The sequence below is a fragment of the Pecten maximus genome, unplaced genomic scaffold, assembly GCF_902652985.1.
Source record: "Pecten maximus unplaced genomic scaffold, xPecMax1.1, whole genome shotgun sequence".
Lineage (NCBI taxonomy): Eukaryota > Metazoa > Mollusca > Bivalvia > Pectinida > Pectinidae > Pecten > Pecten maximus.
Window position 1 is genome coordinate 4,010 of NW_022982879.1, and position 72,089 is coordinate 76,098.

Sequence of the window (72,089 nt, forward strand, 5' to 3'; positions counted from 1 at the left end):
GTGATGTAAATGCTGTATAATGCCAGCGATCTGGTTCCACAAATCCTTGGCTACAAGTTCGATATGTCAAATCTTAGTCCCAAAGCTTCATTGATATCCTCATTCTTTCAACATATGAAGCATCGCCTCTTGGTGCTGTTTACCTACCCCAACGTCAACAGATATCTCTACTGGGGGTTCCAAATTACGACACTTTACCTTTTCTTTGACCTTTAAGTGCTTACCAATAGATGGAGACCGTTTTATTTCAAAATCCATCTTACCTTCCTTGGTATTTCGCATAGTGATAAGGGACAGGGCAGCTCGCATATTACACAAGAACTTAACACTCCCAAGCCGGCCATCACGTTACGGATCGAAGATAGATCAATTAAAGTATAACTTTTTACTTGGCCCATGACTTGTCAGTAAAGCATATGATTCCGTTGTGTCCTTCTATGAGTTTATCCAGTTTACACTATGATTTGGTTACCGAAATTGAGACATTTTTTATTCAGTTTCACCCACTCTTAAGGTGAAATCAACTCAATTTTCAAGAAGTATTTCATCCCCATTTGCAGATTCAACTGTAAATTCTCACTCTAACAGTTCCTTAATATCTCGCATTTTTACCTCAGAAACATTGGCTCAAATCCAACTGTTACCTATCTTACTAATTTGTGCGCACCCGTATTCCAGAGCACTTCTTGTTTCTAAGCCTCTATCTTTACACAGACCATGCATTTCCCCCGATGTGTTTTACCAATTTTGTTTTAGATTTTGGCGAAAGGTGAACAGTTCAGAAACTCTAGTGCCTACGTTTGAATTCGTTCGCACAACAGTTTCTGTACATAGTTGAGCAATTCTCTAGGACTGCTATCGCTGTGGGAGGTCTCTTTAACGATCATCGAGTCTCCCTCCTCAACAAGTAATCTACGTTTCCCGACGGTGTTTTACGGTCGCGATGGAAATGTTCCTTACTTCCGCACCGGATTCAATGAACACAGCGCTGGCCAGATTCTTCACGGGATAAACATTTCTCTTCATCGACTGGATTTTGCTCCCCTTAGGAGTGTTGGTACTGTCAGTTGAACTGTCCCAGCCCGTTGTCAGCTTCCAATTCCGTTTTTTTCTATTCATTTAAATCAACTTTCAATGCTTTTAGTTCTTTTATATTATCCTGTCTTGCACCGACACGAATCGATGGGTCTTTTGTCCCTATTCTTGTTGCCGATTCAGATATCAAAACATATTTTTGTATCGTGAATGCGGGTCGAGACTGCGTGTTTAAATTGCCGATTAACTTATTCTGGTTTTTAACCAAACTTGTCTTCTGACGACGCATACAAGAATTTTGCTTGAGTTCTAGGGCGCGGAATAAGATTTCGCTGGTAGTATGTGCGTATAATCGTCTGAAATGTGGGTAAATCTAAGTTCTTTCTTCCCTCTAAGTAGATCCTAACTCTCGCTATACGGTGTATATGTTACGGACGACACCGGCAACAATATTGGAGTCTGTGTATCAGCTATCCTTGCTTATGATACTCTAAGAATGTTCATTTATCCTATACTTGAAGATTGTTCACCGATCTGGTCACTTTATTTTAATTCATTTCGCGAAGTGGACTGACAGTTTAGGTTTTGACCGGTTTCTTTTTGTGGGTTCCGGTTCCTACTTAACCTGAAATGGTTCTGAATCTTTTAGTAACCGTTGTTAAGTAGCCGTGTCGCCATCGTCATTTTGAACTAACAGGTCAACTTGTTCCTCCATACAACGGATAACATCGCTGGCAACTCCTTCTTAGCAGTTTCTAGATGAGCCCAGGCGTTGAATAATCCCAACCGACTAATCTCTTCGGCTTGATATAGCCAGCTACTGGTGTCGGACAGAATACTGTGTTTCGAAGTCGCATCCATCTTTTCTTTTCACAGATCCCAGACAAACCCCCAATATGTAACGGTGGGAATAATGGTGATAAGAAATGGTGGGAATGGCGGGGCGATGGACCACAGTCAGCCAGTCAGCCTACAAAATAAGGAGAAGTTAAATATTTCAATGGCCCCGCAACATCAAAATCTGCCCAGAATGAGAGTAAATCCTCATCACTGACAATTAAATCAGAATAAAATGTTTAAAAAGTTGATGTGCTATTTGATTGATCAAATTTACAATGGTTAAGTATCATTGTTTAACATCCTATCAACAGCTAAAGTAATTTAATGACGGCCTCCCGTGCATGCGACATGCATGCAAGTAGTGAGTGAATATATGTGTTTTGGCGGCTGCGGTATGTTCATGTTTAGTCTCCTTGTGATAGTCTAGGCTTTCTTGTTATTTCTCATCATCAAAAATTTGCATTAAAACTGAATTTAATAGGCCAATCTGAATAAACATCAATACTTGGGTAAGTTTGATAAAATTATTCATAAATCTTGACACATAAATACACATTTCTAATGTAATGGGAGGTAATTCGAACGACCAAGTTGAAACTCTGCAAACACCAATAACCAATGCATCGAAACAAATTATATCAGAGTGTAAATTGGATAACCATTCAACACTATGCTAATTTGAATTATCTTTAGAATGCAGATGGAGAATCAGTATGAACTCAATGAATTAAAACATTTGAAAATAAACTGTAGTTTCGTAAAATTATCTATAAATCTCGAACACATCAATACACACCTCTTAAGTAAAGGGAGGTAACTCTAACGACCTTAGTTGAAACTCGGGTATCTCGCGTACAGGTTCTCGTTACGTTGGTCTAACACTCCCATTAGGACTGTAGACAATAGTGTTACTTTCTATGAATGATATGTGGTAACATTAAACGCATTGAAAGCTAAATGGTGTTGTTTTACAGCGAATAAAATACGAATTCAACATCGAGATCATGCAGTTACTGGACAAGTGTAGTGGTATTACCACTGTTTGTCAACATTCGCGAAATGAATTAAAATAAAGTGGCCAGATCGGTAGACAATCCTCACGTATGGGATACATGGACTTTCTTGGACTACTATCAGTTGTCAAGGATAGCGGATACACACACTCCGTAATTGTTGCCGGTATTTTCCGTATCATATACACCATAAACCGAGAGTTAGGATATACTTAGAGGGAAGAAAGAACTTAGATTTACTCACATTTCAGACGATTATACGCATATACTACCAGAGAAATCTTATTACTCTTATTCCGCGCTCTAAAACTGCGAATAAAATACGAATGCAATATCGAGATCATGCAGTTACTGGACAAGTGTAGTGGTATTACCACTGTTGTTGTACCCAAGATAGGCCTTCATTAAATAGCTTGTCCTGTCTAATCAAAGAAGGAAATATTCACATCGACGTTTCGAGGCAGATGTTTATTAAGGCAGCTATTCAATGCTAAATAATTTACATTTATTATCATCAATACAAACAAAACGAAATTACGGAAATGTAAACGAAAATGAAATTCGAAAACTTAATTCCGTATAAAAGTTTGTATTCATTCAAGGCAAGTTTCACAATCAGCAAAGCACTCAAGAATCTGCTTTTGGGAAAAGTGAAAATTTTCTGATGGCTAACTTTTTAAATGTTACACCTCATTTTAAAGGGGAGAGGACAGAGATATAAAAAAAAATGAAAAGAAAACATATGTCTGTGTGCTTGTTTTTGAGCTATTTTTTATCAAAGATTTGAATTTGACATGTGTGATCAGGCAACTACATGATCTCTATGTTGCATTCGTATTTTATTCGCTGTAAAACAACACCATTTAGCTTTCAATGCGTTTAATTTTACCACATATCATTCGTAGAAAGTAACGCTATTGTCTACAGTCCTAGTGGGAGTGTTAGATCAACGTAACGAGAACCTGTACGCGAGATACCCGAGTTTCAACTAGGGTCGTTAGAGTTACCTCCCGTTACTTAGGAAGTGTGTATTTATGTGTATCGAGATTTATAGATAATTTTACCAAACTTCAACAAGTATTGAAGTGATATTTATTTAGATTGGCCTACTTAATTTAGTTTTAATGTAAATTTCTGATGATGAGAAATAACAAGGAATTCTTAGTTCCGGACAATCACAAGGACACTAAACACGAACATACGCAGCCTCCAAAAACACACATATTCACTCACTACTTGCATGCATGTCGCACGCACGGGAGGCCGTCATTAAATGAATGTAACTGTTGATAGGATGTTAAACAATGATACTTAACCATTGTAAATATGAACAATCAAATAGCACATCAACTTTTAAACATTTTATTCTGATTTAATTGTCAGTGATGAGGATTTACTCTAATTCTGGGCAGATTTTGATGAACTTTGAGAAATCATCGGATGATGGAGTGGTGTTACCTCCATAGTCGTATTTGTTACTCTAGTTACTTTTAGTCACATATATGGTTATGTAACTGTAACCTTGCAAGACACATACGGGTATATCTCAACGGCATTGTAAGACACATACGTGTATGTCGTATTATATGCGATGAGATCTGTGAAAAGAAAAGATGGATGCGACTTAGAAACACAGTATTCTGCCTAACACCAGTAGCTGTCTGTATCAAGTCGAAGAGATACGACTGTTTGGATTGTTCACCGGCTTGGCGCATCTAGAAACTGCTAAGTCGGTGTTGTCAGCGAAGTTATCCTTAATACGGAGGAACAAGTTGACAAAATGACGATGGCGGCACGGCTACTTAACCACGATTACTAAAAGATCAGGAACAATTTCAGGTTAAGCAGGAACCGGAACGCGCGAAAACAGAACCGTCCAAAACCTAAACTGTTTGTCAACATTCGCGAAATGAATTAAAATAAAGTGGCCAGATCGGTGGACAATCCTCACGTATGGGATACATGAACTTTCTTTGACTACTATCAGTTGTCAAGGATAGCGGATACACACACTCCGGAATTGTTGCCGGTATTTTCCGTATCATATACACCATAAAGCGAGAGTTAGGATATACTTAGAGGGAAGAAAGAACTTAGATTTACCCACATTTCAGACGATTATTCGCACCTACTACCAGAGAAATCGTATTACTCTTATTCCGCGCTCTAAAACTGCGAATAAAATACGAATGCAACATCGAGATCATGCAGTTACTGGACAAGTGTAGTGGTATTACCACTGTTGTTGTACCCAAGATAGGCCTTCATTAAATAGCTTGTCCTGTCTAATCAAAGAAGGAAATATTCACATCGACGTTTCGAGGCAGATGTTTATTAAGGCAGCTATTCAATGCTAAATAATTAACATTTATTATCATCAATACAAACAAAACGAAATTACGGAAATGTAAACGAAAATGAAATTCGAAAACTTAATTCCGTATAAAAGTTTGTATTCATTCAAGGCAAGTTTCACAATCAGCAAAGCACTCAAGAATCTGCTCTGGTGAAAAGTGAATATTTTGTGATGACTAACTTTTTAAATGTTACACCTCATTTTAAAGGGGAGAGTACAGAGATATAAAAAAATGAAAAGAAAACATATTATGTTTTCTTTTCATTTTTTTTATATCTCTGTACTCTCCCTCTGTGTGCTTATTTTTGAGTTATTTTTTATCAAATATTTGAATTTGACATGTGTGATCAGGCAACTGCATGCTCTCTATGTTGCATTCGTATTTTATTCGCTGTAAAACAACACCATTTAGCTTTCAATGCGTTTAATTTTACCACATATCATTCGTAGAAATTAACGCTATTGTCTACAGTCCTACTGGGAGTGTTAGACCAACGTAACGAGAACCTGTACGCGAGATACCCGAGTTTCAACTAGGGTCGTTTGAGTTGCCTCCCTTTACTTAAGAGGTGTGTATTTATGTGTATCGAGATTTATAGATAATCTTACCAAACTTCACAAAGTATTGAAGTGATGTTTATTCAGATTGGCCTACTTAATTTAGTTTTTAATGCAAATTTCTGATGATGAGAAATAACAAGAAATCCTTAGTTCCGGACAATCACAAGGACACTAAACACGAACATACGCAGCCTCCAAAAACACACATATTCACTCACTACTTGCATGCATGTCGCACGCACGGGAGGCCGTCATTAAATTACTTTAGCTGTTGATAGGATGTTAAACAATGATACTTTACCATTGTAAATATGAACAATTAAATAGCACATCAACTTTTAAACATTTTATTCTGATTTAATTGTCAGTAATGAGGATTTACTCTCATTCTGGGCAGATTTTGATGAACTTTGAGAAATCATCGGATGATGGAGTGGTGTCACCTCCATAGTCGTATTTGTTACTCTAGTTACTTTTAGTCACATATATGGTTATGTAACTGTAACCTTGCAAGACACATACGGGTATATCTCAACGGCATTGTAAGACTCATGCGTGTATGTCGTATTATATGCGATGTCACCGTTACATATTGGGGGTTTGTCTGGGATATGTGAAAAGAAAAGATGGATGCGACTTAGAAACACAGTATTCTGCCTGGCACAAGTAGCTGTCTGTATCAAGCCGAAGAGATAAGACTGTTTGGATTGTTCACCGGCTTGGCGCTTCTATAAACTGCTAAGTCGGTGTTGTCAGCGAAGTTATCCCTAATACGGAGGAACAAGTTGACAAAATGACGATGACGGCACGGCTACTTAACCACGATTACTAAAAGATCAGGAACAATTTCAGGTTAAGCAGGAACCGGAACGCGCGAAAACAGAACCGGTCAAAACCTAAACTGTTTGTCAACATTCGCGAAATGAATTAAAATAAAGTGGCCAGATCGGTGGACAATCCTCACGTATGGGATACATGAACTTTCTTGGACTACTATCAGTTGGCAAGGATAGCGGATACACACACTCCGTAATTGTTGCCGGTGTTTTCCGTATCATATACACCATAAAGCGAGAGTTAGGATATACTTAGAGGGAAGAAAGAACTTAGATTTACCCACATTTCAGACGATTATACGCATATACTACCAGAGAAATCTTATTACTCTTATTCCGCGCTCTAAAACTGCGAATAAAATACGAATGCAACATCGAGATCATGCAGTTACTGGACAAGTGTAGTGGTATTACCACTGTTGTTGTACCCAAGATAGGCCTTCATTAAATAGCTTGTCCTGTCTAATCAAAGAAGGAAATATTCACATCGACGTTTCGAGGCAGATGTTTATTAAGGCAGCTATTCAATGCTAAATAATTTACATTTATTATCATCAATACAAACAAAACGAAATTACGGAAATGTAAACGAAAATGAAATTCGAAAACTTAATTCCGTATAAAAGTGTTTATTCATTCAAGGCAAGTTTCACAATCAGCAAAGCACTCAAGAATCTGCTCTGGTGAAAAGTGAATATTTTGTGATGACTAACTTTTTAAATGTTACACCTCATTTTAAAGGGGAGAGTACACAGATATAAAAAAAAAAAAAAAAAAAAACATATGTCTGTGTGCTTATTTTTGAGTTATATTTTATCAAATATTTGAATTTGACATGTGTGATCAGGCAACTGCATGCTCTCTATGTTGCATTCGTATTTTATTCGCTGTAAAACAACACCATTTAGCTTTCAATGCGTTTAATTTTACCACATATCATTCGTAGAAAGTAACGCTATTGTCTACAGTCTTACTGGGAGTGTTAGACCAACGTAACGAGAACCTGTACGCGAGATACCGAGTTTCAACTAGGGTCGTTAGAGTTACCTCCCGTTACTTAGGAAGTGTGTATTGATGTGTATCGAGATTTATAGATAATTTTACCAAACTTCACAAAGTATTGCAGTGATGTTTATTCAGATTGGCCTACTTAATTTAGTTTTAATGCAAATTTCTGATGATGAGAAATAACAAGAAATCCTTCGTTCCGGACAATCACAAGGACACTAAACACGAACATACGCAGCCTCCAAAAACACACATATTCACTCACTACTTGCATGCATGTCGCACGCATGGGAGGCCGTCATTAAATTACTTTAGCTGTTGATAGGATGTTAAACAATGATACTTAACCATTGTAAATTTGACCAATCAAATAGCACATCAACTGTTAAACATTTAATTCTGATTTGATTGTCAGTGATGAGAATGTACTCTCATTCTGGGCAGATTTTGATGAACTTTGAAAAATCATCGGATGATGGAGTGGTGTCAACTCCATAGTCGTATTTGTTACTCTAGTTAATTTTAGTCACATATATGGTTATGTAACTGTAACCTTGCAAGACACGTACGGGTATATCTCAACGGCATTGTAAGACACATACGTGTATGTCGTATTATATGCGATGAGATCTGTGAAAAGAAAAGATGGATGCGACTTAGAAACACAGTATTCTGCCTGGCACCAGTAGCTGTCTGTAACAAGCCGAAGAGATAAGACTGTTTGGATTGTTCACCGGCTTGGCGCTTCTAGAAACTGCTAAGTCGGTGTTGTCAGCGAAGTTATCCCTAATACGGAGGAACAAGTTGACAAAATGACGATGGCGGCACGGCTACTTAACCACGATTACTAAAAGATCAGGAACAATTTCAGGTTAAGCAGGGACCGGAACGCGCAAAAACAGAACCGTCCAAAACCTAAACTGTTTGTCAGCATTCGCGAAATGAATTAAAATAAAGCGGCCAGATCGGTGGACAATCCTCACGTATGGGATATATGAACTTTCTTTGACTACTATCAGTTGGCAAGGATAGCGGATACACAGACTCCGGAATTGTTGCCGGTGATTTCCGTATCATATACACCATAAAGCGAGAGTTAGGATATACTTAGAAGGAAGAAAGAACTTAGATTTACCCACATTTCAGACGATTATACGCACATACTACCAGAGAAATCTTATTACTCTTATTCCGCGCTCTAAAACTGCGAATAAAATACGAATGCAACATCGAGATCATGCAGTTACTGGACAAGTGTAGTGGTATTACCACTGTTGTTGTACCCAAAATAGGCCTTCATTAAATAGCTTGTCCTGTCTAATCAAAGAAGGAAATATTCACATCGACGTTTCGAGGCAGATGTTTATTAAGGCAGCTATTCAATGCTAAATAATTAACATTTATTATCATCAATACAAACAAAATGAAATTACGGAAATGTAAACGAAAATGAAATTCGAAAACTTAATTCCGTATAAAAGTTTTTATTTATTCAAGGCAAGTTTCACAATCAGCAAAGCACTCAAGAATCTGCTCTGGTGAAAAGTGAATATTTTGTGATGACTAACTTTTTAAATGTTACACCTCATTTTAAAGGGGAGAGTACAGAGATATAAAAAAAATGAAAAGAAAACATATGTCTGTGTGCTTATTTTTGAGCTATTTTTTATCAAATATTTGAATTTGACATGTGTGATCAGGCAACTGCATACTCTCTATGTTGCATTCGTATTTTATTCGCTGTAAAACAACACCATTTAGCTTTCAATGCGTTTAATTTTACCACATATCATTCGTAGAAAGAAACGCTATTGTCTACAGTCCTACTGGGAGTGTTAGACCAACGTAACGAGAACCTGTACGCGAGATACCGGAGTTTCAACTAGGGTCGTTAGAGTTACCTCCCGTTACTTAGGAAGTGTGTATTGATGTGTATCGAGATTTATAGATAATTTTACCAAACTTCACCAAGTATTGAAGTGATGTTTATTCAGATTGGCCTACTTAATTTAGTTTTAATGCAAATTTCTGATGATGAGAAATAACAAGAAATCCTTAGTTCCGGACAATCACAAGGTGACTAAACATGAACATACGCAGCCTCCAAAAACACACATATTCACTCACTACTTGCATGCATGTCGCACGCATGGGAGGCCGTCATTAAATTACTTTAGCTGTTGATAGGATGTTAAACAATGATACTTAACCATTGTAAATTTGATCACTCAAATAGCACATCAACTTTTAAACATTTTATTCTGATTTAATTGTCAGTGATGAGAATGTACTCTCATTCTGGGCAGATTTTGATGAACTTTGAAAAATCATCGGATGATGGAGTGGTGTCACCTCCATAGTCGTATTTGTTACTCTAGTCCCTTTTAGTCACATATATGGTTATATAACTGTAACCTTGCAAGACACATACGGGTATATCTCAACGGCATTGTAAGACTTATATGTGTATGCCGTATTATATGCGATGATGTTTTTGTTGCGGGACCATTGAAATATTCTCCTTATTTTGTAGGCTGACTGGCTGACTGTGGTGCATCGCCCCGCCATTCCCACCATTTCTTATCACCATTATTCTCACCGTTACATATTGGGGGTTTGTCTGGGATATGTGAAAAGAAAAGATGGATGCGACTTAGAAACACAGTATTCTGCCTGGCACCAGTAGCTGTCTATATAAGACTGTTTGGATTGGTCACTGGCTTGGCGCTTCTAGAAACTGCTACGTCGGTGTTGTCATTGAAGTTATCCCTAATACGGAGGAACAAGTTGACAAAATGACGATGGCGGCACGGCTACTTAACCACGATTACTAAAAGATCAGGAACAATTTCAGGTTAAGCAGCAACCGGAACGCGCGAAAACAGAACCGGTCAAAACCTAAACTGTTTGTCAACATTCGCGAAATGAATTAAAATAAAGTGGCCAGATCGGCGGACAATCCTCACGTATGGGATACATGAACTTTCTTTGACTACTATCAGTTGTCAAGGATAGCGGATACACACACTCCGGAATTGTTGCCGGTATTTTCCGTATCATATACACCATAAACCGAGAGTTAGGATATACTTAGAGGGAAGAAAGAACTTAGATTTACCCACATTTCAGACGATTATACGCACATACTACCAGAGAAATCTTATTACTCTTATTCCGCGCTCTAAAACTTAAGCAAAACTCTTGTCCGCGTCGTCAGAAGACACGTTGGGTTTAAACACGTAGTCTCCACAGGCGTTCGCGATAAAAAAGAATATGTTTGGATATCTGAATCGGCAACAAGAATAGGTTAAAAAGACCAATCGATTGTGTCGTGAACGAATGAGTAGGATGTGCTGCCCCAGTACGGAGCCGAGAGAGGACATCTTCCTCTCTACGAGCTTTCCGACGGGGAATGGATGTCTTAAGTTTCGGTTGTACTTTTAAAAGTATGTTGCTTGTCTCGAAAAGCCAGGGTTGCTTTCGAATGGCTGAATAGATGTCAGTTTCGAAATCTGTATATGGTGGTTTGGTATTTGTTTGTTGGTGATTTGCAGAAAGTGGCCCTGCCCTGTCAACAAACCGTTGCCTATAATTCCGACATGGCTCGGAATACAAAGTAATGTTATTGTGCATTTGTTAAGCAGCGAGATATTCGAGAACCAAGGTTGTGTACGAGCGCGTTTTTCATCATCTCGTAACTGTAAACTTTGAAGTACAGACATGATCCGAATAAATGACTGCCTTTTTAATATCGTGTACATCGATATGATCGAGTGCCAACCCGAGGGCACATGTTTCGACAGAAAGGATGGTATGGTAGTCGAACTACAGCGCAAAAATTAGCGGTGAAAGCTGCAGCTATGTTCTCGCCATCTTTGGCACAGTCTGTGTAAAGTTTTATATGAAATGCATTTCCGTAAGGAGAATTTGTGTTCTTCGGGCATTACGATGCATTTACCTCGATCATGTAACATACAGTTAAAGAATGTGTTTGCATGTTCAATGGCGCATAATAAGATATGTTAAATTGCCGGTTAATGTTATATTGCGCTCTTGAGGGAAACTTGAAATTCGATTACTAAATATTGGCAGTTGTTTTGGGTAAATACATTTTGGTTAAATACTTGTTAAAAAGCAAAATTTTTAGGGTTTTGTTTTAGTTGAGCTGCAAACTATATATAAGTTGTTTTTCCCCTTCTGGCATGAGGGTTCTTTTGCTTCAACGTACAGGCTTTTTCACAGGTTTATTGTTTCGAAAAGCTCCAATGACTAGACGAATCCCCTGGTTATGTATCGGGTCTAGCATCTGCAAAAGAACTGTGCGCTAACCCGTATATCATAGAACCGTAATAAGGTTCTGTTCGAATAAGTAATCTGTAAATGCACAAACGCATTTCAAGTGCAGTATGAGAAAGGACTCGTATAATGTTCAATGCCCTGGAACACATTTCCTTCTGATACTTTATGTGTGGAATGGAAGACAGTTTTCGAATCGAAAATTGTTGTATATTCATAAATGATTAAGGGAGACAACCCGTACAGAAATACAATGTGTATGTATATCGTTTACTCAAGGGAAATTACTCTTACGACCTCGTATGTAATAGTTCTATCTGGTACATTCTGGAAGATATAATGATTTGTTTGCAAGTGTCTATTGACAAACGGATAGGAAAGGATTACTCAAGGACAGTTGTTATAAGATAAGTAATTAACAGTGTTGATTTGATACACCATCTTGTAGACCATTTAACTGTAATTGTGAACTATCTCTAACGTATTTATGTATACATTATTAAATTGTTTTGAACTTAGCTGCTTGCTTTCATATTTATGTTATTATCACGTAACAAAATGAGGAAAAGAGGTATTGTCTGTTTGATAACGGGGATTTTTGTGCAATCAATTGTAAGATTATGGTGGTTATGTGCTTTTCGGTTTGGCAGAAATACATGCACAGTTTTGGATATAGAGCATTTGAAGTCATTTTCATCTGTCCAATTTTGTTGTTTGTTTCAACTCCGATGTAGTTTTTGTAGTCGTTCTATCGTGTGTATGTCAATAGATCTGCAACAGATCGCGGTGTTTCCTCTCTGCAGTTGGCTAATTACCCTTGTTTATATTAGCCAAATTTAGAACAACAGCAGCTCCAGGTGGCGTCGACACTTGACTCTACTAATTACGCAATTAATTATTGTTTGGGACAATTATATACCGATGATTGTTGTGAATGGCCTCTCCCTAGAAGTTGTAAACATCTCATCGAAATGTTTGAACGAACTCGAGCGTCAATGTTTGTTTGTTTGTTTGTTTTTTTTATAACTATTTCCTTGGGGCTTGAATTGTAAGGACGTTATGGTTAGTCCAAAGCCTGTGGAAAGGCTCTTTATTTAGAGCAACTGGTCGACGTAATTAGGTACGTTGTAGTTTAATGTCATGTTATTTTGTAACATTTTTATATCAGAAGCGATGCTGTGATGTGCACACCGTTTATTGTATTAGAGCATAGAATTCGGACAATTTGTCTGTGTCGTTTGAAATCATAATTTAAAAAACGAGTTTTTTATATGCGATTCCAGTACATCATCATCTGGAATATCATCTCAGCATATAGTAGAGTTCTTTGATATTCCAAGCGAATCGAGTTCTGGTAGAGTAAATGGTTCATAGTAAATTTCCTAGATTGTTGACTTGAAATGTAAGGTTTCAAAATTGCTTAAAAAGCTAATAACGATTGTATGTGCTATTGGTAGCCAATGTAGTCTTACGTCTGAAGGCAAACAATACAACTTATTAATGCAGTCCATTCGTAATTATGTGCTAAATCGTCTTAAAGCAGTATAAGTAGTATTTTGAGCAAAGTAATTAAAATTGATTGACAATATTACTATGTTTTTCTGTAAATATGTTTTACAATGAAATATTGTAAAGTGAGCTGAAATAAAATCACTATACTTGGTTTCACTAGTACACAGGGAATGCCACCTACACTAATAACCCACTAAAGTGAAATTCCCGCTTTCAAAATGACCGTCCTGTTCCCTGGTAACCACAACTATTAAATGTCCTTACAATTGCTGAATTAATTTTCTGACAAGAACGACACATGATAGATTTATGTTGGTTTACATGTTTAATCACTTAATATGGACTCTAATATGGCTTCCTCGTCCCAAAAGCTCATTGGCCTTGACAGTGTTGGTCTACATCGTAGTTCTAATTGTCCAAGAGGACCAAACCTAATACCTGGTTCATGACGATAGGTAGCGAAATCTACATTTCTTGGGGTTTGTCTAAAACCTGTTGACTTTTGGGGTATAAATGCATACAGTCTCCCGTATAGTATACGATATTGGCTACGCCATGGCTCTCTGTCCAGTAAGACACTGGTAAAAATAATCCTTTGTGCGATTAATAGTGTTGCAGCTATCATGCACTTTACACTGCTCTTACACCTCGTGTGGATCTGACATAAAAAGAGTTAAACGCTGTTTCTACGATATTTCCGTCCTCATTTTTACCCAGAAAAACTAGTGTGTCCTCGTGGATTGGAGTGTAAATACCAGTGACAATAGAGAACGAACAATGTGAAAGAATTTCGAGTATTGATTGAAACTACTCATACAAAGTGAGCATTTGGCGCGGGAAGACTAGCCATAAAGTGGATCATCTATGGAGATAACAATGGGATGTTCCGCCACGTATCATCATCAATATAAACGCTTTGATCTTCAAGTAATGGCTTTTATTTCTGATAAAGCTTCCCACACATTCCAATCTCTTGATCATCAGTAACGTTATTGCTATCTGCTTTTTAATATCAAGCAACCAATTGTGCCAGGAAAGTCTTCTGTTTCTAGCAAATGCTTTGGTCTCTATCAAAGACAGTTTTACAACCCGCATCTATGTAACATTTCTCATTATCAGAACAGTGCTGTATAAGTTGTTTAAAGTCTCCATCAGATGCGATTTTATACACAGGATAGAAGCGCTTAAATAAACAATTTCAAACCATGGACATATAAGCTATTTACTTGAAGAAAATGTAAAAAGTAATGTCAAAATAACAATGAGATTGGGGTGTATGGGATATATTGTTGCAAGATTTGTTTTGTCACTTTCAGTCATGTAATATTTCGTATTAACGTCCTAATTATAATTAAAATACGATAGTCATTAAAGGACGTGGCCTACACATGACTGTATTACTTGAATGCCTTTTGATCTTTAGGCAGGATTAGGGTAAGTGATATTGCTCTCTGCTCGCTATACATTTTGAATGTACTAAATATGGAAGACATTCAAAATGTTATTTGTTTACAAAAAATAATGGGTTTTTTTTCATAAAATACTTTAAAAATAAATGCTATTTTCGATATACTTACTGATTTAGTATTTTCGTATTTAGTTTATGGTACAAACTTTCCTATTTCGTTAAAATAAACAAATATTGTTATCTGTTTTTTTGTGACAAAATGTCAAAAATGATACAAACATCCAATACTTACCACGGGCATGTATATGTACGAGTCAGATAATTATATGTCAGTGTTATGACAAATTGTATGACCAAATATTGCACATGTACCTGTTTTTATAATGGAGATTTAATGCAGGATAAAGTTATCATTATTTCAAGAATCTGCTGATATACATACTTCAAAGCTTTTCACACTACCCGCTCATTAGATGCCAGATTAGCAGGTTCCTGCATAAGTGGCTGATATGAGATTAAGATGGTGGGCACATGCACTAACAAGAGATATCAAACTTTTTGTTTTGCTTTGTGAGAGTAGGTTGATGAAGATTTGAGGTGGGTGCTTTGGCTATTCCATGGAGTAGTTAGATCCATGGGGTCACTGCCTGCTGTTGATGTATACATACACGAGGGACGATTGATATGTTGAGAGCCTCATATTGAAGGAGGTATTCAAAGATGTTCTTTTTAAGTCATACTATTCTTTGACTATATAGGACCATGTACCAAAGGACTGGTCTTATTTCGTTAGTTGATATCGACGAGGTAGCACTCTAAAGTAAACAAGACAAACGGCTGTTGCAAAATGGACAAAATCGGTGAAAGAGCAGTGATCCAATATTTGTATATAAAAAGGTTTAACACCTAAGGATATCCATAACGATATGGTAGCAACACTAGGGAAAGATGACCCTTCATATACTACAGTGAAAAGGTGGTTGGCAGAATTGAAGCACAGCCAACAGAGCCTTGTGGATGACCCCCCGTCCTGGAAGGCATGTCAATGTTGCAACCCCATAAATGGTTAATAAAGTTCATAACATTGTTATGACTGACAGACGAGTCACAGAAAGATATATATCCAGTAGAGTTTGCATTTCACAGGAAAGAGTATATTCCATTCTGACCGAGGATCTTGCAATGAGAAAGCCTTCGGATACCAAGACTTCTGTCAGTTGATCAGAAGTACATCAGGCGCACATTATCGCGTGCTTATCTTAACCTTTTCTAGGACGATCCTGCCAACTTTCTTCAGAGATTTGTCACTATGGATGAAACAGGGGTCCATCAATTTACCACAGAGGCCAAACAACAATCGAAACAAAGACAGCACCCTAGATCACCCCGCTAAAAAAGGCAAAGACTTTCCATCAGCTGGGAAGGTTATGGCCTCGGTTTTCTGGGATGCAGATAGTATTCTGCTGATAGATTATCTCCAAAAGCGACAAACAATCAATGGCACATACTATGCTCACTTCTGAGGCAGTTACGGGAAATTATTAAACTTAAGCGCAGCAAAAGGCTCATTAAAGATGTGTCATTCCATCAGGACTATGCTCCTGTTCACAAGTTTGTCATTGCCATGGCTGCCATTCACGATAGTGGCTTTAAACTCATTGATCATCCGCCTTATTCACCTGATCTCGCTCAATCAGACTTTCATCTATTTACAAAACTGAAAACAGCTATTTCAGGCACCATCTTTCAGTCCGATAATGATGTCATACATGCAGTGGATGACTTTCGGATCAGCCAAGAAAAGGAGTTCTATAAAAGTGGCATTGAGGCCCATAATAATACAATATGTCCAGCAAAATTCAAATCCTTCAATATGAGGCGCACAACATATCAATCAGCCCTCGTAGCTACATTCTTATAAATAAGATTAATCATAACTTTTTTAAATTATCCTATTTGCAAGTGGCTAATATATATCAGCCTTTACCTTGAATGTCTTATTTGAATAAATCATTATTTGGACTGTCCATGATCTAAAACTAAGGTGTAAAATATAGATTTGAGCCTCCACATGCTTTCAAAAGGTCTCAGTTGGTGGAATATAGTAAACTCTTCCATAGAGGGATATTTGGTACAGCACCAAAGTGACAATACCCCCTTCTGATTAATTTATGTCCTGATCAAGATAAAGAGTCTATGTTATGGGAACTGTGTGCAGCCCTGGTAAATACAAGTCGCAATAAACCCCTCGGCTAGAGATATCTCTTTAGCTTGATCGGTTGAGCGTAAAAATAGGATTGGGGTTAGGGTTTATATTCAAGCATTTTGTCTTAACATAATTTATTAATAGTTCACTTCGCAGTTCACTTCATTAGCACGAGGATCACTTCCCTTCATCAGTCCATGGTAGCAACAAAATTGATAACACATCCTTAAATACACTGTTAATTGTTTATACGGTGGCTGGGAACGGACATCATGTAAATATATTATTGCGTGGGAACGAAATATTGCGTGTGAACGAAATATTATTGCGTTCGAACGAAATATTATTTCGTGGGAACGAAATATTATCGCGTTGGAACGAAATATTATTGCGTGAGAATAAAATATTTTTGCGTGGAAACTAAATATTATTGCGTGGTCACTTAGTAATAGTATTTGAAAATCATAACATTCGAGAACGTTTGATAGGATGGCTTGGCATTGTGTTATTAGATACTTATTTGAAACAAAGGGAAATGGTGTCGTTATTAAAAGTCATGCGATTTATGATATCAGAAAGACACATTAGGCGTATACTTGCTCAAAGTCGCCTTTGGAGAAGGAAAAACTATTAAGGTTTTGTTTTAGTAACAGATATTATTCACCTTGAAACGACCACAAAAATTGAAAGAATCTCTTTGAACCACTCTCAGAGTAGATTTCCGGATGTTAGACCTGTTGTTAAGAATCTGAACAGGCACGTCAGTAGTATATATTGTTGACCTTTCTTGCTACCGTTTATCAATTCAACAGTTTAAATTTTTCAATTGTGTATTCTGTTTGTAGGCAATCTTAAAATGAGAGTTATATATTGTCTATATTGTATCTAACTACCTTATGAACCAGTTAAGCCGCAGTGATTTACAATAGGGAGGTCATGCAGTTTGGATGACTTCTTTCCTTATCAGTACTATGAAAAGTTCTATGAAAATAACAATCTCTTCCAAACATATACACCTCAGGAAAAAATACGGATGGGAATGGTGAAGGCTACACCAGCAGTATGCTCTTGTTGATAACCTGCTGATAAGCAATATATCTCGCACCAAGGTCACGCAATAATATCTAGTTCGAACGAAATATTTTTGCGTGGGGACGAAATATTATTGCGCGGTCACTTCTTTATAGTATTTGAAGATCATATCAGTCGGGAACGTTTGTCAGGATGGCTGTGCAATGTTATTACATACTTATTTGAAATGGACTTGAAACAAAGGGGAATAATGTCGTTATTAAAAGGCAGGGAATTTATGATATCAGAAATACACCTTAGGTATATACTTGCTCAAAGTCGTCTTTAGAGAAGGAAAACAAATATTCGGATTTTTTTTAGTAACAGACTTTATTCGTATGCAATTACAAGCGTCAGGTAAACTTCACATGATGGATGTATGAGAAACTACGAAATAACGGCTTCAATGTACGGAAAGAGGATGTGCGAAAAGTACTTTGTAAAATAACAAAGTAAATAATATAAATTGGATTTGGAATCCCCTTAAAGTCATACTGACAATATACTTGCCTAGCAGGTTTGTCGTAAGAATTGTACCTGTTCTTCCAATTACATGCAAATAAGAAGCATCAAAGTTTAGGATTTGATTTTTCCTCTTCTTTCCAAACCTTCCCTGCAGGTAGGGCGGAAGAATTGTACCTGCTGCCTCCATTGCATGATCGTAATAGGCGACTGAATTTGGGATCTTATCTTTTCTCTTCTTTCTTACAAACTTTCTTCTTCCTAATGTCTCCCTTGACAATGCCTCACTTTTGTCCTTTAGTTGAGCGTTCGCCCCTGTGAGGAAGGCTTTGGGTTCTGTTCCCTGGCCGAGACATACCAGAGTCTTTAAAAATGGTAGTTGCTACTCATGCTTAGCGCTCAGCATATTAGGAGTGGGACGACTGGTTCACCAGTTGTCAGTATAATGTGACCGGTTGGGGTGTGCTGCTGGGTGTCTTCGGCAGTATGATCCAGAGAGGTAGCACTATAAATCGGCAAAAGTCTCGGCCTACCACAAGGAGACTTCACACAAACATGCCGCAGCCTCCCAAAACACACATACGCACTCACCACACGCATACATGTCGCACGCACGGGAGGCCGTCTTTAAATGACCTTAGCTGTTAATAGGACGTTAAACAAAATAAACCAAACCAAACTAAAATCTTTCCAAATACAACACCCATTTTTCTTCCTTATTTCTCCTTTAATATCGCCCCACTTTTTGCATTTATTTGAGAGCGAGCATTCAGAAATGGTAGGTATTAATTCCTGCTTCACGCTAATTCTGGAAGTGTAACGGTTGTTTTGCCCTGGCGGCTTTCATGAACATATCAAACCATAAAAAAACACACCTCCTTAATGCATGATCACCTAGCATTCGTAGGGAGGCCGTTCTTAAATGGCTGTAGCCGGTGACCGGAATTTTAGGAATATAAACACAAATCTGACAATATGCAGTAAGTGATGCAGAAATGTTAGCAAGAGTACCGAGGACGGTACATAATAATCCACCCACAAAACCTATTCCCGCACTCACGGAAACCGCTCATTTGCCGCCAACATGTTCAAATTAAGAAGTCAATACATTACGATGAAATACTTATTCAGTAATACACACTGATAGGAATACAAAAAAATGAATTACGTGTATATACCAAATTTCAATTGCTTTTGAAATAAGAAAATTATAGCCATATTCACATTTGCTTAGATTTTCCAAGTTTAAAGGCCAAAAGTCAGAAAAGAAAACTGGATAAATCCCAAAATCGACTGTTATCTTCTTCAGCCAAATCCAGGTATATTATAAAATTCATGAAAATCCTCTTGAGTAATCTCACGCTGTAGTCAGATATAGAAAACACGAATGAGAACGAAAGGTAACGGCACATGAAAATGCCAAGAATGTGGTTAACGTGAATTCAGAAAAAAACAGTAATGTTTAGATGTAAGTTCATTTAATTATATAGAAAATTTGAAGTCTATATCTTTTGAAATGAAACAAAGCTATGGCCATCATTATATTTGCTGAAAGTTGAAATCTTGCATACAACATTAAAAATTTGGTATGAAGTTTCATTCGAGAAAGTCATTGCAAACCATGTTCACTAACCCTTTGTGTAGGCATATAGAATTAAAATTGTAAAACAAAAAGGCCTCTATCTATTGGCTATGGTCCGGTCGAAATGAAGGTACTGACAGATTTCAACGACAATGGTGATAGGTGTATTATGACAACAATATATCTCATACCAAGGTCACGCAATTATATTTCGTTCCCATGCAATAATATTTTGTATATGTCCGTTCCCAGCCACCGTATTCCACAATATTGAAGGAAAGAAATATATGAATAATATTTCAAATAAAAAAAATGTTCTACTGCAAAATCACTTTCTTAAGGTCTTATGATTATGATTACAGAGTAACACAATATGAATATATCCATTGTTTCAGACATCATACTTTTTGTGTCAATTATTTGTTCTGATATTACGACTTTTTCGTGATCACTTCGTTGATGTACTGAAAACATCGCTGTCGATGAAAATAGAATGAATCTAATATAAACAATAATCTTAATTTACACTACATTGTAATACTGTAGACATTACAAGTACTGGTATACACATAGTAGTTCTGTTAATCTTTACAAATACGGTTGGATAATGAACATAAAACGAAACTAACTGTCAATAACATTTATAAAACGCTTACAAATATAGTTAACACTTCAAACCCGCGTTGAATGGACTGGACGCAGCCATGCTGTTTACCCTATTGACAGCTATAGTTCGCGGAAAGTTGGTCATCGCCCAGTGAATCACATGGACCCATCAGTTTCACGTGTATACAGGGATGTTCTCTTAGACTGTTTGCCCTTTCAGGTCCCTCTCTTCCACCACAGAGGCGTTATGTCTTCTATCACAAACTATCACAATTAGATGCACAACCACAAGGAGAAAAATGTTTGAGTCCGGTAACCTTTACAAAGGAAAGCAAAGGGACATACTTATTGATGTGATAATGCAATTTTGAATTAAGTATCTGATATGACAAATCAGCCAATTCCAGACGTCCAATATCATTAGTATAGAAAGTTTAAGCAAACTAAAAAATTCGTTAAAATTATTGTTAAAAGGAAGTAGCACAGCATATCTATCTATATATATTATAAAGACATGCAAAATATTGATGTATATTTCAAGTCTCCCTAACGGGCGACATTCTATTTATCTGTCACCCAAATTGTATTCATATCGACTGTATACTACCATTTGGTAACAGTTCAATGCTTAAATAACAAAACAAAAAGCAAATTTTGCAAAACAACCAATTCTCATAATTCACCTAAATACGACAATTTTTATCCAAAGAAACTAGAAACTTATAGATATGAGAAGAGGTTTTTGAAAATATTTAACAAAGAGAAATGTTAAGATTCATGTGAGGGACTATAACTTATTGAGATATTATCAAAACAAAGGGAATTAATCATAAGTATACAAACAAGTGTAAACCTTGTTATATAGGAGTTATATCTGATTAGTATGTATAAGTCTCCCATCGTACCATCACAATGGAAAGTAAAACAATAACAATGAAATATTAAAATCTTACCAACATCGGAACAGAAATGAATTTGTAAAGTTTAGCATCATTTGTAACTTCCAGATTTCTGTGAAGTCAATAAGACTCAACAAAATAACCAATTCCATTTTCCGAACACTTTCAGATATCATCAGAATAGTAGACTGCTGGAATAAAATGTAAAGGAAAGAAAACAAAGGGGCACAACTCTTCAAGTTAGTGAAAATTTAGCCCTGAATCTGCCATATGATTATCTGTCATTTTAGGATGTTTTCTTCAATCAGTCAACAACTGTATTTTGTTTAACTATTAACAGCTAAGGTCATTTAAGGACGGCCTCCCGTGCGTGCGACATGCATGCGTGTGGTGAGTGCGTATGTGTGTTTTGGGAGGCTGCGGTATGTTCGTGTTAAGTCTCCTTGTGATAGGCCGGAACTTTTGCCGATATATAGTGCTACCTCACTGAGGAATACAGCCGAAGACACCAAGCAGCACACCCCACCCGGTCACATTATACTGACAACGGGCGAACCAGTCGTCCCACTCCCAATATGCTGAGCGCTAAACAGGAGCAGCAACTACCATTTATAAAGACTCTGGTATGTCTCGGCTAGGGGACAGAACCCAAAGCCTTCCTCACAGCGTTAGTGTCTAACTTCTGGTATTGGTGTCAGAAGAAACTCATTAGTGAGTCTCATTAAGGGTCTTTGGCCTGTAAGAAGGTGACATTGCCAGATCTAATAATAAAATCTGTGTATTGAAATCAGACCAAAAGTATTGCAGTATCCTGACAACAAGTATATTTGAATGGATACACAAGTGTTAATATGAATGTTTAGAAAAAAGTTTTCTTATTTAAGCAAACACATATTTTCTACAATTATTTTGTCGTTCGAGTTACCTCCCGTTACATAAGGAATATGTGTTTCGAGATTTATGAATAAGTTTACCAAACTTACCCCAGTCGTGAAATGATGTGTTTTCAGAATTATCAAATAAATTGTGTAACATCTTAATGCTAATTTCAGATAGTCCTTCCATTATGATCAACCAAATAGCACATTTCCAAATCAACGAATGAATTCTTTAATTTCATAGTTATTTCAATGTTGCTGTGAATTAATTTTGAGACATTTTTCTGTTTGTTTCGTTGATTCTAATAAGATGAAATACAAATTTTGAGTCAGCTATCCGTAACTTTGTTAAAACCAGGTAAAAAATAATTTGTACGTTGGTACTTTGGTTATATCATTGTCCCTCGGTAGCAGGGAAGACACGAGGAACTGTTGTCAGGGACTTTAGCCTATAATTACCTCGTTTTAATGCTACCGGGAGTCAACGATCTAACTGTTTCTTAGTAAAAACAGGAATAGTTGTATGTCATTTCAAACTTGATCATCATTTGAGGGAGATTTTTCTGTAAATCATTCTAATTTAGAAAATATTATATAGTACGTCGGGTATTGTAATTCACAATAAAGCATGCAATTGAAATTAATAATTTTAATCATCATTATAAATAGATTGTACATATTGGCTGAGTATTTATCACTTAGAATTCATAATTAACTTCAAAACAGCGATATCACAGACGAGTGCAGCTCCTCACATTCAATGTGATTCAACGCATGCATTGACGGGCAATGTTTGTTCCGTTTATACAACACATACACGTAGATGTAGTAGTATATCCTTACTAATAAATCGTAACTATAAATTACTAAATAAAACACACGAGTAGATGCAGCTCCTCACATTAATGTGAATCAACACATGCACGAAATGAAAAAGACATCTATCATTTGTTTCGTTAGCACTAACGATGATTTCCAGATGTCAAAATGTCAATAGACATATCTATCACCGACTGAACAGCATCACAAACAGCGTCCCGAGAGCCAGAAGTGGTGCAAACAATCCCAACGTTGCTGATCCGTTTCCGGAATCTACAAAATATGAGGAACTAATGTCGTCATTTCGTTTTTTCACTTTTACCATTTATTCTATTTTCTGCCTAGTATAACCATTTTCATTATCTTTCCCTCTTGTGTTAACACTCACAGACTATAATTTTGTTATTATACATGTAAAGAAAGATAAGACATTTATTGTTGTGATATTGATGTTGTTTCGATATAGTTGATAGACAGATTGATTATGTTCATAAATTTATTTCTAGCAGTTACAGCAACAGTTCTGACGAAATTTAAAGAATAAGCCGAATATGTATTGATATGTATAGTCTCAAAACAAAGGAGACAAGTATTTGATTAATGGGTAAAACATGAATGTGTAACGTGTTGATTGATTTTAATTTAACGACTTTTGTTGTTGTAAGAAACGATGTCTGGCGATTACAGATAATTAAGTGGGAAATATTATTTCCATAAGTTCCAGAGAATTGTTAACAAACAACAACAAAAACTTCCACATCGGCAAAAATAGAGGTTACACAATGAGTGATTGTTGGATAAGGAATTTATTTCACACGAGTAAGTTATTTTTTAAAAGTTACAAAAGACACGAGCTTTAGCAAAATAATTCCATGTCCAGCAATCACGAGTCGTGTGACCTGTTTCTACCACAATAATATCGGCTTGAATCAGAGGCAAACGTGGCCAAGTATAATTTCGCCTATGCAAATAAAGTTTACCGGTGACGTCCGGGACCCGGTGATGCGACGTCTTTCGATTATTGATGACGTCAATAACAATTGCAGCTTGGGTCAAAGTTCGAATTGACCAATCAAAAGACCGGAAGGTCATACCACTAGTGATATATAACATATATTTATCCAACGCATTTATACAATAGCTTGAGAGTGGAATAACACAGCGTATTGTGGTAGAATCTTAATTATTGCACAACAAATACAAAATGGCAAAGGAATAGAGACGAGGCAATCAAATGTAAAGATATATATATATCTATTAATATATGCGGAATAATGAGTATAAAAGTGTATAATAAAGCTGTGGGGGTATTTTGAAGAGAAGCGGTAGAGGGGAAGGTTTGGTCCTTAACAATAGTGCATCACCTCCCTAATTCAATAGATCTCGAGCCTCATGTTTAAACTCACCATCATCAGGATTTCCGCCGTCATTATCGGTATTATCATCACCATTACCAGTATTATCATCGCCACCACCAGTATTATCATCGCCACCACCAGTATTATCATCACCATTACCAGTATTATCATCGCCACCACCAGTATTATCATCGCCACCACCAGTATTATCATCGCCACCACCAGTATTATCATCGCCACCACCAGTATTATCATCGCCACCACCACCACCACCAGTATTTCCCCCATCGTCAGTTCCAAGCACTGTTAAAAAAAATAGGTAAGTAATAACCTAAAAGCAATCAGAAAACGTTTGATGTGTATATATTTCATTTGATCTAAACTATTATTTTAAAAATCTTAGATATTATACTCGGTTAGATGCATATAACAGTTTCATTGATATTTGATTCATGTTATCTAGCATTATATGTTAAGGCAACATAGCGTGTACCTGGTTATTTTCGCGGGAAAAATCATTTAAAAAGACTGAAACGACTTCAAATTTCATGGTCTTGCTATCAGCAGATATATGATTTTTATCACAAATGAATAATATCTCTAAATTATCGAGACATGGATACATAATCGGGACATCACAGCTCATAATCTTTTTTTCTATTATCGGGATGTGTGTAATATTACTCAGCTGATACAAAATCGGGACATCACGAATAATCTCATTTTCAAGATTGTCGGGACGCATGAAATCGGAAGTGAGATATTCAATTTTGGGATATATTAGTAAAACTGGAAATGAGGAGTTCCGAAAAATCTTTAATTTGGATTTGACTAAGAAAGGTTAGAGGGGTACCAATTAGTATGTGTTTTGCGGTTTTGAGATAACAACACTTTTTTCGATTATAGGGACATACGCTTTTTTATTGATATTTATCAATTGGCCAATTAAATGTAGTTTTATGCACTGTAATTAATGGGACTACCGGATGTCCTAAACGTAAAACACGTCCCGACAATACGTAGTATTTGCCTGGATCATGTTCAGAGACTGAAGCTTGTTTGTTGCAAAAAGTTGACTCGCAAAGACAACAAAAAATATATTGTTGTTAAAAGGTCATTTATTGAATGACTGATGAACTTTTGCGAGTCCACAATATATCATTATTCAACATGAATAATGTTTAATGTTATGGAAAAAACAGAGTGTATTTACTGAATATAAATTAATGATGTAGCAACAAAGATGGGGTACAAATGATGGCAGGTCTGGCTCTAGAATAAACATAAAGGGTGGGATAAAAAGGGGTGGGTTTTACAAACACAAATGTCCACACCATGTGAATAGCTGAAAAACACGTGGAGACGCACGGAAATCTTTGACTAATGTAAAATGGCGGTGCGTGGCCAGAATCCACGCTGGGCAGTGAGCATCTCGGATTGGTCCGTAGAATACACGCCCTATATGATTGGTCAATTGGGGCTATCACGGCAAGGGTCATGCTGACCCCCATGCACTGATCACGCGTGATGACTTCCTAAGGGATAAGGCATGCATGTCCAAAAACACGTGATAGCTATAATTACCCTCAGCTGGTCAGCAACATGGAGATGACCACTGACTGAAAATAATAGCCTCTTAATCTCATAATCTAGAGCCAGCCTCATATTAATTAACCATACATATAGATTCACACAATAGTATCAGAACAGTTAAAATGTTAAAAGTAAAAAAGGGGAAAACCCATCTTACACAAATGTATTTATTTCCATGAAATAACTCATATTTACCTATTAATGTCCCAAGTACTGAAAGATCTTTCTCTGCTGGTCGCGGACTTTACGTATGCACGTGTGATATATGAATAGACGGCAAGATTTTAGTATTTTTAGTTCAAGTTATGTTTCATTTTGTTTTGACACACGAATTCGGATTATACATACAAGTGTATAGTGGAAGCATGTCGCCCATGCAGGTAAGTGATTTCAAATGTCAAGGTTTAAACTAACAAGAGTACAGCCAATCGTACAAAAACTTGTCTTATCACTTTGCCACACAATAGCATAATGCCTGTTTATTCTGAAAACAAATCAGGTTGTAAATATTATGTGATGATTGTTGTGTGCCAAATCAGTATTTTTACTAAATATTACATTGGGTATGCATATGAACACTGGCATGGAAAGCTTAACAATATATTTGACATAAGGCATCTAACCATAACAGTATATTTGACATAAAACATCCGAGTCTAAAATGGTATATTTAAGTACAATGTAATTCATGCCGACTCGCGAAAGTAAAAGCTAACTTTAAAAGCAACCCAGAAACCAAATATTAACTTTCAAAGCTGAACATTTAGAAGGCAACGCTAACGCCGATGCCGGGTGACAACAAAAGCTCCTTCTCTCTTCACGAAGCATGCCAAAACCTTTCCGACGAGTATCGAGGCTTTATGCAGGAGGTACACTGATTGTATTCGCTTCTTTAAATTCCACGATCGGAAAATAATATTACCACAGAAAATATCTCAGAAAGAACTGATTTTTATCATTCTTAAATGAAATCATTTCACTAGTACTGTCAGCTTTAATGTCCCTTTGAAATTTAATATGGAAATACTATGAAAATCCAAAAATTAAAAAAAAAATCTGCTAAACGTAGGTCTTTTGGCATTTCTTAGATCAATATTGATTTTTGTCGCCGACTTTCATCATTTCTAGTCCTAGAATAACGAATCAGCAGTTTAATTCATTTTTGTTCTACTGTGTCGAACTCTAAATTTGTTTTGAAATGTGTTAATATCTTATGTGTCTTTTATATAAGCCTTTGTGTAAACATAAACATGTGATTTAAATATTAGAATATAATCTTCCGACAGATTCAAATCACGAAATAGACATTTGCATGACATGGAATCTGGTATCCGTACCTCAGGAATATACATAATAGTCTGTTGAAGATATCTTCGATAATCCTCTAGTGATTTCAGTGCAAAAGTTTACTCGTCGTATACCGTAAATTTGATTATCAAAATTCATCTTCTATCAGAAACTGAAGAGATGACAATTGAATGTTAAAAACAACTACCTGATATTTCCTTTTATTTTGGAAATATAGATGATATTATACAATTACTTCATATAGGAAACGAGACAGCTTATGCTGTTACAAAGTTCCAGTCCTCAATCATGGATATGGGTTCCACACATCATAGCACTTGTTCATGTGCATATATATTATACGATGATGTACACAGATATAAATAATGTATTGATTTAAGTTTTAATTCTGATTATAATGTCCATGTAAAATTGATATAATATCTTGCCAGGTACATTAGATTATTGTGAACATCTGTTCATAAAAAATAGAAACCCGTACTATCGGCTTATAGGCACACTCTATTTACACATATTTATATTGTATTTAGTATGTTATGTTTAAGAATAAAGTATATATGTACATTCCATATAGATAAAATTTTGTGTAATTAAGATACTCTATACCTCCAACGTTTATAATGATTGGTTTTGATTTTGTTCATTATATACTGCTTCATATAAGCTGTCTTTTTTACCTGTACAGTCACCTGAGATTTACCTGTGTTCCACACAGCATACAGAATTGTATTTTTTCTCCAATTACATTTTTTTCTTTCAACATGCATGCATTCAACAAAATGAGCAATAAAGTAATACAGAACATAGGTTGTTTTTTTTTATTTAGCAACATATATGTTATACATGTTATAACAGAAGTTGATCATAATTGTTCTTATATATGCCATAGAGAAAGTTTATATATCTGAAATAAAAACGCACATAGAGAAAGTTAAAGATGAATAGATGCACATGTACATGCACCTCTCAACAAATGCAATATAGGAAGTTTGAGGGCGATATGCTGGAGCACCTACGGAAAACCAATATTATTTTTACAAAAAATAAATCATAAATAGATAAAATAAAAATGCAAGAGCAAAACCCCATTCATCAACTTTTGAGGATTTTTCAACTTTTGAAGATTTTTATAATCACTTATAATCAACAACTAAACCTGACCCGTCTGATAACGACCAGCAGCATATGATTTGGACTCTAGATCTATATGTTTGGAGTTTGATTCAAGATTTACATACTATTTTTAACAATGTATTTAACTCTTGATATTTTCCTGAAATGGAAGCCGATTACGAAAGGCGGTTTTTTTGACAAAAAGAAACTAGAAGTTGTGGAACAGTGTACTTAACTTGGAATTATTTGTAAATCTATTGATCAAATCAACATTGAGGTGACTTCCGGTGGTCAACTAACATGGACGTTGATTAGCGTCAGAGGATAAAAAGCTATTTCTTCATGGATTGACGACCTTGTGGGGTTGCTAACATCACCCAATGATGCCAGTTAAGTAACTTTATTTTACCATAGTATGCAACCCGTTCATCCTTTGTGTATTCACAACGTACAGAGTTATTTCTGAAGTGAAGTGGACAATGGTCAATCTTCCCGCGGATTCCTTTGTTTACATTGTATGCTCCTAACAGACCACCTCAAACATCCTGTCTCTACTATATATCATTGTACCTCATTCTACGAATTTGCAACCATTCAATATGTCTACTGAACTTCTGGTAAAGTTAGGAAAGGCGTCCAAGCTATCAGTGAACTTCGTGACCCGGCATTAATCAAACAAGTAGTGACCCAACTAATGGACAACGCCATGTTTAAAGACGCGCTAGTGGGTGCTTTGGGAATCCCTGCCATGTATCATAAAATTGAATCTCTTGAAAATAAAATAGACGATCTCGAACAATACTCTAGAAGGAATTGTTTGAAATTCAGAGGTATCCCGGAGTCCCAAGACGAGGACACTGACCAACTCATTATCAATGCGTGTAACAAGTACTTGGGGGACTCATGGTCACCCAAAAGGACATTAGTCGTTCGCATCGAGTTGGGCCCAAAGTAAGGAATTATCCTAGGGACATTATTGTTAGATTTCTGTCATATAGAACACGGGCAGCAGTTTATGATGCCAGGTTCATTCTCTTCAAAAACAAACATGAATCTACTACCAACTCGGACCAGCCTACCCCAACTCGACCTACTCCGACTTCTTCGTTATATATAAATGAGGCGCTCACAAAAGCCAGGAGTCAAGTTTATGCTAAGGCGAGATTTCTTAAGTCCCAAAATCTCATCTCTGGTACATGGACAAATGACGGACGTATTGTTATCCGCAATTCGAGTGGCGAGAAATCTCAGGTTATCCGTCTTGACGAGCTATCGGCATATCCCGACCCCCCTCCCAAAACCCCTGGAATACGTACAGTCAAGAATTGGATTCCTGGTACACCTGATACCGGTGCACGTGCCAAACCGAGAACCCAACCTATTGAACCTAATAAATAAACTGTGTTCCTTGTCTGTATATTTTGTTTGTCCACTATATATAGCCCTATGTGTGTTAAGTCTGATCACATGAAACCCACTACATTGTAATTCTAATGGGTTCTGCATTGCTAGCATAATGCGTACAGTGTATATGTATGGTTATTATCCTGATTATACTAATTACTTAGCATAGTCTATACAAGAAATGATTAGCATGTATTCACACTCATGTACATGTATATATATGGGAAGTAAATCAAGATCCCATATTTATTTCTATCTAATGCAACTCAATATAGTAATATTTCTATTTCTAATTGGTATATACATGTATGCTTCCCATACTGATATGAATACTCAGGTATTGGAATTACTAAGATACACATGTACATTTAATCTAGTTAATCTTTTATTTATTTTTAAATGGTACAGTTAGTATTACATATTATATTGTTGATATGTAGTTACATGCATTGTAACTTCATATCAAGTACTGTGCATTGTAATTAATCAGTGTCATCTAAACATTTAATAAAAAAAAAACATGTATTAATGTGAATGATCATATGAATGTACATGCACTTGATTTCTCCCGGAGTACTGCTTGAAATAATGTGTGTATCTACATGATTTTTATTTTTAAGAAAATAAGTATACTTATTATAATAAGCTTGTTTTGTACTTCCACACAAGGCAGGTCCTAGGTTGATGGTAATATTTAAAAAATAATATGACGCAATGTTTGTATCTCCACCTTTACAATCACAGATGTAAAATTGTAGATCCAAATTATACACGTGTATACGTACGTGTCTCGTATATATACATGAACATACTATACCTCTTCTCCATATGAATAATACTTGTAGCAAAATATATATGAAATGACACTCATATTGTATACCTCACTGCGTCTCCTGAGGTTTCTTATTAATTATTTTTCTATTTAATTTATTCCAAAAGTAATGATAGTTATATCCAATGTAAATCCACGTACACACTCAATGTTACAAATCGGCGTGCCTGCTTTTATGCGTATGGCAATCATAATACTCTTATGAAAGAGCACACCTCTCAACTGAATATGATTACACTTAGTTATGTATATAGTCTCTCAAATGTAAGTTTAATTATTTATGTCATGTATTCATTATTGCTAATCTCTTTACTCAAAAGGAATTATCTGACCCATTGTTTGATACTTTGAAAATAATACAATCTAACTGTACTGAACAGTAAATGGTAAGTAAACTGAAACTTAGTTAAGTGTTTGAGAGACTATGATGAGAATATATGATCGTGATCACTAGAGTGCTTTCACGTGGTCTGTATATAAATAGTTGTACGTTTTGTTTACAGTTTTTTTGAAGATGTCCATCCATGTAAATAGCGGGATGTCTTCTATGATTTTTCATCCATGTATGGTAATTACTTGTATATATGTATTACTTTTGTGGACTTTGCCCACAAATCGCTTATTTTTTCACATTTTGTTTTATTATAACAATTTTAAGACTTGCCCAGTCTCAATGTATACATTTTCACTCGTACAGGTACATACAAATACCAGCTGTATCACATGCCCTATCAAATATATTATAAAGATATGGTTATTTGATAATGACTAGTAGAGTAATATACTTGTTCTATGATAGGGCATGTAGATTCACTGGGGGCAACGTGTACTTATTTGTGTTTAATTATAAATTAACTGTACAAAGTATTGCATACAATATAGCATATTATCTACCCGTGTATTCTACACCAATAGTTAACAACTTAATTTTTGTTCTATATATCATTGGTATGTTAATAATAATTAGTTGTGATGTTGAACTAAATCCAGGTCCCTTACACAACCTTGATATTTCCCACCTAAACATAAGATCACTAAGACATAAAATAGATATTATTGAAGCTGAATTATATGATAGTGACATTATCTGTCTAACGGAAACACATCTCACTCCTGCAATACCTGATTCTGAACTAATGCTTCAATCTTATTCTGAAAATATTCACAGACTAGACAGGAAAACTGGCCCAGGTGGTGGAGTTTTAATATATCATAAAGATAATATTGTTACTAAAAGAAGACATGATCTTGAACAAGATGAAGTTGAAATGTTATGGGTAGAGGTCCACATTGAATCTCGAAAATTTGTATTGGCTTGTTTATATCGACCGGAATCACCAGTTAGATATTGGGACATTCTGGACACCATCATTGAAAAAGCCATTAACACACATCTTGACATAGTGATAACTGGTGATATCAATGTCAACATGCTTAATCTTCAACCTCATTCAAATCTGGCTAGAATGATGACTAAATTTAATCTCTCAAATCTCATAAAGGACCCTACTCGTATCACCCCAACTTCATCAACTTCAATTGATATTGTTTTTACTAATAATACAAGTCTGATTAAAAATGCATCCGTACTTCCTCCAATATGTAGTGACCATTCACTGGTTCAATTCACTATCTCTTATTCAGTTTTCAAAAAACAATCTTATCGTAAAAAAATCTTTATATATCAAGATGCTGATTTTGATAAGATGAACAGACATATTTTAGAGAAGGATTGGGATAATTTAATCAATAAACATGATACGAATGAATTTAATAATATTTTATGTAATACTGTAAATGATTTAATCAGTGAATGTGTACCAAGTAAATATGTTACAGTTAGACCAAATGATAAGAAATGGATGACTAATGATATCAGATTACTTATAAGACAAAGAAATAGAGTTCATAGGAAAGCAAAAACTACTAATTCCATGCACCATTGGGAAAATTATAGAATAAAGAGAAATGAAATTATTACTAAGATAAGAGAAGCAAAAAACACATATATTGAAAATTTACAAAAGTCACTTTCTGATAGATCTATTCCCCCCCCCCCCCCCCCCCCCCCCCCCCCAATAAATGGTGGAAAATTGCAAGAAATGTCCTTAATATTAATAATAAATCTACATCTATTCCCCCACTATTAAACAACACTGTTATACAACATCCATTTGACAAAGCTGAGTGTTTAAATAAATATTTTGTTTCCATATCAACAACATCAGCAAATACTGATCCAATTCCAGAAATTATCCAGAATTCCCCCCATTCCATTGACAACATTATTATAACACAGCAGGATGTAAAAGATCAGTTATTCCTCTTAAATAGTAACAAACCTGCTGGACCAGACAATATGATTCCTAAAGTCATAAAAAACCTACTATCATCTATATATGTACCTCTTACTCTTTTATTCAACAAAACTCTTGAAACAGGTGTAATCCCACTTAGCTGGAAAATGGCAAATATTAATGCTATCTTTAAAGGTAAAGGATTAGTCAATGAGGTATCTAACTATAGACCAATCTCTGTAACATCATGTTTTAGTAAAATGTCAGAAAAGATTATTTTTAAATACTTATATAATTACCTCACCACTTATAAAATTATCACTAAACATCAGTCTGGCTTTACACCCAATGACTCTACTGTAAATCAATTATTGTCTATCTACCATACCATTGTTAAATGTCTTGATCAAAACAAAGAAATTAGATACATATTTTGCGATATTAGTAAGGCATTTGACAGGGTTTGGCATGATGGTCTGGTTAACAAGCTGGAGTTATATGGTATTAAAGGTAATCTTTTAAACTGGTTTAAAAAAAAATTATTACACAGAAAACAGAGAGTTCAAACTGAAGGTTTTGTATCGACATTTGACCCTGTTCAAGCTGGGGTTCCTCAAGGCTCAGTCCTCGGACCACTGATGTTTTTAATCTATATTAATGATATTGTTGACTGTGTTTCTAATAAGATAAAACTATTTGCAGATGACACCTCTCTGTATGGTATATGTGGTAATAACCCCATTGAAATAGCTCCAAGTCTCACTAATGATCTAATTAATATCAAGCAATGGTCTAATAAATGGGATATTAAATTTAATCCTGCTAAGACAGAATCAGTTATATTTTCTAGAAAAAATAATAAAGATCACCCTGCTGTAAATTTTTATGATGAACCAGTTACTGAAAATAAATTACATACACACCTTGGTCTAACACTCAGTGATGATGCCAAGTGGAACCAACACATTTCTAATATATATGATAAAGCTTCAAAAAGAATAAACATTTTAAGATTATTAAAAACTAAAATTGATAGGAAGTCACTAACAACTATATATACATCCTACATTAGGCCAATTATTGAATATGCCGATGTTGTTTGGGATAACTGTTCACAAATACAAAAAAATCTCTTAGAATCAATTCAATTAGATGCTGCTAGATTAATTACTGGTTTACGCAAAGGTACTTCACATGAAAAACTATATACAGAATTAGGGTGGGAATCATTGAGTTGCAGAAGGCAAAAACACAAACTTATCTTAATGTTCAAAATATTAAATAATGAAACCCCAGATTACTTAAGAGAAATTATTGAACCATATATTCATGATGAAACCTTAGTTAGATATCCACTCCGTACAGTTCGATTATTTGACCCCCCTTTATGTCGTACAGTAACTTATTTTGAAAGTTTTTTCCCATCTGTGTTAAATGAAATGAATAGACTCGCTCCTGAAATCAGTAATATTCACTCCACTAATCAATTTAAAAAACTTTTAAATAACAATCACCATATTATATCCACTACAACTGATGTATTTAAATATTCTGGCCGGCGTGATACAAACATTTTTCTATGCCAATTAAGAAACAACGTAAGTAATCTAAATTACGACCGTTTTAATGATCATCTAATTGAATCTCCAATGTGTCAATGCAATCAATCTGTTGAAACTATATCACATTATTTCTTTGAATGTAATTTATATCAAAATCCTCGTCTAGTACTTATACAACATTTAAATCATCCACATCATAATCATTTATGTACCAATGTCATTGTCAATGGATGTACTCTTTGTAATAATATTCAAAATTTTAGCATCTTGACACATGTCTCAAATTTCATCCTGCAATCAAAGAGATTTTGAAATCATGTCTGATGTATAATGATCTAATATTTTCAATATTTCTTTTTAACCCCTGGTGACTCCAAATATACAGCAATATAATTAAATAATTAAATAGACATCTAAATACATGTTTAGAATATGTAATATGAAACCGAGTGAATGTCTATTTATTCTTGATTACCAAATATACTTGATTAATGTAATAATGAACTCTGGGCAGTCTATTAACAATTTATCTTCTGTTAATCTATTTTATCTATAACCTTATTTGTTTGTGCTTATATGTAAGTGAGGTAATTCCTATAAAGGTCTTTTTGAAACAATCATTTTATTTTCAAGAGTTGGTGTAACTCTATGAACTAAATATGTTTCTATGGGATGAAATTGAATTTTGATCCTCTTCAGTGGATGGCTTGTGTGTTAAACATATGGACTTTATGGCCTGTATCTGTTGGGGGAATAAACTCAATATCATCATATAGATACATCTACTTTACAAAATACACTATGTTTGAATATTCATTTAGTAAATAATAAAGCAATTAGCTAAACTAAATATCCTAAGGGTTACTATTTAATGTTAAAATTAATAAATCCTTGTAATTATTAAGGAATTACCTCCCCTGATACCCTCACCAAGCTTCCATATATGTATATAGGTCTGTGTTTGTTTACCATCTATTAAATATAAGGAAAGGACTAAGATAGGCTATGCCTGATGTCCAATCCTATTGACTTAACATCATGTCAATAAAATATGTTGAAATTGAAATTGAATCAACATTGTACCAAAACAACAATCAGTGAAAGGTGGAAAGACAAATTGTAAAAATAAGAATTTATACTTTCATCAGAGTTTTGACCCCTATGATTCCAGCATACTGTGTTACGCATCCAAAGTATGGGTATCGTGCAAAGGTCAGGATGAAGAAAAAGTTCACTTGGAATTTTGTAAAAAGATTGAAATGAAATCCACATGTAATGTGATGATTTATTTTGAATTTGGTAAAATTCTGAGACCCAAGATATGTTTACATTATTAGGGAATTCCTCAAAATGTAATCTGGACAGGCATTTAGTAGATGATATATCTCTACAACATTATTTATGTAAATATAATACCAAAACGTAATAGAATTGTTTTGAGTAGAATACGTTTATTAGCACATGCTCTGAATAATGAAACTCGTCGATATTGAAATATCTGTGTTAAATAACAATTTATGAAAAAAAAACCCGTTTTGGTATAGACAGAACTAAATATAGGAATAAACCTGGTGTGCAATCTTATTGTTTATCAATAAAATGTGTTGGAATTAATATTAGTATCATAACCATATACATGTGTATGAAATCTGTGTAATTAAACAAAAGATGATAAAATAAACAATGAACTACATTAATGTTAAATATATTAAGTATGACGTTTTACTCACCGTAACTGAACATGGCCACCAATAGCAATACCGAAATGATCGTCTTCATTTTGATCTAAAAATGACAATGTATACAATCATTAAACATTACCAAACAAATACAATTTCAATTGAAATAATACCTCAGTACTGACAATGTATATTCTCGTTAAGTATTTTCATTTCAACAAATTTTATTGTTTTTAAAAAAACAATTGGATTGAACATCAGGCTTAAGCCTATTTTAAGTTCTCTCCGTATTATAATAATATTAACAAAATAAAAACATCCGGTATTAATAGCATACAATGTAGAGTAATATATAGTATTACACACACACACACACACACACACACACACACACTCGCACATGTTATACATGTATATGTACAGGGGAAAGAAATTCAAATACTCTATGTATATAAACAGTGGGTTTTCCATTACTATTATGATTAGAATTTATAGATTTGTTTTGATATTGCATGTTATCTGCCTGGATGGGAGGCAGGTGCCTAGTCAAACCAAGAGTTTCCGACAAAAATGTCCATGAGGTGCTTACACCCAGTGTAGTATCGTTAAGTATCGTTAGTAAATTAATAATTAAACTTTTCGAAAAACACAAAGCAAAAAAAAATCAACATGAATCTAAAAATGCTTACACTTTCTGTTGGTGTGAAGATGAATAGTCTATTCCGGCTGACCGTCCTAACACTGTAATAACATACCATGCTTTTATATAGTTTTACCATCTTAAGATGTGCACGTGATATGATGTTGTAAATACTGATTTATGGCAACGAGGACAAATATGGAAAGGCAATAGAGATATCAAAAAATAAAAGTGTCCAGAAACTAAGCAACTTTTAAGTTTGCTAAATCATATGGCCCGACTCTTGGAAACAGTCCAATTTTTTCTTTGAAGTATTTTAAGAAAACGTTCTGTGATCTTGCAACTGTATCTCTTACCACAGATATATTGAAAAAGTTAGATTGACAGGGTTGGAATCTCTTTAGTACAAATATATGAATATCCGACTCGCTTTAATTGGGAAACATGCCTAGGCATCTGTGACATCGGTCTTATAACAGGCGATAATAAAACCAGCCGATTATATACATACCAGAGGGTAGGATACAATAAAGGTATACCTGCTGGTACCATTGCAAGATTCGTAAGTGGCGACTAATATGCTATTCTATGCTTTCTCTTCCTTTATAGTAACTTCATACTACCTAAAGCTCGGTTGACACTGCCTCACTTTTTGTCTTTGAGCGTTCGCCCTTATGAGGAATTTTATTGGCTCTACTTCCTGGTCCAGACAAGACAAATTCTTTAACACTTGTAGTTGTTGCTCTCTGCTTGGCGTTCAGCTTTAAAGTTGGCAGTAAGGACCGTTTCGCTAAAACTACTAAGAAATATTTTTGCACCCAGGACTTAGATGCTGTATTTGAAATAAACAAGAATATGTTGTCATGATCTTAGAGCGATAAGGCCCCATGCGCTTCATATCTTATGTACATATTTCTATTAATTGGAAAGCTCAAGCTTGTGTGATCAGCACGGAAAGACCATTTTACTTTGGAAATCGTCTTACTTCATTGGATGTTCATATTGTGAATTTTATTCGTATTTCAATAAAAGGAACATTCCTTCGTTTGAATAAAGTTTAGGTCGTCAAAATTAAACTTACTGGAAAATATCTATTGTTTCCTAGTAGTAAAATGTATAATCTTTATATCGATAAGGCAGTTTTACTTTCAAGATAAACCAAAGTTGTTTTCGAGTATCAAGTCTTGATTCGACCCGCAGTATTAATAATTACCGCAAAGACATGCAGTGTTGTATACGATACGCCTTGTTCTGTACGTTTCGGCGTTAATTTCATTACATTTAGGCACAAACACTCATGTAATCATCGTTCGGACATAGATTTCTTCAATAGAAATTGTGCATGTTTCTGATGTGCGAACGAAGGAATGCTTCATTAATGGTTCAATCATATGCAAAAGAAGGATTTTTTTTTCTTTTGTCAAACCAAAACATGATCTGAAATATACCAATATTGCCTCTTATCATCTCCTCCTTAATCATTTTCCGCTTTTAATCACACTGTTCGCCCAACAATATGTCGCGACACTGTGATATGCACTAAAGTGATATTAGTACAAATACCATACATTAAATTTTACTTAGACTTAACCAATAAAACTCTCTCTCTGTAAGAGTTTGTCATTAGCCGGTAAGCTCGTTACTCCTCTAAGAGTTAGAGTACCAGGATATGTGTAAAATATGCAAACCTTCATTTTAATCGAGCACTTTTGATTTAGTGAAATAACACGATATAGGTTTTATATTTACGAAAATAATGTTATCCTTTATATATAGATTTTTGCATAAGATGTTTTATAAAAATTCGATCAAACATTGGATCATCTTCGCTTGTTATGTAGGGTCGACATAATTCATTTGCCCACAAACGTCAATACATATAACAGTCAATGTCCTAAATTGTATCGTTACTATTTGTATATTTCTTTGCGTGGGCATCAAACATTTTCAGACCTGCAAGTAACATTACACAGTATTTTCTTAACGAAATATAATATTTGTAATTTTTATTCACAATATCTAATTAATGGAAAGCGTATGTTGCATGAGTGAAATATTTGTAAATTATAGAAAATACAATTTACAACTGTTATTTATCTTGAAATCAAAAATATTTCGAATAAACGGACATTCACAAAAGATAATTCATCCAAATAGGAAAGGAAAGCCGCATTTCGTCGTCACAGTAACAAGATGTCAAAGTTATAGTGAAGTTTTAATGGACAATTTCCATTAATTGTTATTCATAGGATCAATCATGTTCTATACCTGCTCTTTTGATATGGAAAAAAAAAGCAAAAAAAATGTTAATTTGTCATAGCAAAAACAAACCAAGACCATTTCTAATCTCATAAAAATTCAGCAATAAAATGTATTAAAATTATGACTCGGGCAACGAGATGTGAAGTGAATCAACATTAAAGTGGTTGTCAACAAGCAACTCGAGTAATTCAAACCCCACCACAACACTAACGAGAGGCTTTACGTGTAGGCACGTGGGTTTTGATAAGCATATAGTTCCCATGCATCGAAAACACTCTCAATCACTTCAATATTTGTTTTCATCCATATATCAACGACATGCAATATTTACATAGTCACCATGACTGTATCTATTCCGACATGAACAATCGTGATAAAACAATCTTACTGCGTGGTTATGTATAAAAATGTCATCTTTGAGATATATGTTTGCTGCTTGTTTAGATAAGCTACAGTAGTTGTGTTTGCGATTTAAAAAAAATGCAATAATTTAAGTCCATAAAAATGACGCATGAATTTACAGTTTAGTTGCGTAATCTGCAGTGATGGAGCAATATTTCATTTCCCGCTGCATACTGCACACTGGCACCATTGTGAGCCCCAAACTGCACGACATGGGGATATACAAGAATTAGATAGGACCAAAAACTTTATTTGGTTATATAATACCTTAGAAATATAAAATGATTATGGCGGTCCTGCTACTGATGGTTTCTCGGCTACTTTGATTGATTGGTTGTATTTAACGGACCGCCGATAATTTATGTTGTTTAAGAAATACTTTGGGATCAAACAATGCCATTATGCAAAACCTCATGTGTATGATATCGTTACATCAGAACTTTCGAGGCCAAAAAAATAATATATGTACATATTAATTTCAAAAGATATTCAAAATGGAAATTCGGTGCAGGAGGTTGGAGAATGTAAAGATAATAAGTTAATAAGTAATAGTGAAACTGACTTTACTCCAGATAGATAAAGAGCAGAATATACACTGATAATATAACATAATGTGCAATATACGAAACATCATCAAAGAGTTTGAATTGGCGTCCTTGAAATTTATAACACATACTCTATTTTGCAGGAGGTATCAATTTTGGCTCCGTCAATCCGTCCATCCGTCTGGGCACCGTTCCCTATGCATATTCCTTAACCAGTTAAAAAATAATACAGGTCTCAGTAAGCAAAAGAATTTCATACTCGTGAGCTAAGGATCATCAGTTTTTACATTAAGATAGAAAAAAACACCTTTCTGATCTAATTCAGGCCCTGACTTAGTATCGATATCATTGTATAAGAGTAATATCAATATAAAAGTATAGTAAAGGTTTTAACATGACGTCTTACGGAGGATATTCCTCATTGTTGGGCGGTTTAGTGTGAGCAGATTTTGATACCAAGTAAAAGAAGAACAAAAAGTTATATAAATATTAGATACGCCATGCATTTTAAAGTGGTATATCGCTATTGCCACTCTGTACAAGATGAATTAAATATTTACCATTTTAAAATCTGGACATGTAGTAGCAAATGCACAGGGTAAGGTAACGAGTCTCGGATACAACGTTTTGGAACTGATATGGGTTACACTGGGTATGTTATATCATACAGAGCATCGTGACAACAACTGACTTAACCGACATTCTGTGAATCTGACTGTATCTACCAGAACTGTAATAGGGAACAACCGACCAATTGAAATATAGACTTTTGAAACTTGCCCCTGTGTATACAAAGTTGAGCCAAGGATAAAATGTCTGGCAGCCACTGATTGGCCAGTACATTATGAAGTTCCAAAATAGATATGTAGCCTGATAGGTATTTATTCATAGGTAAGGTTGATATAAATTTGATCAGATTTCTCATAATTTTTACTGTGGAATTCACCCATTTTTTTTTCTTTTAATATATGAGACCCTTAACTATTGTTATAAATTATTATTTTCAAATTGAATTTAAAAGTGTTGATGATATTCTCCCAAACATTAACACTTGAAGTCTATGGAAAAACAATTGGTTGGTTGTTCCCCTGTCATTTCCGGCACTGACTTCGCCAACATGCTGTGATAACAGATATATTGACTAGGTGCCATACAGTGACAGTAGAGTTAGGTTTCATGGTACAGCAAACATGTAAGAATATACAGGTGATTAAACAAAGTGCGAAATCATGGAGTACTTGTCTCACTTGGATGCTGTGATACATATTACAATAATGAACTCGGTCTAATCTAAACAAAATGGATCTTCTGGTTTTCTCGATAAATATCCATCCATAAATGTCCACCCGATGTCCTAAAAGCTTCAATAGATTCTCATTTTAGGTTTAAGTAGATACGCGACAAGGTCTTGGCGTTCTTTGGTCAGATTCTCTTTAATAGATTCTTGGACTTGGACATGAATAAACTGCCAATGTCATTTTCAGTAATTTCGACACCATTTTGCCCTCTATCTACCATGATGGAATGTGTTTTCTGCAGGAGGTTTGCAGTCTCATTGACAGTGTGTTTACTACAGCATTGATGTGTGGCGTTATAGCTTAAGTAGCCACCGTTCAAAGGTTTTGCGTAAAATTAGAATCATTTGATTTGGCCTTTTCTTTAGATAATTAGTCCAGAACTAGAAATTCAGATCTTGGGACATTTTAAATCTTGTACGGAGCCTCTTCTTTTCGATACAGAATAACGTTTCTATGGTAACAACTTACACACGTTGATCTAATGACCTCGTAGTGCATTTTGCTTTGGTGATGTTTTTACAATTATGAAGATCTGTCTAGAAACACCGAATTTTGTTATAACTTATTTTTTCCTGTGCAACATCTATTAATATGACTGTTAAGACCTGTGGACCTCGTGTTTATTTTCTATTCCTACCTGCATGGCATTACGATCTATTCTACATGTACAAGTACTTGCAAGAAGAAGATATGAAGTTACTCTTTACCATGTGTTTATGCTCAGATTACACGAATTTACTTGGGTAGCCGTTAAAGCCATTGGGTCACTTGTTTTTATCTATTTCGTTTCTGTATTGGCATGCTTTATGAAAATAGCCAAATTGATACATATATGGATAGTTTCCGTTTTTTAACGGGGAGTGGTGGATATTTATCGACTTTGTCTTCTGTTAAGATTTTGTCGCTATTTTTCAATTGCCAAGACTACTTATTAGCCAGAGTTTGTTAAATCAAAGTTTAACATAGCTAATTCAAATTTGATAACCATCTGAGCAACCCGCTTACATCAAATATTGTCTTCACGTGTAAATAGAACCTTTACGGATATACATGTATTAACAAATAAAGTGTTTACTGTAATGCTAATTAAGACAGAAGTTGTACAGCATATTCGTCAATACCGTACTCCCATACTAAGTGACAACGGTGTGACAACTCTAGAAGAGACTCAGCGAAGTCTAAAATCGGCCTCAACAAAATCTGTAATATAGAAGGGGCCTTACCACAAGTAAGCTTATTGATTAATATCATAATGTTAGATATTGGATTATTCAAAAAGGACATCAAAGAAATAAGCATTTTTTAAGTATCAAGGCATTTATTACCTGCCTGGAGACCGATAGAGGGTTACCACGTTACGTCTCCTAAACGATATTAATGGACAAGTGTATTATAAAATACCCAAAAAAATGTGGTTTAATATTTGTTACTGCCTAATCATGATCTGCCTAGTTTCTGTTGATATTAAGTAAAATTTATGTTAGAGTAGATAGTACCTTGTATATAGAAATATGTTCAGTGTGCCGCATACATGTCACTTTGGTAATTTGTTACCGGTGTATCTTGATTGTTGTGAGAAATTAAACCTCCAACAACAACCGTATTATGTATATTGACTACGGACTGAAGTCAGTGAGACTTCTTATCTGGACATTGATATATGATTTACAAAAATAAAAAATAGGTTTAAAAATGGACACTTTCGTGTTTCTGGATGTATTTAAAAATTTCAAACGATTTCGGTAACTGATTGCGACAGGGTGTGTGGGGCCTCTTACATACGGAATCAAGTTTTATATATTCTAGCATAAATAACTCGGTCTTCATTCCTCGTTTAAAATACAGACGGTGTAGTTAAAGAAAGTTCAATAGTGCAACTTCATAAAACAAAACACAGGATATACTAAATACGTGGTACGTGCTGTTTGTCAGGAATTCTGTATCGATATCAGTACTAAATACTTAAAAACTCTATAAAGATCTGGGAATTTATTGTCAGCATACTGTTAACCCGTACAGAGGGGAGGGGGAATGCTGCCTCTTGTACCTCACCGCATGTCGTAAAAGGCGACTAATAGTGTCCCTCCCCTTTGGTTGATTTACCGTGTATTGGTAAGGCGCAATTGAAGAGAGAATAACGCTTGCTTCACTATACTCCATGTTGATTTAAATGAATGAGAGAAAAAATGTATCAACACTCCATGTTGATAGCGGGATGCGACTTCTCGTGGTTTCCCTGTAGTATTGGGTGTGTAATTCTGTGTCTTATGTTTAGGGGACTTTTGTCAAACGCCTTTCATTCCTCTCTGCCATTTCTCCCTGTTCTTTGTCATATTCCCTTGACACCAATCCTCATATGAACTCGACTGTTGTGATGATATTAAACTCTCATATAAATGAAATTCAAAACACAACAACAAACGTTTAATTAATGTTTTTATCTGTGTTATATTCCATTTAAATCTATTTAATAACGCTTACATTAATGACATTTATCAATTGTTTCAAAACGTTTGTAAAGTCCCTCAGACCACCTAACGGCCAATAATGAACGAATAATATTTTGAGTTTACATTTGAATTCGGCTGGAGATTAATTAATGTTATCATGAATTTGCTATAATATTTCTATTGTAAAAATTGTGTCTATCGTTTAAAATTGGAGTTATTTATTTGTTACCATAATTACGATATCATCATAATGGATAAATGAGATTTGTCATCAGTAAAAACAAGCCTGTAATGTAATGTCCACATAATGAAAAAGTATATAACTTTATAGAACTTGTGAACAGTGCACGAGTTATCTCTCTTAATCTAGAATACCACGCAAGGATTTAGATTGGAGAGGCTCCAGCTTGTTTTGTTAGATCCATCAAGGTTTTCATCATGTCTTTATAACTTGTTTTGTTAGATCCACCGAGGTCTACATCATGTATTTATAACTTGTTTTGTTAGATCCACCGAGGTTTACATCATGTCTTTATAACTTGTTTTGTTAGATCCACCGAGGTTTACATCATGTCTTTATCACTTGTTTTGTTTGATCCACCGAGGTTTACATCATGTCTTTATAACTTGTTTTGTTAGATCCACCTTGGTTTACATCATGTCTTTATAACTTGTTTTGTTAGATCCGCCGAGGTTTACATCATGTTTTTATAACTTGTTTTGTTAGATCCACCGTGGTTTACATCATGTCTTTATAACTTGTTTTGTTATATCCACCTAGGTTTACATCATGTCTTTATAACTTGTTTTGTTAGATCCACCTTGGTTTACATCATGTCTTTATAACTTGTTTTGTTAGATCCGCCTAGGTTTACAACATGTCTTTATAACTTGTTTTGTTAGATCCACCAAGGTTTACATCATGTCTTTATAACTTGTTTTGTTAGATCCACCGAGGTTTACATCATGTCTTTATAACTTGTTATGTTAGATCCACCTAGGTTTACATCGTGTCTTTATAACTTGTTTTGTTAGATCTACCAAGGTTTACATCATATCTTTATAACTTGTTTTGTTAGATCCACCGAGGTCTATATCATGTCTTTATAACTTGTTTTGTTAGATCCACCTAGGTTTACATCATGTCTTTATAACTTGTTTTGTTAGATCCACCTAGGTTTACATCATGTCTTTATAACTTGTTTTGTTAGATCCACCGAGGTTTACATCATGTTTTTATAACTTGTTTTGTTAGATCCACCGAGGTTTACATCATGTCTTTATAACTAGTTTTGTTAGATCCACCAAGGTCTACATCATGTCTTTGTGACTTGTTTTGTTAGATCCACCTAGGTTTACATCATGTCTTTATAACCTGTTTTGTTAGATCCACCTAGGTTTACATCATGTCTTTATAACTTGTTTTGTTAGATCCACCGAGGTTTACATCATATCTTTATGACTTGTTTTGTTAGATCCACCGAGGTTTACATCATGTCTATATAACTTGTTTTGTTAGATCCACCTAGGTCTACATCATGTCTTTATAACTTGTTTTGTTAGATCCACCTAGGTCTACATCATGTCTTTATAACTTGTTTTGTTAGATCCACCAAGGTCTACATCATGTTTTTATAACTTGTTATGTTAGATCCACCAAGGTTTACATCATGTCTTTATAACTTGTTTTGTTAGATCCACCAAGGTCTACATCATGTCTTTATGACTTGTTTTGTTAGATCCACCGAGGTTTACATCATGTCTTTATGACTTGTTTTATTAGATCCACCAAGGTTTACATCATGTCTTTATAATTTGTTTTGTTAGATCCACCGAGTTTTACATCATGTCTTTATAACTTGTTTTGTTAGATCCACCTAGGTTTACGTCATGTCTTTATAACTTGTTTTGTTAGATCCACCGAGGTCTACATCATGTCTTTATAACTTGTTTTGTTAGATCCACCTAGGTTTTCATCATGTCTTTATAACTTGTTTTGTTAGATCCACCAAGGTCTACATCATGTTTTTATAACTTGTTTTATTAGATCGACCAAGGTTTACATCATGTCTTTATAACTTGTTTTGTTAGATCCACCGAGGTTTACATCATGTCTTTATAACTTGTTTTGTTAGATCCACCTAGGTTTTCATCATGTCTTTATAACTTGTTTTGTTAGATCCACCAAGGTCTACATCATGTTTTTATAACTTGTTTTATTAGATCCACCAAGGTTTACATCATGTCTTTATAACTTGTTTTATTAGATCCACCGAGGTTTACATCATGTCTTTATAACTTGTTTTATTAGATCCACCAAGGTCTACATCATGTCTTTATAACTTGTTTTATTAGATCCACCAAGGTTTACATCATGTCTTTATGACTTGTTTTGTTAGATCCACCGAGGTTTACGTCATGTCTTTATAACTTGTTTTGTTAGATCCACCGAGGTCTACATCATGTCTTTATAACTTGTTTTGTTAGATCCACCTAGGTTTACATCATGTCTTTATAACTTGTTTTGTTAGATCCACGAAGGTGTACATCATGTCTTTATGACTTGTTTTGTTAGATCCATCGAGGTTTACATCATGTCTTTGTGACTTGTTTTGTTAGATCCACCGAGGTTTACATCATGTCTTTATGACTTGTTTTGTTAGATCCACCGAGGTTTACATCATGTCTTTATAACTTGTTATGTTAGATTTACCGAGGTTTACATCATGTCTTTATGACTTGTTTTGTTAGATCCATCGAGGTTTACATCATGTCTTTATAACTTGTTATGTTAGATTTACCGAGGTTTACATCATGTCTTTATGACTTGTTTTGTTAGATCCACCGAGGTTTACAACATGTCTTTATAACTTGTTATGTTAGATCCACCAAGGTTTACATCATGTTTTTATAACTTGTTTTGTTAGATCCATCGAGGTTTACATCATGTCTTTGTGACTTGTTTTGTTAGATCCACCGAGGTTTACATCATGTCTTTATGACTTGTTTTGTTAGATCCACCGAGGTTTACATCATGTCTTTATAACTTGTTATGTTAGATTTACCGAGGTTTACATCATGTCTTTATGACTTGTTTTGTTAGATCCATCGAGGTTTACATCATGTCTTTATAACTTGTTATGTTAGATTTACCGAGGTTTACATCATGTCTTTATGACTTGTTTTGTTAGATCCACCGAGGTTTACAACATGTCTTTATAACTTGTTATGTTAGATCCACCAAGGTTTACATCATGTTTTTATAACTTGTTTTGTTAGATCCACCGAGGTTTACAACATGTCTTTATAACTTGTTATGTTAGATTTACCGAGGTTTACATCATGTCTTTATAACTTGTTTTGTTAGATCCACCAAGGTTTACATCATGTCTTTATGACTTGTTTTGTTAGAACCCCCGAGGTTTACATCATGTCTTTATGACTTGTTTTGTTAGATCCACCGATGTTTACATCATGTCTTTATGACTTGTTTTGTTAGATCAACCTATATACAAATGTATCAAATACAAATAAAGTATGTTCAAATCTATTCTCTTTGATTGTCATCTTGTTGGTTGCATGCACTGATGAAGGGAAGTGAACCTCAAAGCTTTTCAAAACGTTTCGATTATCACGATGTTGATATACCTAAAACGATATTTTCAAGATAAAATACTAATTTAAAACAAATATTTATGATATTTCATAATAAAACCTTAACATACCCATATTAATACAACTTAAAGCACAGTGTTGATAGTATACTATGTGTGTGATTGGTCACTCGAGATACAGGGACTCGGTTAAAAAAAATTGAACACAATGTTAACGTGACGACAACTGTGATATACATTAAAACACCTGAATATTTGATTTTTAATCTTGTGACTATCTATATATGTCATATGTTACTCAAAATCTAAAACCGAACCCCCATGACCGTATGTGACGCAGTCTAATAGTCGGGATGTTCAGAGCTCAAGAAAAAAGTGCAATGAAGTGGGTTTTAGTCACAGATTAGCTGATGATTTATATGATGCTCCTCAAATATTGGATTTCATTATTGCACTGGCGTTTTGGCGTGACGGTAGTAATAGCCATGCTCCCGATATAGCGTATTGATGATAACAGCCGTTTTTATGGGTTTTTTTTAATAGTGTTAAGATTAAGGTTTCACTTTCTGTGACGGCTTAAATGATATTCAGTAGCGCATTCGAGATACAGCTAGGCCTACTGCGCTACGTAGGTCATGAGTTAGGTGCTATTGGGAGTGTCAGTATTCTGTTAGATCCTGTTTTCTAAACTCTCAGCATTTTATTAGAATATAAAGCGGCTCTTCAACTTGTGTTTGATATGTTACACACTTCACAAAATTATAGTGCATTCAAGTCTGAGGCGATACAAAACTAGATCGCAAATGTAAACAGTGAATGTATCCATACGCTGGCAAGAAGGTGATTCGTCTCTCAGAACAGAAGCACGCAATCAAACATCTTCATCAGGAAATGAATTCGAGTTAACTAGTTTCACTGAGGCGGAGCGATGTGAAAATGTAAATATACAGAAAAGGTAATCGGCAGTGTAAGTAGCATTGTGTCGCAATAAGTTTTATTCTCAATACCGAATGTTCCTTCACTAGCCGAGATCATTAGCTATATCCTTCCACGGAAACTCCGCGAATGTTAATCTCACCATTTGGCGACGCTATATGTTAAGAACACCCGAGGTGTCACGATTGCACTTCTTCCTCACTGCGAAATGTGCAAAACCTGAGCTGCATGTTGGCCAGTATATGGCCTGATTATTTCCAACAGAAGATATGATTACGTACAGAAACAACTTGAGTCTGGATGATGTTGTCCAGAAAATGACCTGTAAAGGTATAGAACTGGGGACTGATCCTGGTATAGAACTGGGGCTGATCCTGGCATAGAACTGGGGACTGATCCTGGTATAGAACTGGGGACTGATCCTGGTATAGAACTGGGGGACGATCCCGGTATAGAACTGGGGACTGATCCTGGTATAGAACTGGGGCTGATCCTGGCATAGAACTGGGGGCTGATCCTGGCATAGAACTGGGGACTGATCCTGGTATAGAACTGGGGACTGATCCTGGTATAGAACTGGGGACTGATCCTGGTATAGAACTGGGACTGATCCTGGTATACAACTGGGGAATGATCCTGGTATAGAACTTGGGACTGATCCTGGTATAGAACTGGGGACTGATCCTGGTATAGAACTTGGGACTGATCCTGGTATAGAACTGGGGACTGATCCTGGTATAGAACTGGGTACTGATCCTGGTATACAACTGGGGACTGATCCTGGTATACAACTGGGGACTGATCCTGGTATACAACTGGGGGACGATCCCGGTATATAACTGGGGACTGATCCTGGTATACAACTGGGGGACGATCCCGGTATAGAACTGGGGACTGATCCTGGTATAGAACTGGGGACTGATCCTGGTATAGAACTGGGGGACGATCCTGGTATAGAACTGGGGACTGATCCTGGTATATAACTGGGGACTGATCCTGGTATACAAGTGGGGACTGATCCTGGTATAGAACTGGGGACTGATCCTGGTATAGGACTGGGGACTGATCCTGGTATACAACTGGGGACTGATCCTGGTATAGAACTGGGGACTGACCCTGCTATATAACTGGGGACTGATACTGGTATATAACTGGGGACTGATCCTGGTATAGAACTGGGGACTGATCCTGGTATACAACTGGGGACTGATCCCGGTATATAACTGGGGACTGATCCTGGTATAGACCTGGGGACTGATCCTGGTATAGAACTGAGGGCCGATCCTGGTATAGAACTGGGGACTGATCCTGGTATAGAACTGGGGGCTGATCCTGGTATAGAACTGAGGGCCGATCCTGGTATAGAACTGGGGACTGATCCTGGTATAGAACTGGGGGCTGATCCTGGTATATAACTGGGGACTGATCCTGGTATATAACTGGGGACTGATCCTTGTATAGAACTGGGGACTGATCCTGGTATAGAACTGGGGACTGATCCTGGTATACAACTGGGGACTGATCCTGGTATAAAACTGGGGACTGATCCTGGTATAGAACTGGGGACTGATACTGATATAGAAGTAGGGGCTTATCCTGGTATAGAATTGGGAACGGATCCTGGTATAGAACTGGGGATTGATCCTGGTATATATCTGGGGACTGATCCTGGTATAGAACTGGGGATTGATCCTGGTATAGAACTGGGGGCTGATCCTGGTATAGAACTGGGGATTGATCCTGGTATAGAACTGGGGGCTGATCCTGGTATAGAACTGGGGACTGATCCCGGTATATAACTGAGGACTGATCCTGGTATAGGACTGGGGACTGGCCCTGGTATAGAACTCGGGGCTGATTCTGGTATAGAACTCGGGGCTGATCCTGGTATAGAACTGGTGGGGACTGATCCTAGTATAGAACTGGGGATTGATCCTGGTATATAACTGGGGACTGATACTGGTATAGAACTGGGGACTGATACTGGTATAGAACTGGGGACAAATACTGGTTAAGAACTGGGGACTAATCCCGGTATAGAACTGGGGACTGATCCTGGTATAGAACTGGGGACTGATCCTGGTATAGAACTGGGGACTGATCCTGGTATAGAACTGGGGACTGATCCTGGTATAGAACTGGGGACTGATCCTGGTATAGAACTGGGGACTGATACTGGTATAGAACTGGGGACTGATCCTGGTATAGAACTTTGGGCTCATCCTGGTAAAGAACTTGGGAGGTGATCCTGGTATAGAACTGGGGACGGATCCTGGTATAGAACTTGGGACTGATCCTGGTATACAACTGGGGACTGGCCCTGGTATAGAACTCGGGGCTGATTCTGGTATAGAACTGGGGACTGATCCTAGTATAGAACTGGGGACTGATCGTGGTATATAACTGGGGATTGATCCTGGTATAGAACTGGGAACTGATCCTGGTATATAACTGGGGACTGATCCTGGTATAGAACTGGGGCTGATCCTGGCATAGAACTGGGGACTGATCCTGGTATAGAACTGGGGACTGATCCTGGTATAGAACTGGGGGACGATCCCGGTATAGAACTGGGGACTGATCCTGGTATAGAACTGGGGCTGATCCTGGCATAGAACTGGGGGCTGATCCTGGCATAGAACTGGGGACTGATCCTGGTATAGAACTGGGGACTGATCCTGGTATAGAACTGGGGACTGATCCTGGTATAGAACTGGGACTGATCCTGGTATACAACTGGGGAATGATCCTGGTATAGAACTTGGGACTGATCCTGGTATAGAACTGGGGACTGATCCTGGTATAGAACTTGGGACTGATCCTGGTATAGAACTGGGGACTGATCCTGGTATACAACTGGGTACTGATCCTGGTATACAACTGGGGACTGATCCTGGTATACAACTGGGGACTGATCCTGGTATACAACTGGGGGACGATCCCGGTATATAACTGGGGACTGATCCTGGTATACAACAGGGGGACGACCCCGGTATAGAACTGGGGACTGATCCTGGTATAGAACTGGGGACTGATCCTGGTATAGAACTGGGGGACGATCCTGGTATAGAACTGGGGACTGATCCTGGTATATAACTGGGGACTGATCCTGGTATACAAGTGGGGACTGATCCTGGTATAGAACTGGGGACTGATCCTGGTATAGGACTGGGGACTTATCCTGGTATACAACTGGGGACTGATCCTGGTATAGAACTGGGGACTGACCCTGCTATATAACTGGGGACTGATACTGGTATATAACTGGGGACTGATCCTGGTATAGAACTGGGGACTGATCCTGGTATATAACTGGGGACTGATCCCGGTATATAACTGGGGACTGATCCTGGTATAGACCTGGGGACTGATCCTGGTATAGAACTGAGGGCCGATCTTGGTATAGAACTGGGGACTGATCCTGGTATAGAACTGGGGGCTGATCCTGGTATAGAACTGAGGGCCGATCCTGGTATAGAACTGGGGACTGATCCTGGTATAGAACTGGGGGCTGATCCTGGCATATAACTGGGGACTGATCCTGGTATATAACTGGGGACTGATCCTTGTATAGAACTGGGGACTGATCCTGGTATAGAACTGGGGACTGATCCTGGTATACAACTGGGGACTGATCCTGGTATAAAACTGGGGACTGATCCTGATATAGAACTGGGGACTGATACTGATATAGAAGTAGGGGCTTATCCTGGTATAGAATTGGGAACGGATCCTGGTATAGAACTGGGGATTGATCCTGGTATATATCTGGGGACTGATCCTGGTATAGAACTGGGGATTGATCCTGGTATAGAACTGGGGGCTGATCCTGGTATAGAACTGGGGATTGATCCTGGTATAGAACTGGGGGCTGATCCTGGTATAGAACTGGGGACTGATCCCGGTATATAACTGAGGACTGATCCTGGTATAGGACTGGGGACTGGCCCTGGTATAGAACTCGGGGCTGATTCTGGTATAGAACTCGGGGCTGATCCTGGTATAGAACTGGTGGGGACTGATCCTAGTATAGAACTGGGGATTGATCCTGGTATATAACTGGGGACTGATACTGGTATAGAACTGGGGACTGATACTGGTATAGAACTGGGGACAAATACTGGTTAAGAACTGGGGACTAATCCCGGTATAGAACTGGGGACTGATCCTGGTATAGAACTGGGGACTGATCCTGGTATAGAACTGGGGACTGATCCTGGTATAGAACTAGGGACTGATCCTGGTATAGAACTGGGGACTGATACTGGTATAGAACTGGGGACTGATCCTGGTATAGAACTTTGGGCTCATCCTGGTAAAGAACTTGGGAGGTGATCCTGGTATAGAACTGGGGACGGATCCTGGTATAGAACTTGGGACTGATCCTGGTATACAACTGGGGACTGGCCCTGGTATAGAACTCGGGGCTGATTCTGGTATAGAACTGGGGACTGATCCTAGTATAGAACTGGGGACTGATCGTGGTATATAACTGGGGATTGATCCTGGTATAGAACTGGGAACTGATCCTGGTATATAACTGGGGACTGATCCTGGTATAGAACTGGGGGCTGATCCTGGTATAGAACTGGGGGCTGATCCTGGTATAGAGCTGCTAGGAAGTTGTCCTTGATACAAACTAAATGGAATTAAATCAATTAGCAATCCTAAAAATAAAGATATCCAAATCGGTAACCTACAGACAAAATCACGGTCATAGACAGCATCGCCTTTGATTTCTTATACTAAGCACGTGTTATGGAATTATATATCACACTTAATGCACGAGTGATTAATAGAGATTTTTTTTTTTTAATATATTGTTGATGCAAATATTTTACTCCCCAGCTGGAAAAAAAACTATAAATGTGTGTATACAATTATGGCTAAGCAATAATTGTATACACACATCTCTAATTGGTAGGAGTTGCCAGGGTTGGGGAGCACTGGGTTCATCTCCACAAACAATATTGTTGTCCTCACACATTATGACTCTCTCAAAGCATACTATAATTGTAATTATATCACAATATCATATAGATATATATGTATCTAAATGGAGTTAGAGGGAAGTAAACCTTTTGGAAACAAAAATGTAATTCAGTGAAATGGTATTAATTCTAATGTACTCAAACAATTTAAAAAGGGACAAATAGTGAAATTGAATGTTTATCTTAATATTTTGACATTTCCCTACATGCACGGAGAATAAAATAATATTTGTAAAGACAACAAAGTAAGTTACATTACAAAACACAGCAAGGACTCAAACAAATTAGACCTACAAAAACATTATAAACAAAGGAAAGAGGAGGAAAAAATAATTATACAAACACACAACCTCTCATACACATGCATGTACAGGTATTTAAACACCATAAGTCAGTTTGGCACAGTATTTTTATTAAATCTAGTACACAAACCTGTATATATCTTTATCTTGCTGTTGTAATACACAACTGATGTACATATTTATTTTTCTAATTTCGCATAATAATGTTCAATTACAATTTGGAAAAAAGTATTCTACTAAAACAAAAGATAAGGTTGGAAATGAAACAATTAATTCAATTTGTCATCAAGATATACATATACATGCAATATTAAAAACTCACCAACCTTTGAACTACAACAGTTTTGAATACTAGAAATAGCAAACTAATTTTCAAACATCTCTTTCCAATGCACCCATATTTGATCAAATTTGTCAATTTGTATTAACATTTTTTTCTCACTATCACAGTTTGAAACCAAAATTGATTCAAACTATTTATAATTAGTCTTCGTATTTTTCGGCATGCAAAATATATGTAGAATTTTGCATAAAGAATCAGAGAGTTAAATGGTTGTGGGAAATTGTTAGTTTCTCCAAAAAGTACTGTTTTTTTTTTATCTAAATTGTATAATTTTACCAGTCTTTTTATTTCGATTCTTGCCATAATTGAAAAGAGTCTGGGCGTTCCCCAAAAATATACTCTATAGTTTCAATTTCTATATTACAAAATATTATTGTCAGTTTTTAGATAACCATTAAGTGGATGAATGTGGTGTTGTAGCCGGTATTGAAACCATTGTGTTGTTGTCTTTAGTAGTTTGAAAAGGAATTGCGTATATTTTTTCTGGTGTATATTTCTAGAAACATCTTTTCCATTTCTGTTTCCATTTTTGCTCTGACGTTATCATATATACATATCTTTACAACCCTTTTTATTTTGTTGTCAATAGGATCACATTCTTTGATATCATATTGGTTGTGTCATCAACCTTCTGCCATATTCACTTTACCAACCTGAATAAAGGTGGTAACGTCCTGATATCTATGTTGCTTTCGCGTTTAATTTGCTGCAGAATAACACATAATATAATATAAGCTATTAATAAAATTTGACCACATTGCATTGGAAGAAAGTTACGTTATTGATCCAACCGAGTTTCAACCTGGATCGGTACCTCTCGCTACTTAAGAGATGTGTATTGATATGTATCAAGATTTACGAATAATTTTACCAAACTGGGGTGGATTTTCAGTAAAGTGTTTATAATGTTGGAGGTGTTTTTATTTAGTGAGTTCATATTGATTCGCCATCTGCATTCTTAAATAATGCAAATAAACACAGTGTTGAATGTTTTTTATACTCTGGTGCAATTACAGCGATCATTGGGTATTGCGTGTTGACCGAGTTTCAACTAGGGTCGTTCGAGTTACTCCCCGTTACATAAGAGATGTGCATTAATGTGCATCAAGATTTGTGTATAATTTTACCAAATTTATCCAAGTATTTAAATGATGTGGATTCAGATTGGTCAAACTAATTGTGTAAAATGCTAATTTCTGATGGTGACAAATAACATTTGACATTTTATTCCTATTAATAATTATGTGTCATTCCTGGCAAATTTTATTTAATCACCTGAGGATGGAGTATTGTCACCTCATTCGTCGCATTTGTTACTTTAGTCACTTTTAGTCATAAGACTGTTCGAAAACAAAATCAAACGAGTTTATTATCATGTATTGAAACTTTTTACGTCACAGTATTAAATATGATGATATTATATTACTAGTCGCACGGTGATTAACAAACTGTTTATTATTTGTGTTAGTCAGTGGGTCACTTAAGTGCAAATGGTATATGAACTGCTTCGCAGTTCACTTCATTTGCACGAGGTTCACTTCCCTTCATCAGTCCATGCAAGCAACAAAATTGACAATCAATCACTTCGCCACCAGATTGCAAAATTCGGTCGCAACAGTGTGACGTAAGTGCGTCACTTTGTAACATTGTTATACTTATCGTACATGTGTGCACAGTAGTGGAACAGCAGACAGTCAATTATTCTCGTCGCCAAGGCAACACAAAATATAGTGCCATACACGGTTTGATTATTACGATGTTGATACACATAGATACGATATTTTCAAGGTAAAATATTCATTTATAACAAATATTTATGATATTGTATAATAAAAACTTAGCAATACCCATATAAATGTGTGTGATTTGGTCACCCGAGACATAGGGACTCGGTTAAAAAATGATGTGATGCAGTCTAATAGCCGGGATATTCAGAGCTCGAGAAAAAGTGTAACAATATATTAATGTGGATTTTAGTCGCAGGTTAGCTGGTGATGTACATGGTGTTCTTGAAATATTGGATATCATTGTCGCACTAGCGTTTTGGGATATAAATTCTGATGATAGTAAGTAAAGAAACATTGGCGGTATTCGACGGCCGGAAACTTGTGTCCTCAATATGCTTAGATTGAGTCAAATTACGACAATAATGTGTCCCTGTTCTCGATATAGCATACTTCTGCTACCAGTCTGTTTTGTGTTGTTAAATAGTGTTTAAATTTAGGTTTATTTTCTGTGACCACTGAAATGGTATTAAGCATGGCATTCGAGATACAGCTAACGTTAGACCTACTGCGCTACGTAGGTCATGAGCTCGGTGCTATCGAGAGTGTCAGTGTTCTGTCAGATCCTGTTTTCTAAACTGTCTGCATTATACTGGCATTTTTATTAGCACATAAAGCGGCTATTCCACTTGTGTTCATATACGTTTATAACAATGTTACACAATTCACAAAGTGAAAGTGCATTCAAGTCTGAGGCGGTACAGAACTCGATCGCCATTGTAAACTCAGTGAATGTATTCACACACCGGCAAGAAAGTAATTCGTCTCTCAGAACAGAAGTACGCGACCCAAAATCTTTAACGGGAAATGAAGTGATCTGAGTTTACTATGTTCATTGAGGCGGAGCGAATTGAAAATGTAAATATTCAAAATTGGTCATTTGAATAATGACATTACCAGTTTGATTAATTGCCTAACAAGCCAAAGAAATAATCCTAAAGAAGGAATTTGACACCATTAGGTAAGATTAATATTATTAAATCTCTGTTGATTTCACAGCTTAACTATTTGTTCATTACTTTGCCAAACCCTTCAGAAAAGATGATTGCCCAGTTAAATTCTCTGATTCTGGATTTTTTATGGAATAGTAAATGTCATAAAATAAAAAAAGATGTTGTTATTCAAGACTATATTGATGGGGGTTTAAAGATGATTGATGTTCATTCTTTTATTGACTCTCTAAAGTTAGGTTGGGTAAGAAGATTATTTCACTCATCTGGTAAGTGGAAATTAATTTTAAATACATATGTTAATTTTAGAAAACTATGTAACTGTGGAAAGGAATATATTGATTTGTGTAGATCCAATTGTAAAAACTTTTTTTGGAGGGATGTGTTTAAATCATTAAATAGGCTTAATAATTCAGATTCTATTAGGCTTCCAAAACCAGACTCAATTTTAAAATCACCCATCTGGTATAATAATGATATCAAGGTAAACAACAAGTATGTTTTTTATCAAAACTGGTTTGATGTGGGCATATTAACAATAAATGATTTAATTAAAGATTCAGATGATTTAGCTTTTCTTTCTTTTGAAGAGTTCAGACATAATTTTCGAACTATAAACACAAATTTTCTCCAATACCATGGACTAGTTTCAGCTATCAAGCGCTTTTTGAAAAAATTTGATTACCTGATTCAAAGACCTCAACAGCCTTTTATACCTTTTCTATTTGACATATTTTTTAAGAGTGAAAAGGGTTCAAAAGATTTTTACAAATGCCTTATTGCGCCAATATCCATACCTACTGGAACAAGAAAATGGAACCAAGAATTCATTATTGATCAAAATAAATGGGCCAAAATATTCAAACTTCCTTTTATAGTTACCAAAAGTTCTAAATTACAGTGGTTCCAAGTGAGAATTATACATCATATTTTGGTAACAAACACGTTCCTTTTTAAAATAAACTTAAGTCCTAGTATTTTATGTAACTTATGTTGTATGGAGCGTGAAACAATAGTGCATTGCTTATGGGAATGCCAAGAGGTTCAGTCACTATTACAGAGATTTGAAGCACTACTTGATATACTTTTAATTCCGTTTGCTTACAATAAAGAATCCTTCCTGTTTGGTATAGTATCACAGTACTGCAGTAATGTTGATAACGAAATTTTAATTCTTATCAAGCATTATATTTATAAAACTAGATGTCTCAGCAACTCTTTAAATCTTAATGCGCTTATTAATGTCATCAAAGATCATTTTTCTATTCAACAATACATTAATTACAGTAAAAGTGAGAAAATTAAAAGGCAATTTGAACTCAATTGGAAGAAATGGAAACCTGTTCTAGATTTATAGTCATCTGAAAAAGATAGTTCCTCTTTGCATATATAGCTTTAGGTCCCCAAAGACTGACATCGCCTGTTCTAGCTCCTTTCCATTACTTTTTATTTTTACCATTTAAAGAAATTTTCTCCCATGCTTCAGTCATGTTTATTTTTGTCTGTCTTTGTGTGTGTGCGTTCTATGTGTGATGGTGTGTCCGGTTATGCGTCTGTCTGTGCGTGTGTCTGTTTTGTCTTGTGTGATGGTGCGTCTATGTGTGTGTCTGTCGTTGTCGAAGTGTGTGTGTGTATGTCTGTGTAATGGTGCGTCTGTCTGTGTCTGTCTGTCTTGTCTGTGTGATGGTATGTCTGTCTGCTTCCTTCTCACTCTGTATAAATTTAGGTTAGGTTATGTATGTATGTTAATTAATATGTAAATGATGTAAGTAGATGTGAGGCTTGTGGTTCAAGCTTAAAATAATCGTGATGAAGATGATGTTTTTTGTGTGATGATAAGGATGATGATGTTTTATTGTGATGAAAAAAATGATAATAATTTATGTATGGATAATGATATCATGATAGAGTGTGATTAAGTGTGATTCTTTTGATGATGATGATGATGATGATGAATGGATGAAGATGATGATGCTGATATGATGATGATGATGATGATGGTGATGATGGTGGTGATGATGAACCGATGATGATGATAAAGATGATGATGATGATGATGTTTGATTATGTATGATGATGATGATGATGATGATGATGATGATGAATCATGAGTATAGCTACTGTGGGTGTAAGAGTGAGAATGTGTGTGCATATATGTTTCAAATGTTTTGTATTTATGAAAAAAATCTTGAAAAAAAAAAAAAAAAAAAAATACAGATGGCGACGGACGAAACACGATATGTCTATATGTCATCTTGATCCAGGTGACCTTAAACGATAAATGTAATATTAGCCTCATTTTCTTTTCTATGTTTCCTCATCCTCAATCAAATTTATTTTAAATGGCTAACATTTCCCGCAAAGCATAACAAAACTATTTGGCATATGCTAAATTCACTCAGCGTTCCAATAACTACGCTATGTTGTATATATATCTTTTCTTTACCCCAATCTTATTATTTATTTTAGACACGCTAATTAACTTATATCATTTATGTAAGATTTTAAAACATGTCCGTCTACTTGCAAATGAACCCTGAACTATCTTCAAATCTTTAAATGTCTCCTCTAGCGGATTGATGCCCTATATATCTTTTGACAGATAATAGATAAATTGAGTTTTGTGCATGTTTTATTAAACATTTGCTTTTGCATGATTTCTGACCAGATCGTGGTCGTCTTTAATAGACCAAGAATGTCATGCTACAAAATGTATAAATGAATTTATGAAGATGATATCACTCGGGAATATGTTTAATCATTTGCCTCTGTTTTAACATTTATAAGTCGAAATAAATTGTCATCTGAAAAAAAAAAAAAAAAAAAAAAATAATCCTAGTCTATTGTCACTTATCATGTCACACGGTATCACATATTATACTGTCATATATTTGTTACACTTTGACACATTTTTTCGCAGCAATGGGTTATAAAGGTAGCTTGGTTATTCATTTTAATCATTTCATGATGTCACACTTTACCACAAACACTGCGATCTAATCTAAATAGTCGAGTGATGGTAGAAGTGTCCGACTTTGTACTGTCGTATATATAGTTATGTTACTGTAACATTGTAAGACACATGTAGGTATGTCGTATTATATACAACCTGAACCAGTCTCTCTTCATTTTGTAGACTGACTGGCTGATTCTGGTCCATCGTTCCACGTTTCCACCATTTTTAATCACCATAAATCCCATCATTACATTTTGGGGGCTTGTCCGGGATTTGTGAAAATAAAAGATGGATGTGGCTGAGAAACACCGGATGCTGTCTGACATCAGGAGCAAGCTGCATCAAGCCGAAGAGACAAGACTGTTAGGATTGTTCAACGGATGAGCTTATCTAGAAATTGCTAAGCCAGAATTGCCAGCGAAGTTATCTTTTATATGGAGGAACGAGTTGACCTGTTTTGGCAAAATGACGATGGCGGCAGGGCTACTTAACCACGGCTACTAGAACCATTTTAGGTTAAGCAGGAACCGGAAACCGCGAACACAGAACCGGTCAAAACATAAACTGTCAGTCCACATTCGCAAAATGAATTCAAAAATAGTGGCCAGATCGGTGAACAATCCTCAGGTATGGGATACATTCTTAGACAAGTATCAGTTGGCAAGGATGGCGGATACACAGACTTCGGAATTGTTGACGGTATCGTCTTTATCATACACTATATAGCAAGAGTTAGAAGCTACTTAGAAGGAAGTAATAATCTAGATTTACCGACATTTCAGACCATTATACGCACATACTACCAGAGAAATCTTATTCCGCCCTCTAGAACGCAAGCAAAACTGTTGTCCGCGAATTAAACAACGGAATTTGAAGCCGACAGCTTACTTGGACAGTTCAACTGACAGTGCCAACACTCCTAAGGGGACCTCCAGTGGTGAAGAGAAAATGTGTATCTCGTGGAGAATCTGGCCAGCGCTGTGCTCATTGATTCCGGTGCGGAAGTTCTGAATATTTTTTCGCGACTATAAAACACCGTCGGGAAACGGAAATTAGTCGTTGATGATGGAGACTCGATCAAGGATCGTGAATGAGACCTCCCACAGCGATAGCAGTCCTAGAATTATGTAAAGAAACTGTTGTGCGAACGAATGCAAACTCTAGGGAACGATGACACCAGCCTTTCTGAACTGTTCATCTTTCGCCGAAATATCATACAAAATTGGTAAAACACATCGGGAGAAATGCATGATATGTGTAAATAGAGGCTAAGAAATATGAAGTCCTTGGGATACGGGTGCGCACAAATTAGTATGAAAATTACAGTTGGATTTGAGCCAATGGTTCTGAGCTAAAAGTGCGAGATATTAAGGAACTGTTAGAGAGAGAATTAACAGTTGAATCTGCGAATGAAGATGAAATACTTACGATCGGGTGAAACTGGGAAAAAAATGTCTCAATTTCGGTAACTAAAGCAGGCGTAAACTGGATAGACTCATAGTAGGACACAATGTAATCCCATGCTTTGGCATAATAGGGGCTGTGAAATTGGCCGGGATGTGGAAATTTCCAAAATGTATGTAATTCATAATCAAGTTGGTGATGATCCGCGTCATCTACCCCAGTTAGTTTCGGACAAATAAACGACACTTTAATTGATTTATCTCGCGGGGCAACCTCGACTGTCATAGTTCGGTCCATAACAGTTCCGATCGAGATGTCCGGTATGGGAGTGGAAAGTTTTTGGGTAATATACAAGCTGTCCAGTCCCTTATCGCTATGCGAAGTCCCGAGGAAGGTAAGCTGGATTCTGAAGAAAAAAGGCTACCAGAAGGATCATTATGCAGTCCAAGAAAAGGTATAGTGACGTCAAACGGGAACCTCCAATAGATATATCTGTTAACGTTGGGGTAGGTCAACGACACCAAGAGGCGATACAACAATGTTGAGAGAGGAATGTCACGCCTTCTCCAAGGAAGATGAGGATATTGCAGAAGTTCCGGTACTAAGATTGGACATCGAACTTGTAGCCAAGGATTTATGAAACCAGAGTGTTGTCATTATACAGCATTTACATCACCCTGGGTATTCAATGAGTTCAGAATACCCTTGGGATAATCGACAGCCCATGTGGCATTTCCGGAATTCATGAGATAAATCTTGAGTGACCTTAGAAATATTGTAAACCTTACTTCGACGATGTACTCGTCTTCAGAGTCGGAATTTTTTTCATCACCATTTGGATGATGTGCGTAAGCTGTTGCAGCATTTCAAGGGGACTGGTATTTAACTTAAACGTACCAAATGTCACCTACTCCGACAGGAGGCGCGGTACCTGGGTCAACTGGTCTCTGTAGAATGATGTACATGTTATACAGTAGATCCAGACGGACACAAGGCTATGACTTCGCTGAAAGAGAGGCGACCCAACGCAATATCTGAGTTAAGACAGTTGTTAGGGCTTTTGGGATATTATCGTGCGTATGTTCCGGATATTACGCCAGTTGATCCTCCATACAGTCGTGTCACAAAAAGATATCAGCCCCAGTGGACACAAAACGTTCGGGGAACGTCCGGAAAACGTCCTATTCGGGTCACAACGTCTGGGACTTTCCTACAACGTTGTGAGAACGTTTTATGTCAAACGTTAGTGCAACGTTAGCTTTTGACGTTGTTACAACGTTGCAACAAGGTCTTAATGCAAACTTTGTGTATTTGTTGTTATTTTTAAACGGCTTGCAAGTTTACACAAATGGCAAAGACATACCGAACGAAAACATCAAATTTCATGATAAAGATAAATTTAATTATCTTATTTGCTCGAAATTTTATTTGTCAATAATAAATATGTTTAGATTAGTTTAAAAGCAACCTACGTCGCATATAATGTATCCTAATGATATAATATCGATCATTGATCCTTTCCTAATCCAATTTTGATGTAAGACCTCCTTTTATACAAATAAATGTGATCAAACGACCTCACAAGGTTACGATAACAAATCGGTGTTACCTCCCTTTATGTTGCAATATATATATCCGCCAGGGGGCAATACAAACATTCACATTCATTTCAAAAACATTTTTTAAACGACTTTAATTTCAGTTTTAACTGCATGAAAATATCATGTTTTGGTTAAAACCGTTGCAATTTTTTTCGGGAAAAGAAATAGATAGAGAGAAGAAAAAAGAGTATTGATATTTGCGCGGTAATTTTAACTTTCGGTTCTTTGTTCTGCAAATACACGTGGGCCGTACACACACACATTTCAATCGGACTGTTGACTTGTTATACTGGATTATGTATTTGCTTTCAAAATAACATATTAAATCAGCTTTCTTCCCGAATACAGATCAGTAATTCAAGGTAAGTTCTATATGATTCGTATTTTTTTTATTACACTGCGTTTGATTTTGACTTGTGTTTATTTACAAACAGATCGGGCATGTTATGATTTATCTTCACGTACGTACGTACAACGGATGTACGTTTTTGGTATCACCGGGCATAAGTTTAGTTTCACGCATATTTGTTAACCGATCACGTTATGATATATTGCCGAAAAGTGTACGGTATATCAATAATAATTGTTTTGATTGTTTTTCTATTTACAGATTAAATGGTGATAACTGGATGCACCGAGGTAATCGAAGACATCAGAGATATGAGTGATGGGAGGAGTGCAAGCACATGGACACATGGAAATAAAGACATTAAAATACTGTTTAAAAAAAACTTGAGTTTTTGTTGTACATAATAGGTAATAATAGTAGCAAATAAAATAATACGACGTTGTGACAACGTCTATACAACCTAAATAAAACGTTGCCACATCGTAACTCAGTAACGTTGTGGGAACGTTGTATGAAAACGTTCCCCAAACTTTCATTTGCAACATTACTACAACCTAAATGCAACGTTGCATCCTGACGTAACTGCAACGTTCTCCAGACGTTGTGTGCCCACTGGGGCGCCATGCTTTATCAACAGCAGAGCGATCATCATCAAGCTGTGGTGGTGTAAGGATCCAGTACCTTGACACCAGCTGAGCGGAACTACTACTTGCACAGCGGAGAAGTGGAGTTTCCTGCTCTCATTAGCAGTGACCAACGTTTAAGGGATATGCTATGCTCCGTTTTTCGACGTGCATACCGATGACAACCTGCTTACATAGTTATTTAAATCGGAACATTATATTAAATAGAGTATCACATACATGGCACGTTGGCGGATCTCATTGTTTTGAAATGAACGAATGAGTAGGATATGTTGCCTCAGTACGGAGCCGAGAGAGGAAACATTCCTCACTACGATCTTTCCGACAGGGAATGGATGTTTTAAGTTTCGGTTGTACTTTTTAAAATGTGTTGCTTGTGTCGAAAGACCAGGGTTGCTGTCATTTACATTGTTATAATATTGTTTTATTTCATGAGGATCACAAACAGCCCTAGGGCTGCGAGATGCTCTCCTCAACACATAAACAATACAGTATGTACAAAACGTAATTACATCACCCGCTCTCACACTCACACATACACACAATAACATGAAGAGAAATGGAGAGTATTGAACAAGGAAAGTGAAGGAGGGGGGGGGGGGGGGGGGGGGGGGGTCAGGTGATAAAATTTAGTCAATTATATATTAAAGTACAGAGTCAAAAATCTTGTTGTTTGAGGAATCTGCGCAGAAGTCACACATTTATTTGAGGTTAACCGGTATAAAAATCTGTGTTTGTTCAGAGCGCTAAGGCCCATTCTTAGTCTGCAATGATTGACTTTCTTCCCTTTACCATGACCATAAATATATAGACGATTTGAAGTCGTAGTAGAGAGTTTTGATAGGGGTTCTGAAAACGGTTCAACTGATGTGTTTCGAATAGGTTCGGGTAAGTTGTTCCAGTCCCTTATTGTTTTTGGAAAGAATGATTGGTGATAGAATGACGTTCTGGAAGGAATTGGAGTGTGTGTTTGAGTTTCTTAAGATAAAGAAGATTTTAAACAGGAAGAACTGATATCATGCTTGATTTTAAAAAGCATTTCTAATCGACAATTTGTCCTTCTGTCACTAAGTAACTCCCAGTCTAGTTCAGATAAATGTTTAGTATATTTGGTAACTTTATACCCTCCAGTGCAAATTAGAGCGGCCCCTCGCTGAACACTTTCAATAAGATCTGTTTCGTATTAGTGTAGCAGGAGTTTATCTGCTCCGGGTTCAACACGAAAACGAAGGTTGTGTTTTACAATTTATTCCATAGTTCAATAAAAAAAACCTACAACAACAACATAACAAACATAAATAAATGCATCTGTATAATTTACCCTAACAAAGTAGTCAACTCGTCCAAAATATGAACACAACTAATTTACGCGTTTGGTACAAACAGGTTACGCTATAAAAATAATACTACCATTACAAAACTCTGAAGAACTCAGTCGCAATCATATGATCACGACATAAGAAATTTACAACGCTATGTACAACAGAGCGATATCAAATTACTTATAATGCAACCAGATGCTACTTGATCTATCGTGACTTAATCACAATTATCACACACTATGGTATTTACACAAAATATGAGAAATATAAAAATATCCTTAGGGTTTACAATATGTATACTAAAAAACACGAAAACCTACCTCTCCGTGGGGAAGATGGTTTACTAAGGGACGCAACCTGTGTATGGCGATGCAGCATATAAAATGTACAATAATTAAGATTTACTCTATTAATAACAAAGTATAGAAAATCTGCATTTACTAGAATCTAGGAAATAATAGTTTTGTCAAAATACAAAAGCCGGAACATCTTTTATATATAATATAAAAGATTTACAATAGCTTCAATAAGGAAGAAATTCAAATTAGCAATCAAACGGTGGAACCAGTGAACTAACTGAGAATCCAATAATACACAATATACATAGTGTAACATAACCGATCCTATTACAAAACATATTTAGAATCAATGCAAATCTACTTATCAATACTACAGTCAAGATAAAACATGATCTGTACTTACAATTAGTCCGAATTTCAAATTACATATCCGCTGCAGAAAAATACGTCCGCCATCATCAAAAAACTATACAAAGAACGCGCGGCCTCGCGCAATGACCACTGGGCAGTGAAATAAAAATAGATCTGCCATTTGACCCCAACAACCGGTTTTCAAAGGAATAATTAGAATAACATGCAGTAACATGCATGATCACAGTGGCCTAAACCTCAATAAGTAAATATATATATATAAACCAATTAGATAAAAATTGGACACTACTACATCGGTTGCAATTATCTAAAAGTATACAGCCACATTCTAGAGTAGATCTAACCATTGACTTAAAGAGTTTCTCAAGACCGACCCGAGGGATTAAGTATGATAATGACTGCAATATGTTAAGTATTTCATTTGGCCTAGCGACAATGTCAGATATATGCGCCTGCCAGCCCAAGTTTCCAGATAGTGATATGCCAAGGTTATTATGTATGTTGAAGTGTTGAAAAGGGACATTATTGAGCGCAAGCTCTGGGTAGTTAACACTTTGTTTGGAGAATAAAAGTAATTCTGTTTTTGGCTGCATTAACACCATCGTTTTGCCAAGTTTGATAGTGTAGATAGGTCATTATTCAAGTTATCAATAGAGTCACGATTATTGACTTCAGAAGAGAGAGATGTGTCACTGCAAATAAATTTATGTCAGAAATAATTCCTATATTGATATAATTTACATATATTAGAAAGTATAGATCCTTGAAGGACACCTGCGTTTATATACATACGTTCTGATGATTGGCCATTTAAGACAAGAAATTAATTCCTGTTTGAAAGATAACTTTTAAGCCATTTCAGTAGATTTCCTTTATTACCAATGTTCTCCAGTTTATATATTAAACCATCGTGCCAAATCTTTCACTTTGAATGGCTGGAGAAATATCAGTTTCGAAATATGGATATGATGGTTTGATATTTGTTTGTTGAGATTTGTTTGTTTGAGATTTAAAGAACGTGTTGCTTCCCTATCGACAAATATGTTGCCTATTATTCCGACATGCCTCGGAATCCAAAGTAATGCTATTTTGCATTTTTTAAGATACGACATATTCGAGGACCAACGTTTTTGTGGGGGTGTTTTTTATAATCGCGTAACTGTAAACTTTGAAGGCCAGACATGATCAGAATAAATGACTGCTTTTTTAATGCAGTGTACATCGATATGGTCGATTGTCAAACCGATGCTTCGGCAAAAAGGATGGTAGAGCCGTATGGTAGTCGAACTGAAGTGCGGCCATGTTCTGGACTTCTTTGGTATCATCTGTGTCAAGTTGTGTAATTCGATATGCATTCCCGTAGGGAAGATTTGTGTTCTTTGGACATAACACTTGATTTACCTCGATCATGTAATGTTAAGTTAATGTAAGGTGCTTGTATGTTCCATGGGGCATAATTAGATATGTTTAATTCAGCTTTGTCGGTCAGTTTTATGTTGTGCTCTTGAAGGAGACTTGAATTCGGTTACAAAATATTGACAGTTGTTTTGAAACTTTTTTCCTTCTATCATAAACAGATGGTTCATTTGTTTCCGCGTACAGGCTTTATACACCTGTTTTCTTCCGAAAAGCTCCAAGGGCTAGACGAATCCCCTGGTTATGGATCGGGTCTAGCATTTGCAGATAATAACTGCGTGCTGACCCGTGTATAATAGAACAGTCATAAGGTTTTGTTCGAATAAGTGGTCTGTAAATCAACCAACGCATTTCACGGTCTGCTCCCAAATCAGTATGAGAAAGGACTGGAAAAATGTTCATCTTTCCTCCAGATACTTTTTTGTGAAATGGAAGACAGTTTCTAATCGACAATTGTTATATATACCATTGATTAAGGCAGACAACCCGTACAGAAATATAATGTGTATGTATATACAATGTAGTTTACTCAAGAGAAATAACTCTTACGACCTTATATGTACATTCTGGAAAAATAATGTTTTGTTTACAAATTTCCATCGACAAGTGGTTGTTTATAAGAAGGGTGTTAGAGGATTCCAGTAAAGAGCTAGTTCGAGAGTGTTCCGGAAAGATTTAGCAATATAGTATAAATACCACGAGAGACAAAATGTTATTCAGAACTGGTTTACAATTGTCAAGGAGAGCTACATGAATTCTGTTGGATTATTAATTGACTGATACGGAGACCGTATTTACAATTGTCAAGGGGAGCTACATGAATTATGTTGGATTATTGATTGTTTGGAACATTTTTAAATCTGGAGAAACGGATAGAAAAGGATTACTAAAGGGACGGTTGTTATAAGATAAGTAATAAACAGTGTTGATTTAATACACCATCTTGTACACCATTTAATTGTAATTGTGATCTATCTCTGTACCTTGCTTGGTTTTGTATATCATTAAATTGTATTTCGAACGTAGCTGCTGGCTTTCATATTTCTGTTATTATCACGAAACAAAATGAAGCTAAGAATTATTATCAGTTTGACAACAGGGATTGTTGTGCCATCAAGTGTAAGATTAGGGTCATTGTGTGTTTTTCTGCTTTGGCAAAAATGCATGGATACAGTTTTGGATTAAGATAATTTAAAGTCGTTTTCGTCTACCCAATTTTGGATGTAGTTTTTGTTGTCGTTCTGCTACAGATCATCCACGAATAACGACTTTCTGTTGACAGACCAAGACATATGACTACAGTCGAACTTTTTAGAGCCGACACCTGCTCATAATTGACACCACAAGAAATCCCTATTGATAATTACTATATATATGTAATGTATATAGCGGACACCTTCCAAATGCGGAAAGTATTTTTGTCTGGAAATTGATAAAATGTCTGCATAATGGCCGTACTTGACACACACCATATTGTTGGAAAGTAACAGTCAGTTAGATTAACCTCCATTTTCACTGTTCTTTTCTCAATCACTGACCCAGTGAACCGGGATATTTAACCGATGTCGGCCTCGCTGTGGTTACTGTCTACAGATGACTAATTACCCTTTTCATATAAGCCAAAGATAGAACAGTTCCAGGCGCGTTGACACTTCACTCAACTTATTAAGCATGTGTTTAGGACAATTATTTACCGATTATTGTTGAATTGCTTTGAATGGCCTTTTCCTAGAAGTTGTAAACACCACACCGAAATGTTTGAACGATGTGAGTGGTTTAAAGACTGCACGGTACTTTCAATTAGCGTTTCTGATAGATGTTTCGTTAGAAAGCTGAAGGGTTTGCTCCTGCTCCTGAAGATTCCTTCCTGTTGGACACCCATCTCCTGCGTGACCGTTTTAGAAAAAGTTGAGTCGATATGGACTTTGAAATATCTACCTGATATGATATAAGATAACACAAAATTGGAGAAGATTCCAATACGCCAAGGTCTTTCATGGTTTCACACCGCTAGGTAGTATCATAGGCCTCCTCAAAATCAAAGAACACTGCTACAAGGTATTCCTCCTTGGTGAAAGCCTCTCTAATAAATGTCTCGAGTCTAATGAGATGGTCATTTGTCCCTCAATTTCTAAAACCATTTAAATAGGGGATAATATATTGTTGGCCTCGAGAAACCAAACTAGTCTCATGTTTATCATTCGTTCTAAAGTTTTACATACACAACTTGTCAGAGAAAATAAGGCCGATAATTGTTTGAATCGGTACTTCTTTTACCGGTTTTGGAATAGGTATAACTGTGTGGTTCTTCCACGAATCCGAAATCTTAACATTCACTTGATTGAATACGTAATAATAGTGACGAATCCCATAAGTGATTAAGAAATTGATATGGAATATCATCTGGGCATAAAGTAGAGTTCTTTTATAAGAATAAAAATGTTCTGGCCCCGCTTTCACGAAACTTCTTAACTCGTTCTTAATGCTTAACTTTGAGTTTATGTTTAAATTTGAGCATATGCTTAAAAAATGGCTTTCTCAAAACATCTTAAATCTTAATTCTCAGATTTAAAGTTGAGAACGGGCCGATATTTGAGAACGGTCCTAAGCATGCTTAAGTCTGTGATCTCGTTCTTAAATGTCGCGAAAGTACGTAAGCTTTCTAATCGCCTGCGGTGGCGACTGAACCATTGTCGTGCATGGATATATTCCGTTGCCAGCAGAATACATTGAAAACATTGCCATACAAGGGCATATACGACAGGAATCGATTACTTTTTTACTTGCATTGGCGGATAGGCCAACTCTTTGGGTGTCATAGTCGACCGTGTCAAGGTGCATAATTTAGGTCGTATTTATTTCAGACTTTCCATCATCTTCCCAAGAGGACAAACACTCTGTTATTTATTGACAATTTGCAGATAGGCTTACTAACAAACTTTCAAAGTGCAAGAGACGTCTACCGGCGACCTAGATACATATCGCTGTATTAATAAATGTGGCAGTGGACCACATATAGCTCAAACATCCACCATCACAATCGTAAAGTAGGCTAGCACGACTACGACATAAAACACCACAGTTAGTTGATACTGTCAGTAAATTATGTTTCGTAACTAAAATAAAAACATTTTAATACAATATAGCTCAGGGGAGGAATCCGGAGTATCTGCGAAAACAGGTAGCCCAATACATTTTCACATCCTTAATAGGAATATTGAACCCCAGCTGACTAGGTGATTAACGATATTTGAAAGATTAGAAAAAATAAGAAATTAAAAATCTGTTAGAGTTCTTTGAATTATTACTTATTGCATTGATATTGTATTGTGATTTTGTTGGGTTTTTTATATATCTTTTGCACAAATACTGTATATACTACACCATAACGAAAATTTAAAAAAACATTTTTTTAAGGAACAAATTAAAGCAGGTGTGTGATATTAAGTATATATCTATTATCTTTTGCAATTGCAAATGCTAGTATTAAATACTGATTACCACAGCAAAACATAAAATATAATATCTGCAGAGGTAGATTCTATGTCAGTAGATTTACTTTTGCATCTTTTTATTTACATAAATATTTTATCATGACCAAAAACGTTTAGTTTTAAAATATCTAACACTTCTTTGAAATATCAAAAACATACAAAAACAGTGTCGATGAGAAACAGCTGGAAACTCATGTTATGCTTCAATGTGTGTTGTTAAAATCACGAGCACACGTGACTAAAAGTTAAACTCTAAACTGTTGATTTCTAGTCTTCCTCATTATAGGCCAGCTGACCTAGATACACTCGGTGAGTGAAATGATCATGCGGAATACAGATGGCAAAGAGACTGCCACTTCCACTATTTATCAAATGATGTAGAGCAAAGAGTTTTACCGTTATACAGATTTTGACAGAAAAATATTTAATCATTTTTTGTTTTTATTGAATCTTAATCAGATTTAGTTCCGTAACAAACCCACTCAATATAATCGTCATTATTGACGGAAATGACCAACGATAAAGAAGAAGACTGCCCGACAACGTTGTCCGTATAACCGTATTTCAGATTGCTCATAGCAAGTCAAATAGTTACGACAAGTAAAACAGCATCCCACGAATCTTCTTTGTCGTGTAATGTGATCCACGTCATGTAAAATTACCAAAAATAACATCCTCACCCATCAAAACATCTTTCACAAGATCGAGTGGTATTTTTGCTTTCCGTCAAGTTTACCCGTACATGCCCACCCCGTTCCCGTACACGATAGATCTGTTATTTGATACGTACCAAGTAGACGTTTACAATTACGTGTATTTAATGCATGTGTAGGCCTAAATATTATGACACTTACCTCCCGTAGTTTTTTTTACAATCGCATCTTCTTTCACAAAAGAGTTCCCTGCGAGGCCGCTTACGGACCAAATAATACGTTCTTAGTTGAGAACGTTCTCAAATATTTAAGAACGTGTTTGTGAAAGCCATTTTTAAGAACATCTCAGCTAAGCACGTACTTAGCTTGATAATTGAGAGTTAGGAATTGAGAATTGAGAAGTTTCGTGAAAGCGGGCCCTGGTATGAGAAATGGTTCATAGTGACTTTCCTAGGTTGTTGATTTGGAATGTGGGGTTTCTTAAAAAGCTAATACGATTGTATATGCTATAGCCTATGTAGTCCTACG

The 72,089-nt window shown here is 36.0% G+C and overlaps 1 protein-coding gene across 1 annotated transcript; it reads right to left on the reverse strand.

The window, feature by feature from the left end:
* Nucleotides 1–23,575: 23,575 nt before the first annotated feature.
* Nucleotides 23,576–26,706, reverse strand: LOC117321063 (glycine-rich protein HC1-like). The gene is made up of 3 exons (XM_033875546.1): nt 26,688–26,706; nt 24,795–25,049; nt 23,576–23,661 (listed from the first exon to the last, which is right to left on the reverse strand). Exons 1-3 carry the CDS (start codon nt 26,704–26,706, stop codon nt 23,576–23,578), a joined length of 360 nt encoding a protein of 119 aa, XP_033731437.1.
* Between the last annotated feature and the right edge of the window lie 45,383 nt (nt 26,707–72,089).

Excerpts from the sequence above, each read along its gene's own strand:
- LOC117321063 (XM_033875546.1), bottom strand. Across the intron at positions 23,662-24,794 it reads CGGCGGAAATCCTGATGATG|ATTCCGGAAACGGATCAGCA; the intron begins GTGAGTTTAAAC and ends CATATTTTGTAG.